Genomic DNA, 72,089 nt, shown 5'->3' on the forward strand with positions numbered 1-72,089 from the left:
TTATTTACATAAATATAATTTTTAGTACTCACAAATGAGATTGAAAAGTAGTCTGAGATAATAAAATATCTTTTTTGTCCGTCTGTGTCAGGATTATTTCAAAGTAGTTCTCACGTGCCCCAGCCAAATGCACTCGTGGCTATAAAATATCATGCATTATTATTTTGTTTGGTGTGTCAGGATAACTTTAGAGTGTCTGTCAGTAGTCCCCCCTCAAATGAATGCATGCCACGTCCAACTCATCTATTCATAAATTAATCCATGAATTACGTTCAAATCACACATCGCTTCTTTTCTTTTTTGTTGGCCCCACTCACATGCAAAATCTAACAATGACGTGGGAATATATATATATATATATATATATATGTATATGTGTGGGTATATATATATATATATATATATATATATATATATATATGTATGTATGTTTTTTGGGGTGAAAGTATAGGTGTCGTTTCCGATTCAAAAAGAAAGTATACGTAATCTATCCATCGAAGAATGTCGTCGGATAAAACCCCAGTTTACCATGAATTCGAGCTGGAGATCCCCGACGAGTTCCCCGACGGCGACTGGGAAGCTTACCGTAATTTAATTAATCACATACGCGAGGTACTGGCGGTGAGGAGGGTGCACTCTATTCCCATGCTTGCTAACGAAGAAGACAGGCCCTCTACATGGATCGACATCAAATTGCGAACATCAGATGATTATGCTGTCTGGTTCAGGACGCGAGCCGACAACCTCTACCTCGTCGGCTACCGCCTCCACAACCAGCAGCAGTGGTTCGAGTTTTCCGACGAAAACGGAAGGGCTCAGAACCTAATCGACGGATCCACAAACCTAGGCTACAGCGGCAGCTACGACGCCTTGATGGGCCGCCGTGCCGGTAACTGGGAGTGGGAACAGGTGAATGTGGGTCTGTTTTCCCTTCGCCAGGCTGTAGAAAGTCTCCAATACCCAAACCACCAGCAGAGGGCGCGGTCGCTGCAACTCGTGATTATGATGATCAATGAAGCGATTAGACTCAACGATATACGGGACTTCTTCACTGAGCATACCGAGGAGAACGTATTACCTATTCAGTTTGTTGATCAGATGCGCGGCTGGGGAAACGTCTCTGCGCGGGTGAGAAACCTCGATGAGAATGCCGATCCCAACATGGAATTAATCATTCCGGAAAATAGTATGGGTTTACGAACGATTCTGCAGGCAATTGCTCTGCTTGGCATCATAAAGGATTGCCATGTTCGTCACCTCCGTGGAAGTCGTATGCTTCTCAGTTCTATAGCATACAGGAGTACTACTCCGCAAGGACAACAACTGGTGGAGCTGTTCTCAGTCACCCTCAACGGTACCAGCGGTGAGATCTACCTATACGGCACCATCACCGTCACCGATGGTTTGTTTTCCCAGTACATTTACGATCGGAACTGGCTCAATCCTGAAGCCATTTATGCTAATGACACTCTTTTGTTGAGCGGTCCGCCTCGATCCATCTCAGCCCTAGACAGCTTCACTATCGATGTGGATCTCTCAGCTTCCAACGACGAAATCAGCCACGGGCAAGGCTCGTGGAATGTTTACTTGACGGCCACAAATGAGTACGACAAGCCCTTATCGACGGATATTGAAGGCAAGAATGGTTCGGTGAGATTGAGCTATATAGTTTTCAGTAATGCTGTGCAAGCCACTGTGGAAGTCACGCTAAGAAATGCGGATGGAAAAAATACTGCTGACGTTTTTGGAATAATTACAGCTCGCAGTGACAAAGTTTCCAATGAAAGTATGCTCTTTTGGAAGACGTCGAACGAGAACAATTTACAAGTAAGCCTTAATCAGCCCTTTTCCTTATTGAGATCTGCAGTAGCCGTGCCGCTAGACTCCTCGCTCAGAATTAGGGCTCAATTATTTGATCGTGATAGACAGTCTAATTCTAATAAAGAGATTGCTCATGATACTGTAGCGTTTCCTCCTAATCTCTCAGGTACACATACCAGAAATATTTCTGGGAGGCACGGGCACGTAGAAGTAAAAGTTACCTGGGAAAATATTTAATTTAGTGCTTAAATCTTGTGTGTAGGGCTTTAGTAAGCCCGTTAAATAAATTTGATAGTATTGAAGGTGGTTATTTTAGATCTCTCTGTTTTTGGTATCTTCTCTGTATCACTTAACAATAAGCCTACATTGTAGGACTTGGTGGAAATAAAAATATATTAATTAATTAAACTTGATGTATATTTATTCTCTTTCGTTCCAGTATCTGAAAAGTTTTTTAAATTGAGAGTTGTCTCTATAGGATTGATGTAACTATATAAATAGATTATAATAAATGTGCTATATTATGGATTTATGTACTAGGTTAGTTTTAAGTGAAGCTTCTGAATACTACCAACTGGAATAAAAAATTATTGAAGTGTTTGTTTATTCACTTCTTTCCACCTCTATTTCCAACAAAATAGTATTAAAGCTATAGTATTTCAAGTTCATTTCATCATTGTCTCCTTCTAACCAAAGATAATTTTGTCCAAGTTAACTTTAAGCCCTAAATTTGAGTTTGTTCGTGTACATTTTTTATAAATACTTTTTGAGCTTTAACTTGCAAGAGGGCGTGCTCTCTTTCTCATTCTTGTGAATTTTCAAAGTACGAGTGGATAATAAGAAATACCTTGATTCATATTATTTATTAGCCTAAAAAATCTTACATATTCATTTATTTAAGGCCAATTAGTAACTAAGAGACCATGAAATTTTAAACAAAAAATCACAGGATTATGTTTGGGTTTGGATTATTTGACCGTGTGAAATTCTAATTTAAGTTCAAAGCAACAATTAACTTGTCTGCTTGATTTTTTTTTTATAAAAAATTCCACCTTATCCTTGAGCTCACAATCATTTTGAAAAATTCAAATTCAAATTTTGAACCTAAAATTTGCAAACCCATGAATTTAATTCAATATTCATATCCCTTATCTAGTTGAGGTAATCGATTTTGAAAATTTTGAAAACGTATTTTTTTCATTTTGGAACCAATTATCTTAATTGACAACTTGAAATTATGGGCCAAAATTAGTTTTAATTGACCTTATTTATTACAAAAATAACAATTAGAACCCGAATCAGATGCCGACACGAGGCAAGGTCCGAAATAAAACTCAGATTTGAACCCGAGTCCAAACCCCTAATAATGCCCATGCCCAATTCCATATCCATGCGCTAGCCCAAGCCCATGTTCATCTTGATTTCTTTCACCAGAAAAAAACTAAAAAGTAAACCAGCCTCAATTTTTGAATTACAAGAAAATCTGCAAAAGTCTCCTTTGCAAATTGATCTTCCAATTAAACAAGGGCAGCCACACTGTCAATCAATGCGCCTCACTTGCCAACCAATCCTTAGCCGAATCTTTTCCGACAAGGCATCACCACCGCCAATCTACCCAATCAGATAGCCGGCGATGGCACCTCATCTCCCTCGCAGAGGAGGAGGAGGCCGGGAGAGAACGGATCCAAAAGCAGAGACCTCCAAGGAGCATCCACACACTTCCACAAGGAGAGGGAAGACATAACAAGAAAACCTCAGCAGACTCGTAGTTTTTGTTTCTCCTCTTCAAAAATTTTTGGGTGAAATCTATAACACTTTGAAGTTTTTTAAAAATAGCATTTCATCCTTATGTTTTTAAAAATTAACAAAAATTTAAATTTTGTGACAAGATACATTTTTTACTGGTTGATCGTTAGTCGATTATTAAATATATATGAAAAAATAAATAAAATATTAATTTTTTTATTCACTTGTAAAAATTAAGAAAATGCCAAATGAATGGAGAAAAAACACTTTAATATCTATATACAAAAATAAAGTAGATATTCAAAATTATAATAACTATCGTGAAATTAAACTTATGAGTCATACGATAAAACTATGAAAAAAGGTAATTGAATAAAGATTAAGGTTAGAGACGAAGGTCTCAAAATATCAACTTGGTTTTTTGCCTGAAAGATCTACCACAAAAGTTATTTATCTTTTAAGAAGATTAATGGAACAATTTAGGAAAAAGAAGAGGGACTTGCATATGATGTTTATTGACCTTGAGAAAGCATATGATAGGATACCTAAGAAAGTTCTATGGTGGGTTTTAGGAAAAAAAAAAAAGTGTATGTAGTAGGTATACCGATGTCATTAAGGATATGTATAATGACGTAATGACTAGTGTAAGGATTATGGATGGAGAAACTAGAGAATTTCCATTCACTATAGGTGTACATCAAGGATTTGCTTTTAGTCCTTATCTTTTTGTTTTAGTGATGAACCAATTGACTAAGAGTATTCAAAAAAAGGTTCCCTAGTATATGTTGTTTGCAGATGATATTGTATTAATTGACGAAACTAGGGACGGAATAGAGGTTGAGTTAGAATTATGGAGAGAAGTTTTGGAATCTAGAGGCCTTCGGATATGTAGAAATAAAACAAAATATATGAAATGTAATTTTAGTAATGATAGGAGGAATATTGGAGACAAAGTTAAACTTGATAATGAAGAAATAAATAACACTCGTAGATTTCGATACCTTGGATCTATTATGCAAGTTGAAAGAGAAATTGAAAATGATGTAATGCATAGAGTTAAAGCAGGTTGGATAAAATTAAGAAGTGCTTCAAGTGTGCTCTATGATCATTGAATACCTTTAAAATTGAAATGAAAGTTTTATAAGATAATTATAAGACCAAGTATGCTATATGGATCTGAATGTTAGGCGACAAAGAAACATAATATCCAAAAAGTAAAAGTTGCTGAGATGAGAATGCTTAGATGGATGCGTGGTATAACATTGAAAGATAAATTAAGGAATTAACATATTCGTAGTAAGTTAGGTATAGCTCCTATAGAAGATAAGATATGGGATAGACGACTCAGATGGGATAGACGACTCAAATGGTATAGATACTTACAACGTAGGTCACATAGTGCACTTGAGAGGAAGAATGACTTAGTTACGGTAGGGGGGGGGGGGGGAATAAAAGGGATAGGGGTAGACCTAAAATAACTTGGGAGGAGATGGTGAGTAAGGATTTAATATTTTTGAATCTATGAAAAGAAATTGTTCATGATCGCATAAATTGACGGAAAATGATTCATATAACAGACCCCACATAGTGGGACTAAGACTTGGTTTTGTTGTTTGTTGTTGTTGTTGTGATTAGATAGTTTAAAATATAACATTAAATTACTAAATAAAGTCAAAAAAATTATTCAATTAACTACAATATGTTTTGGAAATTGAACTTGTAAATAAATTAGACAACTAGTGAGGCAATGTGCTACCGATTAAAATGAGATGTCTCATTCAAATAAATAAGTTGAGTATTCCAAACCTTCATTTTAATTGACATCATTTGGTTTTCCTCTGGTTTTTGTTTATATTTGATTTGTTTGGTTTTGATTCCATGTAGGCTTGCTTAGATTGGTTTATTTGGATTATTATACTTGTATTTTTATTGACTTTGATGTCTAAGGTGGTTTTTATAGTTTATATGTAAATCCCTTGTGTCCTAATTGTAACCATAGTTTTCCTCCACCATAAGTAATAGCTATCAATAAAATTGGGGTTCTTTTGAAAAAAAAAAAAAAAAAAACTCGTTGATTGGTTGGGTCAACCTGTGATGCCTCGATTTTTCCTACCATTTTTTTTCTAATAAACAGTAAATAATAAATCATCACCTATCAACCAACTTTGATACCATATATCGTACATAACCCGACCTGCAGTGGGTACCAAGTAATCAATCTATCCCATATAAATATACTTAACAACGGAAGTCAATATACACCATCCCAAATACAAATACCAAAGTTCTAACCATCCATATATACACATGTCTATAAACATCTCCAAAAAAATCCACAAAATTATCTAGGGGATTACACAAAACACATCCCCAACACAAAATACTTACCCTGACTACCAGGGTACCAGCTCCCCTCTATCTCGATACTCTCTCTACTCGACGGTCCTGATTACTTGAAATGTTTAAATTTCCAGGTGTGACACCTCTCAATAAGACGGAATAAATTATTCACAGTGTGTGACCATATGAGTTTAATTATACCATTACACATTCCATTTTAATAAATATACCAGGTGGGAAAAATATATACAAATATGTACTCATACTCACATAAGTCACTACCGCTCAATAAGGGAAAAATTAAGTTAATGTTAGTGTATGACCAGCATGCATTTAGTGTACAGAAAATAACCAATTCACTAAGCAGATAAACATATTCATGAAAACATTCTTATTTTACACTCACACGCGCAATTAGCCAATGATAGGGAAGATTACCTGCCCATACAAGTAGCTTCCCTCTGCTCTAGTACCATTACTACTACCAGGGAACTCACATTTCTCAGTAAGCCCTCGAAGTTATCTTATTAATTAACCGTATTCATATAAATTAACAGATATGCATATAAGACACTGTCTGTGACAAACACGCCATTTACACCCCCATGGCACGGGTTGTGTGGGCCGAAGGCTGGACTAATGGCCTGAGGGATCCACCCACACAGTAGTCATCTATACTCTTCGCTAACATACTCCACGGGTACACGCAGCTCCAACTGATGGTTCGATTGCCCTCACGTAAGGGTCCATTCACCTCACGTAGGTAAATCGGACAAGGCCATCCTACACTTCTCAGCACAAGTGTGGGTGCATACGGCCACATTACAAATCTCTAACAACAGTATCGGGCTCACAATACACTGGTCCCCAGGGTTCCTAAAGCATATCATGCAATTTAGATAATAAAAATCACCATTTAAAATATTAATTCACATATATTTCCTATTATTTCAAAAACTTGGCCCCCGACCAAAAATACAATCCAGCATATAGCCATCAATTAAAACTTGGCCCACAGCCGTCAAATAATAATCCTGGCCCTTGGCTAACGAAACAATACCCGACCATTGACCGTTAGTTCAACCCTGCATTTTATAAATAGTTGCAGTATTTTCACAAACATTTCTAGTATTTTGCACGACAATCCCAGTATTTCTCAAACAATTGGGTATTTCAAAATTCTAAATCCAAATACCAAATAATCCATACAAATTAAATCATCCACCACACAATTTTCCTCATTTTAACATATTCATATAAATAAACAAACTTTTCACCATTCATTTTATTCAAAAATTTCATACCATATATCCTAAGTTTGTAAAATTCATTTCGAACGGCTGGTTTTCAAAATAACCTTCAAATTCTTAAATAAATATATTAATTAAATCAGTTCAAATTAAATAAAATTCCCAACTTAACTTAATCTCCCTTACCTGATTCCTGAAAAAGTCCGATAACATCCCGCCCTACGCCTTAGATGTTCAAAAACCTTTGAGCCCTGAAATTCAAATTTTACCATATTATTCGTTACAATTCCTAGAGTAATTTTTCCTAAAATTCTCCTACGTTTTGAATACCCTAAATAGCCTAATAAAAGCCTAAATTATCAAACTTACCCCCGATTTAGGATTGGTACCCTGGAGCTCCAATTCGAAAACCCATTCTAGCTAGATTGTAGAGAATCTCCCCACGAGTCTCCTGACAATTTCCGTTCATCAATGGGGCTTGTAGTTTAAGAGAAATTGAAGTAAGTTTGAAATTTGACCTTACCGTAGGAGATATGCCTACGCTGCCCCCACGACAGATCCGCTCTAATAGAAATGTCGGTGGCGGTGAGTAGAGCCCAATAGTATTTTCTTATTTTTAATCGGCCAAATAATAGAGACGAAATGGAAGAGAGTGGGAGAGAGGGGACGAGGAACTGAAGATACCCCTCTGTCTGCTGTGTGTGAATCCCGAAGGATCAAAGATCCTTGAGGAAGGTTTACTCTATATATATAATATCTTTATATTATTATTATTATTATTATTATATTATTATTTAATTAATAATAATTAATTAATTAATTTTATTTTTTAATAAATTTTAATTTTAATTTTTTAATAAATTTTTTTTTATTTTTTATTTTTTAATATTATTTTTTTTATTTTTTAATATTATTTTTATTTTTTATTTTATTTTTTTAGGATCACTACAATGGCAGCTTGTGTTTCATGGGCCACTCATGGCCCATGCAAACCATTTAACATGCCCAGTTTTATTTAAAAGAAAAGCTCGAAAAGATGACTTAATTCTCGGAAAAGAGGACTGGACTCAAGTTAAAATAAAAAACTACTCCATAAAATACCTAATTGAAAGACCTCAACTTTAAAATTTAAAAGACGCAGTTTAAAATTTAAAAATTCAATTTAAAGACTAATTTTTAAAAATTAAAAAACTCAAATTTAAAAATCGAAAGGACTCAATTAAAAAAATTAAAAATACCAAGACTCAGTTTAAAATACCCAGGGCTCAATTAAAAATATTCGGACTTCTTAATTTTGAAAATAACTCAATTAAAAACAACCAGGACTCAAATTTGAAATAACCGAGAATCAAATTTTAAAATGACTGAGGCTCAAATAGCCTAGACTTAAATTTTTAACATGACTGGAAATCATTTCTTAAAACAACCGTGACTCAAAATTAAGAATAACCGAGACTTAATTTTGAAATAAGATGACTCAATTTTGAAATAAAATGGGACTCAATTGGATCCTCCCATTCCCGGGATTCAAGGTCAACTTCTTATGACGCCAAGTCTTCTCAAAAGGTCTGGTTAAAATTCGGGTGTCTACAAAGGAAATAACATGGTGGCCTCCTTATATATGGTTTTTTTTTTCTTCTTTTTAGAAAAATGTTATGGATTTTATTTTGCCTTTGAGGAATTAGGGCTGCAAACCAACTAAACTGCCGATGAGCGGTTTGGGAGTTCAGTTATTAAGTGCACATTCAAGTTCATTTATTATACTAATGAGCGATTTGCCAAGCTTGTTCATTGAACGAGTCGAGCATGAGTAATGATAGGCTTGGCTCATTTTGGCTCGTGAACAACTCGATTAGGCTCAGTAATAAGTTCAATTTCAATTTGAAGCCCATTAATTTTTGGTTACTACATCTATTTAAATTCTTAATTTAGCCATTTCTTCATTTTCAAATTAATAATAATATGTTTACATTATATTACTAAATTTTAAGTTTTGTCCTATCTTTAATTTCCTTTCTATATTTAAATTTTTGCACTACTAATTTACAATTCTTATTAATATTAATAATTATTTATTTATTAAAATTATAATTACAAGTAAAGTGACAATAAGGGAGTGTAGGACACAATGCTCGAGGCATGTTGCAACTAGCAACAATTGCCAGTCTTCATCCCATACCGCGATGGAAATCTTTCAACATTGAGCCTCTCCTTTTCCTATAAATCCAAGATTCTCCATGCCGCGATGTTTTTGGCAAAGGGCACGGATGGTGTAAAATAATAATATTATGAGTTTGATGTAGTCACCACTAGCCTATTATTTACCTAAGTGTGAGTAGTTAGGACACCAAATTACTACTCATTTATTTGATCACTAAACTAATCCTAAGCTAAGAAACTAGTAGTCTCGATCTATTTTTACAAGATTTGGGATTGAGAGTTTAGTTATGCGAGAGAAAGGTATCAGCACCTCTTTATGCACCCGTTCTACGAACAGTATCTAATTAATTATGAATTATTCCTTAATTGAATTTAATGGTCTTTAATTAACTCCTTTTAATAAAATGAACAAAACAATAAAAGAATTTAAAAGGGAAATGCAAATTAAAGTGTGATTTAGGAATGTCTAATAATTCTTCCAAACGAGAGGATCTAGTTAGATAAACTCCATTCAGAGTTAATACAAGTGAGGTTTGAAATAATTTTTTACCTTTTTTAAAATCATTCGAACGCACCCAGACAAAAGTCGGGAAAAGTGTTCAACTTTGAGCAAAAGAGTCGTTAGAAATATCCCTAAATTTTTCCAAAAAATTTATAAAACTTTTCTAATATTTTTCCAAGTATTTCAAAAAAAAAAAAAATTCAGGATTTTTGAAAACATTTCCTTATTTATTTCTACTCAAAACAACTCAAAAATAGTTTTCTTATTTTTTTTTTTTTCTGAATTTCAAAATTGAAAATCAAATTAAAAATAAAATAAAATAATAAATAATAAAAAAATCTTTTAGAAAAATTGGACAGATTGAATTGATCTGGACCGGGTTTGGGTCGATTGGGCTTGGTGGGCCGCATGTACACCCACAATGGAGACGTACATGTGGCGCCCTTTATTTTTTAATTTTTTAAAAAAATTTACTGTAACTGAGTGACGTTAACATGATGTCAATGATTTCAATCCTCATTTACTGTTGCCTTTTGAATGTGAAATGTTTGTGTTAAATATGTAGAAAGTTTTTAAAGAAATTTTCTTTTGAACATATTTTTTCTATCAAGTTTTATTATGATAATTCGATCTTTAAGATTAAAGTTACAAAAACTTTATAATTATCCTAAACTAACAAACCTTAATAGCTTTAAAATATCGTACAAATATAAAAAGATAAAAAAAAATGCAATAGCACACTGCATCAAACATATTTAAAATTTATATTTAAATTTTATATAAATTTAGATAAAATAAAATATTAAATTATATTAAATTTCTTCCTTATTTACATAAATATAATTTTTTGTACTCGTCAGGATTATTTCAAAGTAGTTTTCACGTGCCCCAGCCAACTGCACGCGTGGCTATAAAATATCATGCATTATTATTTTGTTTGGTATGTGTCACGATAAGTTCTGAGTGTTTGTCTCCCCCCCCACGCCAACCCCGCACCTCTCAAATGAATGCATGCCACGTCCAACTCATGTATTCATAAATTAATCCATGAATTACGTTCAAATCACACGTCGCTTCTTTCCTTTTTTGTTGGCCCCCTTCACATGCAAAATGTAACAATATATATATATATATATATATGTATATATATATATATGTATATGTTTATGGGGTTGAAAGCATAGGTGTCGTTTACATTGAATTCGAGCTGGAGATCCCCGACGAGATGCTTAACGGCGACTGGGAAGCTTACCGGGATTCAATCGACCGCATACGCGAGGCGGTGGCGGCGAGGACGGTGCACTCCATTCCCGTGCTTGCTAACGAAGAACGGACGCCCTCTGCATGGATCGACATCAATTTGCGACTAGCAGATGATTCACCTGGTTATTCTGTCTGGTTCAGGACGCGAGCCGACAACCTTTACAATACCTCCCGGCTTCTCCTCCTTGTCGAGTCCTAAATTTTATTGCATTTTACAATACCTCTCGGCTTCTCCTCGTTGACGAATACCTCCTCCTCGTCGACAAGAAATATGAGGCCTTCGTAGACGAACTCTGCCCTGTTTAATTACATTTTTACCCCTCTCTTCATTAGTTATACCCACCTATCATGATTTAGGTTCTTACTATCTATGTTGAAATTTCATCTCAAATTTTTAATTGAGATGACATAAGTGGTGAGACAAAATTTAAATTATTTAAGGAATTTGTAAGACTAATGGTAGAATAATTGAATATTGAAAGTTGAGTATCCAAATGAATGAGGATCATAGCTTGAGGACTATTTTTGACAGTTAACAATTAAAAGAAAATTTAAAATTTAACATAACAATAATTATTGTTGGTTTAAATATATATATATATATATATATATATATATATATATATATATATATATATATATGATAGTTGACAATTAAAAGAAAATTTAAAATTTATATTCACAAAGACATGGTTGTTGGTTTAAATTCATATATAGTCTTTCTAAAAATTTGTGTTCTACAAGCTAGTACAAATTATTATTATTATGTAAGTCATGAAAGGCTTATTATTGAACTTTAAGAAGGGTTTTTTATAATTATTATTATTATTATTAAAGTTGCTAAATAGCTTGGTATGATACAAACAATCTTCAAAATCATTGTTTTCTTTTAACCGCAAATTAAGTTGTAATTAAATAAGTGGGTGCATTAGATTGTTTGAATGACTTTTCGAAAGCCATCTTTGTTCCAAAATAATGTGTTTATGCCGAAACTTATACTAATTTGTGCACTTGTCAAAATTTACTTACTTGAATTTATATGCAAGTTATAAACTTTAATCATTGTAATGTCTTTCAAAAGATTTTAATATTTATTTTTTTAGAATAATATTATTATTCACAAACTTAGGAGCATCATAGTCCCACATGACAATATATAGAAGAATGAAGGATGCATGAATCTTCGAATCCTCTTCTCCATTAATGTAACTAGCTAATCTCAATTAAGCAAGTGAGGACACATATTTTCCATATTTCTAATGTTTATAAAAAACTACCTCCGTCTAACTTTCAACTAACAATACCCATGAGGATTTCTTTTGTTTTTTTCACAAAAACTCCAATTTTATCGATAGCTCTCACTTATGGGAGAGAAATACCATGGTTATAAATAGGATACTTGAAACTTACAATTAAACTATCAAAACCATCTCAGGCATCAAAACCAATACTAAAAAAATCATAATCATTTTCCAATTAAAATAATCTAAACATGCCTAAATGTAATCAAAACCCAACAAAACAAGCATAAACAAATAACCTACAAAATGATGTCAATTACCTGCAAACATAAATTAGAGGAAAATGAGGAAAATCAAATGATGACAATTAAAAACGAAGGCTTGCAATACTCATCTTATCTATACGAATAAGGCCTCTCATTTTACTCAATAACACATCACTTACAAAATATCTCATCGTATTGCCTCTCTCTCTCTCTCTCTCTCTCTCTCTCTCTCTCTCTCTCTCTCTCTCTCTCTCTCTCTCTCTCTCTCTCTCTCTCTCTCTCTCTCTCATCATATAAGATAATGAAAGATCATGCATTATTATTTTCTTTTTGTCAATATGTGTGGATATAGAGTTCAGCATGCTTTTCTGGTTGTCCCCACTCAATGCATGCCTCCTCCAACTCTTCTCTGCTCATAAATGTAAACGTTGAGATATTATTGCAATATCATGCATTGCTCCTTTCTGTTTTTTTGTTGGTACGTTAGTGTGGGGATACAAAGTACAATATACTTTTTTCTTCTAGTCCTCCCACCCCCCACTTCAAATGCGTGGATGCATGCCTCGGCCTCCAACTCTTATTATCAGAAATTAATTGCTCTATGAATCGATCACATATACGTTGCTTGTTTTTTATTTGTTGATTGGTATGTGTGAAGATAAGTTCAATATGCTTTAATTTCCTGGTTGCCCCCACTCGAATGCATGCCTCATCCAACTCTATCCTCTGGTCGCCACTTACTCAGAAATGGTGTACGTCGTTCCATCTCAAATTTTCAATTGAAATGATCATAAGTGGCGAGACGAAATTTAAATTATTTAAGGAGTTTGTGAGACTAATGGTAGAATGATTGAATTTTGAAAATTGAGTATAGAAAGAGTTTGAGGTCTATTAATGATAGTTGATAATTAAAATAAAAATAAAAATTTATACTTAGCAATAATGATTGTTGGTTTAATTTCATATATATATATATATATATATATATACATACATACATACATACATACATACATAATTGATAATTAAAAATAAATTTAAAATTTAAAATTTATACTCACAAAGACATAACAATAATAGTTGTTGGTTTAGATTCATATATAGTCTTTTCTATAAATTTGTGTTCTACAAGTTGGTACAAATTATTATCATGTAAGTCATGAAATACTATTAAAAATGAAAACTTGTTATAATATGTTTCTAAAAATATAAAAAAAATATCAAATGTTAATCTTGTATACAATAATATTTTTATTCGTTTATTTGATATTTTTTTAAAAGGAGTTGCATGCCATGGCCAGGTACTGTCTCCCCCATACTAAAATCGTGTCATTTAAAAAGTTAGACCCACACAAGCATACCTGACACGATTTTAATAAAGGGGGTATAGTACTCCTATGACAACTATTCCTTTTTTATTGTCACGCTCCGATTTTCCTACCATTTTTTTTTTATGATAATAAACAATCATCTATCATATATCCATAACAAGTATCTCTCATACCACATATCACATAGCCCATCCCAAAGTGGGGTAGCAGGTGATCAATCCATCACATATTCACATACCTAACAGCAAAAGTCAAAATATATACACCATCCCAAATACAAGTACAAGAGTACTACCCATCCATACATACACATATCTGAATACATCTCCAAAATCAAACAAAATACTCTAGGGAAAACACATTTTTCAACTCAAAACACTTACCTTGACTATCAAGGTACTAGCTCTCCTTTATCTCGGAGCTTTCTCTGCTCGTCTGTCCAGATTACCTGAAATGTTTAAATTTTAGGTGAGACACCTCTTAATAAGATGGAATAAATTATTCATAGTGTGTGGCAATATGAGTTCTATTATATACTAACACATACATTGAAATAATTATATCAATTGGGAAAATATATATACAGCTATATACTCATATTCATATTATATATGTGTGTGTGTGTGTGTGTGTGTGTGTGTGTGTGTGTAAAAACATATTTTCATAAGCTTTCATATCATTTCTTGTATTCAAATAACAACATGTTTTCATAAGCTTCCATTTCTTATATTTATATTTCAATAGCTTTCATAGACTTTCATTTCTGTGTAGTCATATATCAATGTCTTTTCATAAATTTTCATTTCCCATAGTCATATCCTAGCTCATGAGTATCCACCTGCATATAACACAACATGTCTATAACTCATAGTTGTTCATCACCTCTGAGATATACTATTATCTTTCATTTCACTTTTCATAAACAAGCCCTAACTCATGAGCATTCACCAATATACAATACGACATGTCTTTAGCTCATGACTGTTTATCATATCTGTATCCCAATTATTGTGTCTATAATGAGTAACCATTCTGAGGATATTCCAATTTCATCGTTATGTATTCAACCCACATAACCGGATTGTGCAGCCCAAAGGCTGGACCTAACCGTGGTTGGCCTACCCAGTTAAATCAAAATAAGGAACATGTCTGTAGTACGAATGGCCTACCCAATCTTGGTCCGGACCACAAGGGGTAACACAACCCTTCACAAGCCCATCTCGCCACACTCTGTATCAGACGTGTGGTTGCACTAACACTACGCTTGCAATAGTACCGTGCTCTCTAAACAACTATGGTCCATTAGGATTCTCATTTCCACATTTTTGTGTTCACATTTCATCATTTCTATAATCACATTTCATTACGTCTATATATCTCATCATATCAGTATTATTCTCATCATTTCTGTATCATTTTCATCATATCTATATTCATGTCATTTCATATATGTATCTCAATTCAACATTTCTGTATAAAACATCTTTGTGCATATCACGTATATCATCATTTCAGTAAAAACATATATGTATCTCACATTTTATCATATCTCTATAAAAACATATTTGTATATCATATTGCATCATTTCTCTAAAAAAAATATATGTATATCTCATATATTATCATTTATCAGTAAAACATATCTGTGTTTCTCATATCAACATTTCTGTATAAAACATATCAGTTTATCTCATGTTATCATTACTTAGTGCAAATTAGAGTTTTCAATATAACTCACATTCCTAGTATAAAATTATTATTTAATATTCCTCATGCCACACAAAGTTTAACTGATAATCATAATATAATGATCACAGGGAAAATATCTATATCATTGTTTTTCAAAACTAAATACCATATTCTCATTATCATATTCTTACTCAACAATTAATTTTCCCAAAATATCTCTTATAATTTATTCCCCTTACCTGCTTACTAAGAGGCCAGCTAAAATTCCTAAATCCACGCCCGCGGCGTTTGGAATTCAAAACCTTGAAATCACATTTTCCCTAGGTCAATCAACATCAACCCCAGAATTGTATTCATATAAATATTTCTAGGCCCAAATACTCCATTTAATCAATTTAATTTCAACATTTAACACCCTTACCTCAGTTTTGGAGTGGTGCCTAGAAACCCCAAACCAAAAATATGCTCCGATTAACTTGTTCAGTGTCACGACTCAAACCTGGAAATAGGACCTAGGGGTGAAATAGTAATCTAGCCTGTACCTGTATCATACAAATCACTAAAGATATAGTACGATGAATAAGGGTCCGACCTCGTGGGGTTCCCAGACACCCTATACACATTCATATATAACCATATACATAGTGGAAATAGGTTTTTCTATACATACATACAGTACCATACCAGAGTCCACACAACAGGAGTCTAAGCTCCCTAGCACAAAACATAAACCCGGTTATCAACCATACCCAAAAATGACAACCCGAGAAAAAAAGTCCTAACACTTACCCAAGCGTTATCCGCGGTATACCGGCCACTATGCCTCTACACCAAGAAGCTAGCTTTGGTTACCCAAAGGACCTAAAAATATGTACGTACAACAGGGGTGAGACACCTCTCAGTAAGGAAGAATACAAGTTATATCGGTGTGTGGCATTCGAGTCTTATCATTATACACAACAAATACATAGTTAAATGCAGTTCCAGTACTAATTTCACAGCTGTGCATACAAGCACACACACACATGTCAAGCAACCTGGTGTCGTCACACCCTTCGGTTCGAAGTTGGCCCGCGATACGCAGCGTTAGCCCTTAGCTGACCCACGATACATAGCCCCAGCGGCACATGGCGTAGCACTAGGTTACCATGGCATCGTACCAGCACAAACTGGTGGATCCACACCCTTCGATGATCAGCCGGTAAGGCTCATGCCCTCGGATATAGAGCCAGACACTATTGCCAAACATGACTTAGAGATTTTATACACCCACGGATATAGACTTAGACACTCTCAGTACTTGGAACAACTCAGAATCCAGTTCCAATTGCATTCCATAAAACACAACTATACATGCTCATATAACCAAACATACCACACCCATTTGGTAATCTAAAATCTTGGTTTTCCAAACATATACAGTTTAAATAAAGTCAAGGCATGGCCATCCGTTTTACACAGTATAAATCATCATATGCATATGGTTTTTCCAACAAAACCAGGGATGCAACCCAATACCCCTTTTTTCCAAAAAATTATAATCATGAAAAACCCATAGTTTCACCTATTACATCCCCCCAAATGAGTAACCAAAACGGACACAGGACTGTGAACCACAGTTCCATCGAGTCCGATTTCAAAAATAGCCGACATAAACTGAATCCCCTTACCTTTTCCCCAAATGGCAAATCCCGAACTCCAAGGCCCCTAAATAGCGAACCGAGTTCCAAAACCTACAACCCACAGTACAAAATATACTCACAACTCCATTCTCTACAAAACTGCTAGAACCAAAATCGAAACCGAGCCTTACCTCGATTTTATGCCAAAACCCAAAAATGCTTGAACCGAAAATCCAATTCGTCGAACTTGTAGAGAATCCTTCCACGATCCTTGTGGTAACTTCGGATCAATGATTCCAGCAACGTAAGACAGAGAAATCTAGAGAGAGAGTGTGTAGGATAAGTTTCTAGAGAGATAGAGAGAGAAAATAAGATTTCTTAGCTGAGAAGTTATGAAACTGATATTTATAACCCCTTTGACTCGGCCGCCCTCGTCGACGAATGGCGTCCTCGTCGATGAGGCCATATAGATAGCTCGTCGACGAGACAAGGACCTCATCGATGAACCTGATATTACTGGTTTCCCGAAATCCCTCGGCTTCTCAGCCTCTGAATTTCGTCGACAATCAGCACTTAGACTTCGTTGACGAACTCTGCTCAATTACCAATTTACCCTTATTTTATATAATTAATCCATACATCACGGTTCGGGTTCTTACAACCTCCCCTCCTTATAGAAATTTCGTCCTCGAAATTTTCAATCTCTCATTCACGAATTCATATATACACGCACTCAATTCTAGAATGGAAGATCCGGTGACTACCATAATACAGCCCCGTCACAATAAATACATATATACCCTCACTCATGGCGGAGGAATACCGTGATTACATACACATATCGTCATAGGAGTTCACAAATGCACACACTCCCCAAGACTAACCACCTATTCCATACAAAGTAGGGTAATACGCATACCCTAGAACAATTGTGGATACTTCCGACGTATCTCCATTTCTAGTTCCCAAGAAGCTTCATCGACCTTGTGGTTCCGCCATAATACCTTTACTAACGGTATTTATTTGGTGCGAAACTTCTGAACTTTGCGGTTCAGAACTTGAACAGATAACTCTTTGTACTCTAAGGTATCCCCAATTTCCAAGTCCTCGTAACTAACAACATGCAAAGAATCCAGCACGTACCTCCTCAACAAGGATATGTGAAACACATTGTGAACCGTCGAGAATGCTGGGGGTAGTGCAATTCTATAGGCAACTGGACCCACTCACTTAAGAATCTCGAATGGTCTGATATATCTCGGGCTTAGCTTGCCTTTCTTCCCAAATCTCATCACCCCTTTCATTAGAGCGATTCGCAGAAATACCTTACCCCCCACCTCGAATTCCAATTCACGGTGGCGAACATCCATGTAACTCTTCTGCCGATTCTGAGCCGACTTAATCCTATCACGGATCAAATCCACCTTCTCAGACGCCTGCTGAACAAGCTCAGGTCCTAACACCTGACGTTCACCAACCTCGTCCCAGTGCAGAGGAGATCGACACCTCCGACCATACAAAGCCTCGAATGGTGCCATCTTGATACTAGCCTGGAAGCTATTATTATAGGCAAACTCTACAAGTGGCATAAATTGTAATCAACTACCACCAAAGTCTAACATGCAAGCCCGTAACATATCCTCCAAGATCTTTATTATTCTCTCCGACTGTCCATTTGTCTAAGGGTAGAATGCTATACTAAAAGTAAGCTTTGTCTCCAATGCTTCCTGCAAGCTCTTCCAGAAACGAGAGGTAAACCTTGGGTCTTGTTCTGACACCATGGACACCGGTACACGGTGCATTCGAACTATCTCCTTCACGTACAGGTCCGCTAGCCTACTCAAAGGGTAGCTAACCTTCATCGGTATGAAATGAGAAGATTTCGTTAATCTATCCACGATCACTCAAATGACCTTCTGCCTGTGAAGAGCTGGCGGCGATCTAGTAATGAAGTCCATGGAAATGTGCTCCCATTTCCACACCGGAATAGGCAAAGGCTACAATGGCCCTGCCGGCCTCTGATGTTCAGCTCTCATCTGCTGACACGTCATACACTGCTCCACAAACTGAGCAATCTACCTCTTCATACCAAACCACCAGAAGGTCTCGCGCAAGTCACGATACATCTTCATGCTACTGGGATGTATCGTAAATACAGAACGATGCATTTCCTCCAGAATTGTTCTTCTGATCATGTCATCATTCGAAACACATAGTCTGGTTCCAAATCTCAAAACGCCTCTCTCAGAGATGTTGAACTCCGTAGCAAAACCATGCTGCACTTTCTCCACAGTTTCAACCAACTCCGCATCACTAGCCTCCACAACTTTAATACGCTCAAACTAAGTCGGCTAGACAACCAAACTAGCAATACCAGCTTGATGATCACCCAACACCAACTCCATACCAAGGCTTTCCAGATCCCATTTGATATGATGCTGAGCTACAACTGAAGATACTACTGCATGCTCTAACTTCCGACTCAACGCATCAGCCACCACATTAGCTTTCCTCAGGTGGTAACTGATGGTGCAATTGTAGTCTTTAATCATCTCAAGCTCCCGTCTCTACCTCATATTCAACTCCTTTTGCGTGAAAAAGTACCTGAGGCTTTTGTGATAAGTGAAAATCTCACATTGCACACCATACAAATAGTGTCGCCAGATCTTCAGTGTATATACAATAGCATCCAACTCCAGATCATGCGTAGGGTAATTATTCTCATATTCCTTTAGTTGCCGAGAAGCATACGCTACTACCTTGCCCTGCTGCATAAGCACACACCCCAGACCTTTTAGAGACGCGTCACTATAAATCATAAAACTGCCATTCCTTGAAGGAATGGTCAAAACCAGAGTAGTAACCAGGCAGTGCTTCAACTCTTGAAAACACTAATCGCAATCACCGGTCCACTCAAACTTCACTCCCTTTATGGCTAATCGAGTTAGAGGCCCAAATAGTTTAGAGAAACCTTCCACGAACAGACGATAATAACCCGTCAGTCCTAGAAAACTCCAAACCTTTTGCATATTCTTCGTCCTCACCCAGTCAACCACAACTTCGATCTTGCTAGGATCAACTGAGATATCATATCCAGATACCACATGACCTAAGAATGTAATCTGATTCAACTAGAATTCACACTTTTTCAGTTTAGCATACAACTTCTTCTCTCGCAGAATCTGTAATAGTAGCCTCATATGGCTTTCATGCTCTTCCGAACTCCTTGAGTATACCAGAATATCATCGATAAACACCTCTACAAATTGGTCCAGGTACTCATGAAAAACCTTGTTCATCAGATTCATAAACACTGCCAGAGCATTCGTCAACCCAAAAGGCATGACTAGAAACTCGTAGTGGCCATATCTGGTGTGGAAAGCAGTCTTCACTATATCCTCATATCTAACCCTCACTTGATGATATCTTTGGGACAACCTAAATAAAAATGGAATTTGAATAATTAAGAGGGAGAGAAAATAGGAACAGAAACAGAAGGAGGCCGTAGACTTCGTTGACGAACATGGAGCGTTTGTCAACGACATTGTATTTTGGAGAATGTAATAAATTCAAGAAACTGCCAGGACTCGTCGACGAACACAGGGTTTCATCGATGAGTGGATAAGGAAATTCATAGATGAATATAGGGCTTCGTAGATGAGAAAAATATCGAGTGGGGTTTTTGGCCGCTCTGAATTTCGTCGACAAATACAAGGTCTCGTCAACGAATTTAATGAAGGACTCATCGATGAGGTGACGTGTCTCGTCGATGAATTCCCCTATTCTATAAATGTCAAAATCCGGATTTAAACTTCATTATTAAGCAAGCTTCACTCCTCTCTCTCCTCCCTTTGGTTTTCTTTCTCTCTCTCTCTTTCTCTCTCTCTCTCTCTCTCTCTCTCTCCGATTTCGGGCCAAATTTTTGTCGGATCAACGATTTGAAGCCACCACGACGCTCCTAGGGAAGTTCTCTCCAAATCTGCTGAAGCGGATCGTTGGTGAAAGCTAGTTGGAAATCATCCCTGAGTTGAGGTAACGCTTTTTAAGCAAAATTTGGTCTAGTAATAGTTATAGGAAATGATATACACGTGGGGGCTTTCTCAGGAATCAGGTAAGGGGATAAACTAAGCTAGTACTTTTGAAAAATGTTTGTATATTATTATAGAATCTGATTTCAGGGAAATGAATATATTTATATATGATTTATATTTGGGAAAATTCTGTTAAAATGACTGTATGTTGAATATGTGAAAATTTGTTAGTGTGGCATGAGTATAGAATGCTATGAAATACTGTTTCTAGAATTGTGATTATGATACAGATTTTTATAATGGGAAAACTAGTGTACAGGCTGAGATTTTTATATGTTTTCCGGCGTACGGGCCATGCTATGATGTGATTTGCTAGTTTACGTGCTGTGCTATGATATGTTTATCGGCGTACGGGCCATGCTATAATGTGATTTGCTAGCGTACGGGCTGTGCTATGATATGTTTGCCGGTGTATGGGCCGTGCTATGATGTGATTTGTTAGCGTACGGGCTATGGTATGATTTGCCGACGTATGGGCTAGGCTATGATAAAATGTGTAATATCGGCATATGGGCCGATGATTTTTCATGATACATGTAAATATGCAAAATGATATGTTTGATATGATAATTAATGATATGATATATCCATTTATCGCAGTTTCAGTATATGTTATATGATATCAGAACCTGGTTGGCTTGGTCTAGGCTAGGACTTGCACGGTACCGTTGCTATGTGTCCATGGTCTTTGTGATCATGATATTTGTCTTAACATCGTTGTACGAAGTGGTGTGAGATTGGATGGTCGGTGTGGTTTATAAGAAGTGTGTGAGCGCCTTTGGTGTACGAACTAGGTCTGGCAGACCCATCGGACTTACAGACTGTATGTTTGACTTGGCAGTGGTCGGCCAACCATTGTCAGGTCCCACCTTCGGGCCACACAACCCAGTCATGTGGGGGTAATACATGACAATAGCCAACTAACCTACCAGGAATGTTTTTATGTTATTATTATTATATGAGATGAAATTTCTTAATGAAAATGTAACACCCCGACCCCGAGGGGCCTGAGATATTAACTTTTTACTACTAATTTACAACGGAAGTAAATAAACTCAATTATTATTAAACCAGAGCACTAATTATCCATATTACACTCATTTATTTCAAAAAAATAAAAATTTCATAAGCATAAATATCTGGCATCATACTAATATTTCTAAACAGTCTTTATTTTTCTATCCCCACCCGCATGCTTGCTAAGCCTGATTTCGAACATGCTCTTCAGAGTTATCTGAAATAAAAATATGATTGGAGTGAGATGACGCTCAGTAAGTAAATAAGATTATTATTAGTGTGTGGCAAAAATGAGCTTTTTAAAAATTTCATAAAACGATATTTAACATTATAACTTCAAAACTATCTCTAGAATAAATATAAATATAAAAAATTTCTGCATAAAACTTTTGTCATCAATTTCAACAGTAAAATTTTATAATCATATACTACAACTGTTAAATTAAACTTTTAACTTTAAAACTGTATAAATATTTAATGTTAAATATACATATACTTTTCCTTATACGTTTTCTTTAGATCGTCATTTAAGCACTAAAATGATCATTTTCATGTAAACTTATACTTTTCCTTCAAATCATCAGTAACGTTGTACACGTAATTAAATATGTATAAACATATATTGTAAAAACCACCCTTAGGCCTGTTTGTCGTAAGTCATGTTTACCCCCATGACTGGGTTATGCGGTCCGAAGACTGGACTTAGCTGGCTGGCCGACCAAACTAAATCAACGTACGTAAACTTTAAGTGAGATTTTCCTTATTAAGTCATGGTCCGGAACTAGGTGTGCACTCAGGAGAAATCCACTAACATAAATAACCACTCTGTAAACAGTGTGGGTGCACTCTGATCCGTATAAACTTTAAGCTACGGTACCGAGCATCTGTAACTTTTAACTTTCGTTGCCATAAGGGGTTTTAAAATCATCTTATTATAATTTATGCAATTTAAAATAATATCGTAAAAATCTCATCTTACTCATATTTTCATAAAAAATGTAACTTAGAAATAAACTCATGCCACACAATTTTTGTGTTAAAAATATACATAATTTTATTTTTGAATAGAAATAAATGCTGAAAATTTACCCGATGGGATTAGAACATTTCTTAACCCAAAAATAGATACAAATATATTAAAGATAGAACTGGTATAATTAAATACACATAAAAATAAACTCATGAAAATTTTGTGGAACTAATTAACATAATTGAAATTTACTTATAAAATAAACTCGGGTATGAATTTAAAAAAAAAAACTAACATAATCAAAATTTACTTACCTTCTTCCTTACGAACACTGTAACTATCTCTAAGAAATGAGATCGGAAAGAGTGGGTGATTGAGAACTTACTCAAAAATTCTCTCTCCACCACAATTTCTCTCACTCACTAATTCTTCTCTTCCTTGGAAAATTATTGTGAAAAATGAAGGTTGAGAGCTTCTTATTTATAGGAAAATTTTGGGGAAGAAATGAAATTTATAAAAGTGTGGGGAGATGGGTGAAATTATAATTTTTAAAAATTAAAGAATGGGCAAGGTATGGGTTGTGTATGGGATAGGGATGGAGGCCATGTGGGAGTGCTTGCCACCATTCCCACTAAATAATTTTTTAATTAATTACTTACCTAATTAATTAATCAATTACTTAATTAATTATTTTATTATTTTATTATTTTTTTTCCTAATCATTATTATCATTATTATTATCATTGTTATTAATTTTAAACTACTTTTAGTATTTATTTATTTTATTATTTATTTTTGAACAAGAATTAAATTTAAATTTTGAAAACTCATGTGGGCCCCACACAACTTCGAGACCCGAATGGATCCTACGTAACTCGAATAACTCTTATACGATTTTATGCATCCTACATAGCTTTGAGACTTGTGTAAACCTCTATACGGCTTCGAGACTCATGTGGGCCCCACACAGTCTTGTGGGCCCCGCATAGGATACCTATATTATTATTATTTTATCATATATTTTTTCAAATTATATCAATTAAAATATTATTTTATGTACTTATTTACGTATATAAACAGTGTCTTATGGTTCCGGGACTCATGTAGACCACACATAGTCTTGTGGGCCCCACATATGATACCTATATTATTATCATCTTATTATGTATTTCTACAAATATGTCTGTCAAAACACTATTTTATGTATATATATTTATTTACGTATACAAACAATGTCTATCCTGTTTATCCTATGAAATTCCATTTTGACCAGGCCGACCTCCAAGGAGCGACTGAGCCGCAATGGTCTCTGAGCACTCGCTAAGACAAGGTCTTTCTTAGACATCAAACATGAAATCAAGGATCCTACAGGAAAACACTTTTGTATTGATATTAACTTAATGACTATTTTTATTATTTTATTATTATTGTACTTTAATCATATATATATATATATATATATATATATATATTTTTGGGTCATCACAGAAAATGCAGTATGTTCTACCATGATTTGATATATGTATGTTTTCCAGATTTGACAAAACAGTTACTGAATATATTATGTATGGTATATGTAGAACACGAAATACTCATGTTGCCACACACTGGTATTAGTTTATTTCCCTTACTGAGAGGTGTCTCACCCCCAAATTTTATAAATTTTTCAGAAGCCCCAGATATAAGAGTGAAAAATGCCCCGCTGATCTAGTGTTATTTATCTGCCCTTTTTGAAGGGTAAGTTTTGTAGGGATAGTTAGATTTTGTGGGAAATGTCCCTAGGTCTTATTTTTTAGATGTATATATGGAAATACAGTGGATGTAGTGACTCTGGTATATGTTGTAAAATGATGGATGGATTGTATTGACAATATTATGAATATATATCCTGCTGCTTAGGCTTTCGATTGTGTTATGATGTATCTCTGGTACCCACGGGTCCAGGTGGATTATGATTTATTGAGCTGGGATATGAGATATGTGATATTGATTATAAGTGAAAAAAAATGTGGAATTTAAGCAGGTCGTCACAGTTTGGTATTAGAGCCTAAGTTGTTAGGTTCTGTAGACTTTAGAATGTAGCGGATACAATACCAGAGTTTAGGAAAGGATTTAAGGTTGTTCTACAGTCTAGAGGTAGGACTTTCGTGGTAGTTTCTGTATTTTTTCCTGGGGTGACGATTTCAGGAAAACTATAGTGAACTATTATCGGGTTATGTTCCTAGAATGTAGGACTGAGAATTAGAAATGAGTTAGAAATGTTAAGATGAGTGGTGAGGATAGGTGGGTAAATTATGAGGATAGGATTACTGAGTTGTAATTGCTATTTTCAAGATGGATCCAGAAGGAAATAGTGCCCATGCGAGTGATAGTGATGGAGTAGGACCATCAGATGTAGCTGGGACCAACTCTAACGCAATATTACGTAGCGTGGCTCAACAAGTTATGGCTAAGATCGCTAGGAGCTCGAGGGAGCAGAGTGGTCCATCTTCAGGTCATGGGTGCACTATCGAGAAGTTTACGAAGATGAATCCTCCGACATTCTCAGGAGGAGTTGATCCAGTAGCCTCCGAGAACTGGATGCAGGAGATCAAGGAGGTCTTGGCTGTGTTACAGTGTACTGAGGAACAGAGAGTCCTCTTCACCACCTATAGATTGACGGGAGAGGCCGAGAGATGGTGGACTACGGTGAGACTATTGGAGCAGCAGAGGGTGACTTCGATAGCTATGACATGGGATCGATTTAAAGAATTGGTCTTCGATAGATATTTTCTAGCTACTGTCAGGGAGGCTAAGGTAGAAGAGTTCCTGAGTTTGAAGTAAGGACAACTATCTGTACAGTAGTATGTGGCGCGTTTCATCGAGCCCTCTTGTTTTGCCCCATACATTGTTCCTAATGAAGTGAGAAAGGCGAGGTAGTTTGAGAGGGGCTTGAGGCGGAATATATTTAAGCAGGTGGTGGTGTTGCGGATCCAGAACTTTGCTGAGTTGGTTGACAGGGCGGCTTTGGCAGAGATTGATGAGTGTCTCAATGCAAAGGAATAGGGACAGAGGAAGAGATCTGCATCTACAGGTCAGTGGAGAAGAGGAAATCATGGTAGAGGATGGAGGCAAGAGATAGGAGGACGCGAGGTGTAGACAGGGCAGGGTCCTCTAATCTGTCAGACTTGTGGTAGGAGGCACTAGGGAGAGTGTCGAGCTGGTGGTGTGGTATGCTATCGATGCTGTAGATCGGGGCATATGATGCGAGACTGCCCTACCACACTAGAAGCAGTAGGTGGTGTGGTATTCTATCGCTGCGGTAGTTCGGGGCACATGGTGTGAGATTGCCCTACCCCACCACATGCAGTTCTAACTTCCAGACCATATCGGGGAGGTTAACAGGTGCCATGTGGGGGCCAGTAGAGGAATACGACTCCAGCCAGGGTGTTTACTCTGACGCCGATTGAGGCTAAGGCGGCGAGTGACGTGGCAACAGGTATGGTTACTATGCTTTCCTTTAAAGTTATTGCATTGTTTGATTTAGGAGCTACACACTCGTTTATGTCTTCGGGGTGTGTTAAATTGTGTGGGGCCGAAACACAACTATTAGATGTTGAACTGCTGGTATCTACATTGACTGGGTTAACAGTGAGGTGTAGTAGGGTGCTCCAAGGTTGTCCAGTTGATATTCAAGGAAAGGCTTTATCTGCTGATTTGATAGTGCTAGACATGCACGGGTTTGATGTTATATTTGGCATGGATTGGCTAGCGGCCAATTTTTCCAGCATAGATTGCCGAGCATGAGAAGTGATATTTAGATCTCTGGGGAAAACTGAATTCAAGTTCGTAGGGTCGCGAGTGCAATCCCCGCCTCAGCTAGTTTCATCTATTCAGGCCAGAAGACTATTGCTGAGTGATTGTCAGGAGTTTGTGGCTGTTGTAAAGGAGATGTCAGAAAATGAATTGAAACTTGCTAGCACACCTGTAGTAAAGGAGTTTATAGATATTTTCCTGGATGAGTTACCAGGCTTGCCACCCGATCGTGAGGTAGATTTCTCTATTGATCTACTTCCAGGTACAGCGCCGATTTCTAAAGTACCATATTGGATGGCGCCCGCAGAGTTGGTAGAATTGAAGAATCGAATGCAGGATCTACTTGATAAAGGCTTCATACGATCCAGTGTATCTCCGTGGGGAGCCCCAGTTTTATTTATAAAGAAGAAAGACGGGACTATGAGGATGTGTATAGACTATAGGGAGATTAATAAAGTGACAATCAAGAACAAGTATCCTTTACCCCGTATCGATGATTTTTTTGACTAGCTCTAGGGTACACGGGTGTATTCGAAGATTGACCTCAGATCCAGCTACCATCAAGTAAAAGTGAAAGCAGAAGACGTCTCGAAGACGGCCTTCAAGACCAGGTATGGGCATTACGAGTTTTTTGTAATGCCGTTTGGGTTGATGAATGCTCTTATGGTATTCATGGACTTAATGAATAGAGTTTTCCACCAGTACCTAGACCATTTTGTTGTTGTTTTTATTGATGATGTACTGGTCTATTCGAGGAGCTTTGAGGAGCATGAGACGCACCTGTGGCAGGTTTTACAGACACTTTGGGAAAAGAAGTTGTACGCCAAGTTCATTAAATATGAATTCTGGCTTGAGAAGGTCGTGTTCTTGGGGCATGTTGTTTCTAGAGATGGTATTTCTGAGGATCCTAGCAAGATTGAGGCAGTAGGGAATTGGGCTAAACCGAGAAATGTTCAGGAGATTAGGAGTTTCTTGGGGCTAGTTGGCTACTATCGTCGTTTCGTTGAGGGATTCTCAACCTTATCAGGACCTTTGACACGACTGACAAGGAAGAATGTCAGATTTGAGTGGGATGACAGCTATGAGCGGAGTTTTCAAGAACTGAAACAAAGATTAGTCATAGCACCAGTATTGGTTATTCCGTCAGGGGGCGAGGGGTATGTTATTTTCAGTGATGTGTCCTTGAAGGGACTTGGCTGTGTATTGATGCAGCATGGCAAGGTAGTGGCGTATGCGTCGAGGCAATTGAAAGAATATGAAAAGAACTACCCTATACATGATCTTGAATTGACTGCAGTGGTACACGCATTGAAAATTTGGAGGCATTACCTATATGGCGAGCAGTGTGAGATTTTCTCCGACCACAAGAGCTTAAAGTGTTTCTTCACGCAGAAGGAACTGAATATGAGGCAGAGAAGGTGGTTGGAGCTGATAAAGGATTTTGATTGTACCATCAGTTATCACCCGAGGAAAGCAAATGTGCTAACTGATGCATTGAGCAGGAAATCCAGGGAACCAGTATTGCCAGCTATGGAGATCCAGCATCTGATCATGATGGATCTGGAGAGACTCGGCATAGAGTTGGTAGAGAGTGATCTTCCAGTGTGTATTGCCAGCCTAGTAGTACAGCCTACTCTGCAAGAAAGAATTAAAGTTGCTCAAAAGGAAGACCCAGAATTAGCAGAGGTGATGAATAGAGTGCAGAATGGTCAGGGAGGGGAATTCAGTATTGCAGATGATGGAGCCTTGCGGTTCTGTTCCAGATTATGCGTTCCTACTGATACTGAGATCAGGAAGACTATTTTAGAAGAGGTTCACAGATCCTTGTATATAGTTCATCCCGATAGTACGAAGATGTACAGGTGTTAGAATTGGTGTATTCCCAAGAGGGGGGTGAATTGGAATTTTAAAATTTATCACCTAGGTTGAACCGGATAAACAGCAGTATATACACAACCTAGGGTCTGCCTATTCAATTTCCTAATGCGTAGATAAGTATAATGTGAAATTTAAGTCATACGCATCATTCACCCATAACATACATGTGCGGTAAATATAAAGTGCGGAAATATAAATGAACACACGATATGTTATCGGGGTTCGGCCAACCGTGCCTACGTCCCTGCCTCAAGCTCGCAAGCTAGAGGATTCCACTAATAGCTCACTTAAGGGTGGAGCGGCACCGTTTACAACCAGGTCAAATTAACACAGGACTGACCTCAACCTTAACCAGGTCAATTAGCGGGGCTGAACTCAACCTACACGCCTTAATAGGACGACGCACCTAGCTTTCCTAACCGGGTCTAAGCCAATCCGGGACAAATCCAGGGCTAGTCTCCCTCTTCAGGCCCGTGCCTGGAAATACAACAAATGTGTATTACAATGAAATGGTACAGTGATTGTGCTTTCAAGTAAAGCAGATATGTACCCAAATTTGTGCAATAATATACACCACAAATATGAAATAATTTGTAAGCTCAGTGTGGTCTAAGATGTCAACTCTCAAATAGATTTACTATCAGTGTAATGCGTACGTGAGAGTGCAAACCTAAATGATCTTTGTATCACAGGATATTCAATCTAAGTGCTCAAACAAAGATATCATCTAGACTTTATATATTTTAATCAACAAGTTTTCTCAATTCACATATGTATATGAAGCTCTAACAACGTATAAGTTTGGTTTGCAAAAGGATATTCAATCTTTGTATTCAGCAAGAGATATATGAGTTAACGAGTATTGCAACAAAGATTTTATCACACTAGCAAATATCTCATCAAATATTTTCAAGATTAATAACACAGTAGATATTTGAAAATGTTTTGCAACCAAAATACAAATACAATCTTCTTAAGATGTTGCAATGGAGGTGCAAATCTTAGAAGATCTATCAAAGTTTTCTTAGGATAGACTTATTAATAAAGTCCCCTAAGAATACTCAAGGTTTAGCTCTCAAAGATAATTAAACAATCAAATATGAATGGGAGAGCAAACCTACTTAGACTAGCACTCAATCAACTTACAAAGGGTTTAATTTGTATGAGAAGGTAAGTATGAGTGTAGGAGGCTTAAGAATGAGTAGTATGGCCTTTTGGATTTTCAGAGAATTTTTACTTAATCAAAGTGGCTAATCCCTGCTTAATCTTTGCAAATGAAGACATATATATAGGCAAGGGAGAAAATATGACCGTTGGGGACCTATAGGGTATTATTTAGAAAAGTTTAATGAAATTTAATGCATTTTAACCCTGTTTAGAAAAATATTAACCACGGTAAAAATGGGAACAACCCGAGAGGTCCGGTCGACCAAAAGTGGTTCGGTCGACCAGGACTCAAGTAGCTCGGTCGACCGGGAGCATTTTGAACTGAGTGGTCGGTCGACCGGGCAAAGGCAATTTTTTAAAGCTCCGAGGTTCGGTCGACCGAGGCCTTTTTGAACTACGTGGCTCGGTTGACCAGACCGTTGGGAGTCCTCCCAAAACCCTTCGGTCGACCAGGTAGTTGCAGTACAATTTTGGTCGGTCGACCGGGGGGTCAAAATATTGACTCCCAGGGGGTTCGGTCGACCGAGGTCAAATGACCTGTAAGGGGTCGGTCGACCGGGTCTGGGTCAAACTGTTGACTTGGACCGGTTTCGGTCGACCAGGCCAAATTGAACTGAGAGTGCTGGTCGACCGAAAGTGCACCAAGTGTGCATTTCGATCCCGAATTGACCCAAAAAATTCAATTTCAAGTGCCTAATAAACATATGTGCATATGTGTGTATCCTAAGGCCACTTGGGGTCCAATTTGGAAACACCGAAAAAGTCCGGTGTCGATCGACCGAGGGTTCACCCTAAGGTCAAAACCGGGTGTGACCGAGGGTTCACCCTAAGGTCTTTCTATGGTTCGGTTTGAGCTTACAGATTAAATCATGCATGTGATGTGTGTGAACTTATTACAAACCAAAAAACCTAATTACTATTATAGACAACTTCACTGAAAAATATTACAATTAAGAGTATGAAATTGTCTTCAAGCTTTTCTTGCTTTGTGCACAACTTGATCTTATCATTCTTGATTCCTGCACAAAAACTCAACCACTCATTAGATACAATGAGTATTTGTCATAATCAAAACCGGGTGTGACCAATAAGGTCAACAATCTCCCCCTTTTTGATGATGACAAATACGATAAGCAAAAATATAGAGTTAAGCCTAAGAAGGCTCCCCCTCACAATATGCATCTAATGTATTTAAATAAAATCATTAAGCCTTTATTTTTGCCCTTTCCATCTCCCCCTTTTGGCAACAGCAAAAAGGGCTATTTGAATTGAAAATCCTAGGCAATGGGTGACTAGTATACTTATGCATGATGAATTTTGGAAAGATGTTGGAAAAAAAATTTCGGCAGAGTGCCGTTTGTAAATTGGACTTTCCAAAAGATATCTTGTATAGGTATGACCTGTTTGAGTTTAAATTTCCTAACAATTAATCCACAACTACTCAAACAGTTCAGTATGGTCCAATTTTAGCAAGTGAAATATTAAACATGAATTGGACAGGTTGTGCAAAGAAGGTATAACGTGTGCGCACAATCAATATAACTGGTGATTCCAAGATGTAGATGACATAGCAAACATAATTAAACCAGAAATATACAAAGAATCCTTTCACATTGAAACATATCACAAGACCCGTGGAGGATTTGTATTAGAGACATATGGCATATGATACCAAAAAGAAGGTTTGAGCATAAATATAGTCCATCAAGTTTACATGCACTTTCACATATTATCAATGAACCAGTTATATAACGCAACACCCTTAAGAAATTTCATGACAAACAATTTTAATACATGAAAGGCACAAGTCATGAATGCATGTGAGCATACTAGCAAGAAATACAATATATCCAATATGAGTTCAGTTCTTGCTTTTATAAATAGATATAGATATGCATATATATATATATATATATATATATATATATAATACATATATATATATATATATATTCCCCTTAAATATGTGCAAAAAGAGTTGGGGGAAGTTGCATGAAGAGAAGAGAACTTTTTCTGGTTTGTCAATTATGCGCATACTCATTTATAACCAGAAAAATCATAACCATAATGATCCAAAAATTTAGGATTTACATGCATGATCATATGGCAAATCAAGTAGCAGTGGCAACATGAACATATTTCAATTTAAGACATTCCATTTAAGCACAAGCCACACTTGATTTAAAGTACACCCAATCCCAGTATATTTTGTGAGCAAGACAAGGTGGATGTTTGTTTTTAGATGCTCCCCCTAAATGTATGCAAATTATGAAACAAATACTTCACATGTATATATACATTTGGCACACACAAGTAATGTTTCAATTATTTGGGCAAATATCTACAGAAAATTTGGCAGCATGCTGGCTATAAACAGGACATTTCCCAAATTTTACCTGCACAAAAACGTTCTCAAACAACCAGTATTATAAAAGTAAGGCACACGAGAACCTATCATCTACCAGCAGGCAATTCTCAACAACTGCATCCGCCATGCAGTAGGCATTCTATACTACTCATGCATTTCAATACCATACACAATTAATCACAAGAGCATGCAAGTCAAGATACTGCAGACGCATATATATATATATATATATATATATATATATATATATCATAAATAACCAAGGTAGTATGTCAATAATATCATAAGAGTACAAGATAAAGCGAAAGAGCTGTTTTATTTAATACAGATCAGATGATATAACATAACAACAAAAAGAATCAAGGCCACGCTATCTACTCTGTGGACAACTCTGGAGTCTAGATCTCCCCTCCATCATCTCCTCCATCTTCTCCTCCATCCTCTCCTCCATCACCACCATCGGCGGCATCAAAATCCAAATCCATCGTCATCCGATCTCTCTCATCCTGCATCTCCTGAATGCGATCACTCAGCTCACTGAAGCCTGCTATCATAGTCCGCTCCAAGTCTGTAAGGCGGCTATCAGTGGAGATGGAGTGCTGTTGGAACTCCTGCCGAAGTGCAGTGGATAACGATGCGAGATCCTGTAAGTCAGACTGGACTGATCCTCGAAACTGCATAAACATGTCTGACAAGCCAGAGATAGCAGTCATGAGATCCGCCATCGATGGCTGTGGAGGCTGTGGTGGCTCCTGTGGGGCCCCAACATATGCTGCAGCTGCTCTAGAGGGCGCCCAAACGTTCCCTACGAGCTCATACCCCATCAGTCTAAGGGTCACTCCAGAGAAGGTGTCTGCCGGTCGTCTCCTCTTCAGTGAAGCCATATTTGTCCTCGTGACTCCAATATTCCTAAACAGCTTGTTCAGGATTCCCCCATATGGCATGATCACTCGGTGGCCAATCGTCTTGGCCATCATCCATTGGATAATCAAACTCGGCAGGTCCAATTTCTTCCGAGCAAAGAGGCACCACATGACGAAGCAATCCAAAAAGGAGATGTGCACTCTAGATCCCACCTTGGGCAGGATATTGTATGTGATCAGATGGTGCATGATCTTAGCCTCTAGGCTAAACTGTCTGTACTGGGGAGGATGGATCTGGCTAGCAGTGCCAGGGTCAGACATGGTCAGATTGGCGAATGTGGCTACGGTAAATCCCTGATCAAGGATCCAAGAGTTACCCACTTCGGGGCACTGAAAATCGCCACGGCCAATGTCAAGGACTTCAGAGATATATTGTGCGTTAAACCGCACATCTGTCCTCAACACACGGGAGAAGTACCCATTCTCATCATTGCCAAGGTTGGCATAAAACATCCTAACGAATGTTGGGTAATGTCCCCCATGCTGGTAGGAGATAAATGATCTCCACCCCTGATACTCGAACATGTCTAATATATTCTGAAAATATTGACCCATAAAGACTAAGTCGAGTATCTTACCAAGTATAACCTCGTTGGGACGGAACTCCAGTATGTATCGCATCTTGCATCTGTCAGAGAGAAAGTACTCATCCTCGGCGTGTGCAAGATCGTGAGCTTCAATGTGTGCCATGGGAATGAGGATGTGAGGCTAGGATATTAGGAAATACAAGAAGGGAATGGAAAGTCTCTCGAGAATCTTGCGCAAAGGAGTTGAAAATGAAGAGATCGAACATATATATCGTAGGTCGGTCGACCAGGAGTAGATACGGTTGACCGACGCTTGAAGTTCCCCAGGTACCGACACCTTTCGGTCGACCGAGGCAAAAATGAACTGGGATGGCCGGTCGACCGTAAGGGTGTATTGTGCCATGTTTCGGTCGACCAGGGGGAAACCGAGACTTCCGGTCGACCGAGGCATTTTGTTCATGAGGGTTCGGTCGACCGTGATGGGTCAAAGTCAACACACACTGGTCGACCGAGGAGTTTTATAACTGAAGTGCTCGGTCGACCGAGCACAGTAGATATTCCCAGTTTTTCTTGATTTTTGATCCAAAGTTCTCCCTAAGGTCCAGATTTGATGTGTAATAGCATAACCATGATTCTTAGGGGTTCTTGGTGAAGAAATATCGCTCAAGTGAGGTGCGTACCGAGAATTGACTTATCAATCTATTTCAGGCACCAGGCACTAAGGAATGTGAGGTCTTTCTTAACTTAAGCTCTGTGGTGATTTGGAGAGTATCCTACAGATATGATGATATAGAGGAGCACGGATACGAACCAACAGATGCGTGAAAGATTCACCAAGTATGATCGTAGTTTGGTGATAACTCCCTATGGATGAGGCATAAGACGAAGCCTTAAAATTCAACTTTGTGCAATGGACAACTACCGCTTTATGTTCTTCATGACGGCAGGGGTTAAGCAATTAGACCTAAATGCCGGGCGTACATGCCATGTCCATTTGGAAGTGGATAATGGTTCTTAGTATAACAAGATAGCTTAGTGAGTCTACATACTAAGAATTTTGTTTTAATCACAATCACTTCCTGATTCTGAAATCATCACCACTCCTAACCCTAGGAATAAAGAAACGATAGCAAGAATGCATTTTCAGTTTGAATTTGCTTTTCCTTAAGTCCTACAAGGTTTGCTTTGCTGATTATCCATTTCATTTCCTTTTCTAGTCCTCTAGCACTTCTAAGTAGGCCATTAAACCACGTATGCCACACAGATTTGCAGAATAAGTAGGTACAAAATATACGTGAAGGATTGTGCTTGCTTATTCCGTCTCTCTTTAGTGAGACTAAACTATCGGTTCTGTGTAAACAACTCGAGCCCCTTTTGAAATGAGTTTTCCTTTTAGATCCAAAGGGTTTATTATGATTATTCGTATCATTCTTAATCTCAGGAGCAACTTTCGAATAATCATTTGTTTCTTCATCTAAGCATGCAATATTCAGTATCTTCTCAACCGTTTTCTTTTCAAGAATAGCATGAAAATTTTTTTGCCCCTTTAATTGATTTGCTATTCTTTTGTTCTCATTCTTTAGGCGTATTTCATGCTTAGAAATTCCAACTAGAAACTTGTGCATTTTCAATAAGGTCTTTTCTAGTTCTTCATGTGATAGCATGCTTTTAATATTCAAATCAGTACATGATTCACCAAGAGAATTATCACAACGGTTTTCATACGAATCACTATATGAATGCTCAATAGGGCTATCACGAGGCACAAGGGATGATTCATTCCTTAATAAAGTACAACATTCAATATATGAATCATCACAAATGTCATTATCAAAATTATCATGATATTCAACAGATGGTCCAGCATTTGATATGTTACAAAAACAAACATATGATTCATCGCAGGATTTTCCATAGTAAACATCGCATGAACCATTTACAGCATTATCAACAGATGATTCAGTATATGACCCAATACAACATTCATTACATAAATCATCAGGAGGGCTAGAGTAAGAATCATATACCTCATCTTTGATGTCTAGCTCATGAATTACTTCCTCTTGATCATTTAAGTTTGGAGCATCTGGAGGAGTTACCATCTCTAATTCCTGGGATTTTCCATATTTCTTTTCCAGTTCATCCCAGATTTCCTGTGCACTTTGATATGCCACAAACTCAACAAAGATATCAGAATCTAAAGCAAGATGTAATATGTTCATGGCATTAGAACAAATCATATTAAAATCATTTTCATGTATTTGTGCACATCTTCCTTTGGCAGTCACAAGCCAGACCCTCCAGTCCATAGATTTCAAGAATATGGCCATTTTAACTTTCCACATGGTGTAGTCGACACCATAAAATACTGGAGGACTGGAAAGTGACTGTCCCTCAACGAATGGGGATACACCAATGTGAGCCATTGCGATCTTTTTACAAAAACGTTTAAGTCAAGTGCAACGAGGCTCTGATACCAATTTTTAGAATTGGTGTATTCCCAAGAGGGGGGGTGAATTGGAATTTTAAAATTTATCACCTAGGTTGAACCGGATAAACAGCAGTATATACACAACCTAGGGTCTGCTTATTCAATTTCCAAATGCGTAGATAAGTATAATGTGAAATTTAAGTCATACGCATCATTCACCCATAACACACATGTGCGGTAAATATAAAGTGCGGAAATATAAATGAACACACGATATGTTATCAGGGTTCGGCCAACCGTGCCTATGTCCCCGCCTCAAGCTCGCAAGCTAGAGGATTCCACTAATAGCTCACTTAAGGGTGGAGCGGCACCGTTTACAACCAGGTCAAATTAACACAGGGCTGACCTCAACCTTAACCAGGTCAATTAGCGGGACTGACCTCAACCTACATGCCTTAACAGGACGACGCACCTAGCTTTCCTAACCGGGTCTAAGCCAATCCGGGACTATTCCAAGGCTAGTCTCCCTCTTCAGGCCCGTGCTTGGAAATACAACAAATGTGTATTACAATGAAATGGTACAGTGATTGTGCTTTCAAGTAAAGTAGATATGTACCCAAATTTGCGCAATAATATACACCACAAATATGAAATAATTTGTAAGCTCAGTGTGGTCTAAGATGTCAACTCTCAAATAGATTTACTATCAGTGTAATGCGTACGTGAGAGTGCAAACCTAAATGATCTTTGTATCACAGGATATTCAATCTAAGTGCTCAAACAAAGATATCATCCAGACTTCATATATTTCAATCAACAAGTTTTCTCAATACACATATGTATATGAAGCTCTAGCAACGTATAAGTTTGGTTTGCAAAAGGATATTCAATCTTTGTATTCAGCAAGAGATATATGAGTTAACGAGTATTGCAACAAAGATTTTATCACACTAGCAAATATCTCATCAAATATTTTCAAGATTAATAACACAGTAGATATTTGAAAATGTTTTGCAACCAAAATACAAATACAATCTTCTTAAGATGTTGCAATGGAGGTGCAAATCTTAGAAGATCTATCAAAGTTTTCTTAGGATAGACTTATTAATAAAGTCCCCTAAGAATACTCAAGGTTTAGCTCTCAAAGATAATAAAACAATCAAATATGAATGGGAGAGCAAACCTACTTAGACTAGCACTCAATCAACTTACAAAGGGTTTAATTTGTATGAGAAGGTAAGTATGAGTGTAGGAGGCTTAAGAATGAGTAGTATGGCCTTTTGGATTTTCAGAGAATTTTTACTTAATCAAAGTGGCTAATCCCTGCTTAATCTTTGCAAATGAAGACATATATATAGGCAAGGGAGAAAATATGACCGTTGGGGACCTATAGGGTATTATTTAGAAAAGTTTAATGAAGTTTAATGCATTTTAACCCTGTTTAGAAAAATATTAACCACGGTAAAAATGGGAACAACCCGAGAGGTCCGGTGACCAAAAGTGGTTCGGTCGACCAGGACTCAAGTAGCTCGGTCGACCGGGAGCATTTTGAATTGAGTGGTCGGTTAACCGGGCAAAGGCGATTTTTCAAAGCTCCGAGGTTCGATCGACCGAGGCCTTTTTGAACTACGTGGCTCGGTCAACCAGACCGTTGGGAGTCCTCCTAAAACCCTTTGGTCGACCAGGTAGTTGCAGTACAATTTTGGTCGGTCGACCGGGGGGTCAAAATATTGACTCCCAGGGGGTTCGGTTGACCGAGGTCAAATGACCTGTAAGGGGTCGGTCGACTGGGCCTGGGTCAAACTGTTGACTTGGACCGGTTTCGGTCGACCAGGCCAAATTGAACTAAGAGTGCTGGTCGACCGAAAGTGCACCAAGTGTGCATTTCGGTCCCGAATTGACCCAAAAAAGTCAATTTCAAGTGACTAATAAACATATGTGCATATGTGTGTATCCTAAGGCCACTTGGGGTCCAATTTGGAAACACCGAAAAAGTCCGGTGTCGGTCGACCGAGGGTTCACCCTAAGGTCAAAACCGGGTGTGACCGAGGGTTCACCCTAAGGTCTTTCTATGGTTCGGTTTGAGCTTACAGATTAAATCATGCATGTGATGTGTGTGAACTTATTACAAACCAAAAAACCTAATTACTATTATAGACAACTACACTGAAAAATATTACAATTAAGAGTATGAAATTGTCTTCAAGCTTTTCTTGCTTTGTGTACAACTTGATCTTATCATTCTTGATTCCTACACAAAAACTCAACCACTCATTAGATACAATGAGTATTTGTCATAATCAAAACTGGGTGTGACCAATAAGGTCAACAATAGGGATCTGCGAGAGTCATACTGGTGGAGTGGCATGAAAAGAGAAATCGCCAAGTATGTAGCCCAGTGTTTGACGTGCCAGCAAGTAAAGGCGGAGCATCAGAGGCCGGCAAGGCAGTTGTAGCGTTATTTATCCCAGAGTGGAAGTGGGATCACATATCTATGGACTTCGTATTAGGATTTTCGATGGCATTACATGGCCAGAATGTCATTTGGGTGATTATTGATCATTTGACTAAGACTGCCCACTTTATACCTATCAAGATCAGCTACTCCCTTAACCGTTTAGTGAAGATCTATATTCAGGAGATAATTCGTTCTCATGGGGTGCCAGTATCAATTGTGTCAGATCGAGGCCCATGTTTTACGTCACATTTTTGGAAGAGTCTACAAGAAGCTTTAGGGTCTCAGTTATCTTTCAGTACGACTTTCCATCCTTAGTCAGACGGGCAGACTGAGAAGACGATACAGACATTAGAGGATATGCTCCGTGTGTGCGTATTAGACTTTGGGGGTAGTTAGACTCAGTTCATGCCACTGGTAGAGTTCGCGTATAATAATAGTTACCAGTCCAGTATTGGCATGGCACCGTTTGAAGCTTTATATGGTAGGAGATGTCGTTCTCCTTTATTTTGGGATGAAGTGGGTGAGTGGCGAGTAGTGGGGCCAGAGCTTGTGCAACAGGCACGTGATAAGGTTTGGCTTATTAGGGACAAGATTAGTGCAGCACAGAGCCGACAGAAAAGTTATGCTGATAATCGCTACAGGAATCTAGAGTTTGATGTGGATAATTATGTGTTTTTGAAGATAGCTCCATTGAAAGGGGTTATGCGATTTGGGAAGAAGGGTAAACTTAGTCCTAAGTTTATCGGTCCATTTGAGATTCTAGATAAAAAGGGGTCGGTAGCTTACAGGTTAGCTTTACCACTTGTGTTATCCAAGATCCACGACGTAGTCCATGTTGCGATGTTGAGGAAATACGTCCCTGATCTTTCTCATATCATCAGTTATGATGAATTGAAGCTTAGTGATTCACTAGTGTATGAGGAGGTACCAGTACAGATTCTGGATAGGAAAGTACAAGAGCTACGTAACAAGAAAATCCCTCAGGTAAAAGTTTTGTAGAGGAATCATGTAGTGGAAGAGGCTTCTTGGGAGTTCGAGCAGATGAAGCAAAAGTACCCACAACTATTTCAAGAAACTTAAGTAGTTGAAGTGATATTTCTTTTGTAGGTACCTGTAATGATTTAATTAGTGTAGTATTATAGTGTTGGGAGAATTTTCTTGTGTATATGTAATCTCCCAAGACTTGAGTTGTAACCACGGTATTCCTTCGCCATAAGTGAAGGTAAGTAATAAAATGAGTAGACCATTTTGCCTAATAAGGGATGATGATTTATATGAATAGTAAATTTCAAGGACGAAATTTTATAAGGAGGGGAGAATGTGACAACTCGAATAAAATGGAATTTGAATAATTAAGAGAAAGAGAAAATAGAAACAAAAACAGAAGGACGCCGTAGACTTCGTTGACGAACGCTCCGCATTCGTCGACGACATTGTATTTTGGAGAATGTAATAATTTCAAGAAACTGCTAGGACTCGTCGACAAACACAAGGTTTCGTCGATGAGTGGATAAGGAAATTTGTTAAAGAATACAGGGCTTCGTCAACGAGAAAATATCGAGTGGGGTTTTTGGTTGCTTTGAATTTCGTCGACGAATACAGGGTCTCGTCGACAAATTTAATAAAGGACTCGTCGACGAGGTGACGTGTCTCGTCGACAAATTCCCCTGTTCTATAAATATCAAAATACGGATTTAAACTTCATTATTAAGCAAGCTTCACTCCTCTCTCTCCTCCCTTCGGTTTTCTCTCTCGCTCTCTTCAATTCCGAGTCAAATTTACACTGAATCAACGATTTGAAACCACCATGATGCTCCTGGGGAAGTTCTTTCCAAATCTGCCAGAGCGGATCATTGGTGAAAGTTATTTGGAAATCATCCCTGAGTTGAGGTAAGGTTTTTTAAGCCAAATTTGGTTTAGTGATAGTTATAGGAAATGATATACACGTGGAAATACTAAAGTTTAATACTGGGAGTTTTCATTTTCAAGGTATTGGTCAGGAAATCTTTTGGGTGTTGGACTAGAGTATTTTGAGGGCTTTCTTAGGAATTAGGTAAGGGGATAAACTAAGCTAGTACTTTTGAAAAATGTTTGTATATTATTATAGAATTTGATTTCAGGGAAATGAATATATTTATATATGATTTATATTTGGGAAAATTCTGTTAAAATGATGGTATGTTGAATATGTGAAAATTTGTTAGTGTGGCATGAGTATAGAATGCTATGAAATACTGTTTCTGGAATTGTGATTATGATACGGATTTTTATAATGGGAAAACCGGCATACGGGCCGAGATTTTTATATGTTTTCTGGTGTACAGGCCGTACTATGATGTGATTTGCCAGCCTACAGGCTGTACTATGATATGTTTGCCAGCATACGGGCCATGCTATGATATGATTTGCCAGCGTACGGGCTGTGCTATGATATGTTTGTCGGCATATGGGCGGTGCTATGATATGATTTGCTAGTGTACAGGTTGTGCTATGATATTTTGCTAGCGTACGAGCCATGCTATGATGTGATTTACCAACGTACGGGTTGTGCTATGATTTTTCAGCGTATGGGTCAGGTTATGATAAAATGTGTAATACCGGCGTATGGGCTGATGATTTTTCATGATACATGTAAATATGCAAAATGATATGTTTGATCTGATAATTAACGATATGATATATCCATTTTTCACAGTTTCAGTATATGTTATATGATATCAGAATCTGGTTGACTTGGTTTAGGCTAGCACTTGCACGGTACCATTGCTATGTGTCCATGGTCTTCGTGATCATGATATTTGTGTTAATGCCGCTGTACGGAGTGGTGTGAAATTGGATGGCTGATGTGGTTTATAAGAAGTGTGTGAGCGCCCCTGGTGTACGGACCAGGTCTGGCAGACCCATCGGACTTACAGACTGTATGTTTGACTTGGTAGTGGTCGGCCAACCATTGTCAGGTCCCACCTTCGGGCCACAAAACCCAGTCATGTGGGGTTAATACATGACAACAGCCAGCTAACCTACTAGGAATGTTTTTATGTTATTATTATTATATGAGATGAGATTGTTAATGAAAATGCAGTATGTTCTACCATGATTTGATATATGTATGTTTTCCAGATTTGACAAAACAGTTATTGAATATATTATGTATGGTATATGTAGAACACGAAATACTCATGTTGCCACACACTGGTATTAGTTTATTTCCCTTACTGAGAGGTGTCTCACCCCAATATTTTATAAACTTTTCAAAAGCCCAAGATAGGAGAGCAAGAAAAGCCCCGCTGATCTAGTGTTGTTTATCTGCCCTTTTTAAAGGGTAAGTTTTATAGGGACAGTTAGATTTTGTGGGAAATGTCCATAGGTCTTATTTTTGAGATGTATATATGGAAATACAGTGGATGTAGTGACTCTAGTATTTGTTGTAAAACGATGGATGTATTATATTTACAATATTTTGAATATATATATATATATATATATATTTCTTGCTGCTTAAGCTTCCGATTGTGTTTTGATGTATCCCTGGCACCCATGGGTCCAGGTAGATTATGATTGGTTGAGCTGGGATATGAGATATGTGATATTGATTATAAAAAAAAAATGTGGAATTTAAGCAGGTCGTCACAATCTTGACCGTAGGTTAATCTTTGGAAAGACCTGCGTCCCTTGCAGCTAGTCAAAGAAATCATCAATACAAGGCAAAGGGTAACGATTCTTCACCGTCACCTTGTTAATCTCATGGTAATCAATGCATATACTTATCGACCTATCCTTCTTCTTCACAAACAATACTGGAGCTCCCTAGGGTGAAACACGTTGTCAGATGAAGCCTTTATCCAGTAATTCTTGCAACTACTCCTTTAATTCCTGCAATTCCGTTGAAGCCATCTGGTATAGAGCTTTAAAGATTGGTGCCTTACCAGGCAACAACTCTATCGCAAACTCCACCTCACAATCCGGTGGCAAAATGGGTAAATCTTTTGGGAATGCATCCGGGAACTCGCTGACTACCCGAATATCCTCGAGTCTCAACTTATCCTGCGGCGGTTCCTTCACACAAGTTAGGTACTCTTGATACCCGTCCAAGAGCAACCTTCTCACCTGCAATGCCGATAGAACCTGTTGCGTTGAACGCACACACGATCCCATGAACTCGTACTCCCGCTCCCTAGGAGGTCTGAACACTACCACCCTTTTACGATAGTCGATCACAGCATAACAGGAGAACAACCAATCCATCCCCATAATGACATCAAACCTCGACGTATTGTATACCATAAAATTCGCCGGTAGCAGCCTTCCCTGAATTAACATTGGGAGGTTTGCTAACATCATCCTATAGAATGATATACTCCTAGATGGTGTAGCAGCAGATAATACCTCGTTCATGACTTGGGTCTCAACCTTACACAGTTTAACAAAACTCACAGATACAAAAGAATGGGTCTCAACCCCACTCGTTCATTTCCCATAGTCATATCCTAGCTCATGAGTATCCACCTGCATATAGCACAACATGTCTGTAACTCATGGCTGTTCATCACCTTTGAGATATACTATTATCTTTCATTTCACTTTTCATAAACAAGCCCTAGCTCATGAGTATCAACTAGTATACAACATGAGATCTCTGTAGCGCATGGTTGTTTATCATATATGTATACTAATTATCGTGTCTTTTATGGGTAACCATTCTGAAGATATTCCAATTTCATCGTCATATATTCACCCCACATGACCGGGTTATGCAGCTCGAAGGCTGGAACTCACCGCGGTTAGCCTACCCGGTTAGATCAAAATGGGAAACATGTTTGTAGTACGAATGACTAACCCAATCCTAGTCCAGACCTCAGGGGGTAACACAAACCTTCACAGACCCAATCGACTATCTTGCCACACTCTATACTTGACCTGTGGTTACACTAACACCATGCTAGCAATAGTACTGTGCTCTCTAAACAACTATGGTCCATTAGGGTTCTCATTTTCACATTTCTGTAATCACGTTTCATCATTTCTATAATCACATTTCATTACGTCTCTATATCTCATCATATCAGTATTATTCTCATCATTTCTATATCATTTCCATCATATCTATAATCATTTCATCTCATATCTGTGTGTATCTCAATTCAACATTACGTATAAAATATCTCTTTGCATATCATGTATGTCATCATTTCAGTAAAAACCTATATATGCCTCACATTTTATCATATCTCTGCAAAAACAAATTTGTATATCATATTTTATCATTATCATTTTTCAATAAAACATATCTATGTTTCTAATATCAACATTGCAGCATAAAACATATCAATATATCTCATGTTATCATTACTCGATGCAAATCATAATTTTTAGTATAACTCACATTCCCAATATAAAATTATTATTTAATATTCCTCATGCCACACAAAGTTTAACTGATAATTATAATATAATGATCATAAGGAAAATATCTATATCATCATTTTTCAAAACTAAAGACCATATTCTCATTTTCATATTCTTACTTAACAATTAATTTTCTCAAAATACCGATTATAATTTATTCCCCTTACTTGCTTATTGAGAGACCTGCTAAAATTCCTAAATCCATGCCCGCGGCATTTGGAATTCAAAATCCTGAAATCACATTTTCCCTAGTTCAATCAACATCTACCCCTAAATCATAGTCATATAAATATTTATAAGCCCAAATACTTCATTTAATCAACTTAATTTCAACATTTAACATCCTTACCTCAGCTTTGGAGTGGTTCTTAGAAACCTCAAACCAAAAATCTGTTCCAATTAACTTGTTCAGGGTCGCTCATAGAATCTTGTGGTAACTTCTGATCGTCGAATCAGGCTAAAATCGGAGTAGAAATGAAGAGCAAAGGGGGAGGCCTTCCGTAGGTTGAGAGAGGAAGAGAGAGAAATGAATTTTCGTTTAATAAAAATGGCATGTGGATTCCCTTTAAATTCAGCACTGCAGACGAAACCGTCGATGGTTTTGGTTTTTAACCTGCCCTTTTTACCGTTTTACTTGTAACCGGCCTGTAGTAAATACAAAACCGTCAATGGTTTTCTGCGCCCCCACCAAACCATCGACGGTTGGTCTTCACCAAACCGAAAATCTTCTTTTCTTTAATTATTTTTATTATTATATTTTTCCAGGTTTCTACATTTATATTTTTTATTTTATCATTTATCTTAATAACCAAACATTAAAAATAATTATTTCTTAATTTCCTTTCTTTTTCCTAATGTTCTAGAAATATAGGTAGGAGCATTTCATTTTTCCTTCATTTCTTCTAGTTTCTAACAGGAATTAATCATTATTGGCCTCTCTTCACCCACATATATACACACTGTGTAATTATTTTCACCTTTTTTTATTTAGAACTGAAGTAAGCATTTATTTATTTATTCTTTTTTCAAGAGGTAAAAGCAATTTTATTCAAAAAGCAACTCCGAGACTTGGCAGAAGTTTGAAAGGCATATAGTTCTTGGCCATACTATATGGGAATTACAATAAATTTGGCACTTTTTAAGGGATTATTCATTTTCAACCTCTTTCTTATCTGTACTAATTTGTTTCATGTCAGTTTTGCTCTGAGGCATTTCAATAATTATGTTGGCATTTTAAAGGGAATAATATGATGGCCTCCTTATATATGATTTTTTTTTTTAAAATAAAAATGTTATGGCTCTTATTTTGCCTCTTAAGAATTAGGGTTGTAAACAAAATAAACTTGGCTTGAGAGTTTGGTTCAGTAAGTGCTCGTTCAAGTTCATTTACTATATTAATAAGCAATTTGTCGGGCTCGTTCACTAAAAAAGCCGAGCATGAACAAGGACGGGCTCGACTTGTTTCAGCTCGTGACAACTCGATTAGACTCAGTAATAAGTTCGATTTCAACTTTGAGCCCATTAATTTTCGGTTACTATTCCTCTATTTAAATCCTTAATTTTGCCATTTCTTCATTTTCCAATCAACAATAATATGTTTACATTATATGAATAAATTTTAAGCACTGTCTTATCTATAATTTCCTTTCTACATTTAAATTTTTACACTACTAATTTACAATTCTTATTAGTATTGAAAATTAATTATTTATTAAAAATATAATTACAAATGTGTGAAGTGACAATTAGGGAGGGGAAAGGAGTGAGATTTTATAGAGACCCCCTTAAAAAATTTTGGTGTGGGATAAAGTGCTCAAGGTATCTTGCAAGTTGCAATTAGTCTTCATCCCACACGAGCTCGAGTTATAATAATATATAAATTTTAATTTTTTTTCATTGATGACTAGTTATATATTTTATTTTTTTCTCAACTTTTTTTTATATATAGTTAAAAATGAAAGACTTGATTTCGTCATAATTTTTCTTAGTTTTCCCAGTATTTTCTAAGTTTTAAATAAGCAAATCTTAGCTTTACATTTAGGAATATAGATTTTGATTTAAATTTGGATTTGTTTAAATTTAGTTAAATTATAATATGAAATTGTATCGAATTTCTTATATACCCACACAAATTAAAATTTATGAAATTCATTTTTATTAACACAAATGTTATGTTTGAAGCATAGAAGCCAACATCTTCAATTGCAAGCTTAGAAGGTACCCTCCCATCTACCTGACTAGGATTACCTATAGAAGCCAAATTCAAAGCAAAACAAAATATAAAATAAAAAAATAGAAAAAAAAAAAAAAAAAGAACTTGGGATGCAAGTGTGGAGAGACTAGAAAATGCACTGGCATCTTGGAAGACAAGCTAGTTGTTAATTAGGGAAAGGTTAAAATTTGCATAAATGAGTGCAATGTCTATTTAAGCTTGCATAAATGTAATAAGAGTGAAGTTAGATCCTAAATCTTTAAGATTCTAAATTTAAATATTTGCGTATGGTTTACTTATTAAAATTATCAGTGACGCATCAATGAGCGAGTGACAATGATTTCAATCCTTATTTAGCATTGTCTCATGAGTGGTGCATCAATGAGAGTTTCGAATCACATATATATATATATACTTCCTATTCTACCCTCTAGAAAGTCTTCAAAGAAACTTTCTTTTAAAGGTTTTAGGTTCCAAAATTAAAGTTATAAAAAATTTATAATCATCATGAACTAAAAAACTTGAGAGCTTACTTGATCAAGCATATTTTGAATTTATATGGATTTAGGTAAAATAAAATATTAAATTATATTGATTTTTTTCAACTCAAATGAATGCATGCCACGTCCAACTCATCTATTCATAGTATACGTAATCTATCCAACGAAGAATGTCGTCAAATAACAAGGCAGTTTACATTGAATTCGAGCTAGAGCTCCCCGACGTGATCCCCGACGGCGACTGGGAAGCTTACCGGGATTTAATCGACCGCATACGTGAGGCGGTGGCGGTGAGGACGGTGCACTCCATTCCCGTGCTTGCTAACGAAGAACAGACGCCCTCTACATGGGTCGACATCAATTTGCGACTAGCAAATGATTCACGTGGTTATTCTGTCTGGTTCAGGACGCGAGCCGACAACCTCTACCTCGTCGGCTACCGCCTCCACAACCAGCAGCAGTGGTTCGAGTTTTTCGGCGAAAACGGAAAAGCTCAGAACCTAATCGACGGATCCACGAACCTAGGCTTCAGCGGCAGCTACGACTCCTTGATGAACAGGCGCGCCGATAACTGGGACTGGGAACAGGTGATGGTGGGTCTGTTTCCCCTCCGCCGGGCCATAGAAAATATCTATAACACAGCACGCCGGGACAGGGCGCGGTCGCTGCAAGTCGTGATTTTGATGATCAATGAAGCGATTAGACTCAATGATATACGGAACTTCTTCACTGACAATACCTACGAGATCGAATTCCCTATTGGGTTTGTTAATCAGGTGCACGGCTGGGGAAACGTCTCTGAGCGGGTGCGAGACGTCGACGAGAATGCGGATCCCAACATGGAATTAAACATTCCAGAAAATGCTATGGGCATTCAAACGCTTGCGCAGGTGTCACGATTCGCCTTTTTCACACCGTTGTGAAAGGCCGCGCGGCGCTAGTTAAAGCACTCTTACTTAACTAGCCAGCCTATCGTTTACTAACATTCATCCACAAAGCACTTTCATTTAACATTCATTCAGATAGCAGCGGAAATAATAATCAATTCATGAAACCCGTGGCAACCAAACAGTAAATATTGAAGCAAACGTAATTAATTAACAAATCTTCCGTTGACATGTTGTACTTAGCGAGGGAGGCAAGTAGGCTAAGCACGTTGACAATTGCTAGTGAGTTTTACAATGACTGATGAACACTCACCCTCCTCTAAAGAGGTTTTTATGTAATTATCATCCTGACACTAGGAAATATCAAAGTGACCGAGGAGTCATACTGCCTTATTTGGCTTACAAAGACTCTACTAGCAGAAATTAACCCTACACTAGTATTTACATGATGGAAACCCATCCTAAGCACACGAGATAAGCGGTCACAGGCAAGCATAATGCCCTGAACAAGCTTAGCTCGTGACATTCTCCCCCACTTATGCGGTCGACGGCCTCGTAGACTTTTGGCGGTAGGTGCACTTCAACTTTGTCCACGAATGACTTCAAATCTTCCGCAGAAATCCAGCTGATTTCTTTGTCATCTAGGCACTTCCACTTCACTAGGAACTTCTGCCGCTTCTTCCTTGAGGATATGAACTTTTTGTCTGCAAGGATCTCTTCAACATCATGTCTGTCAGGTTGCACTATTTTCAACTCTACGCTGTTTGACTGACTTCTGCTTAAGTTATTGGTGTTGGCGTTGAATGGCTTGAGGCAGTTGACATGAAACTGCAGTCTTCTCTTCTGTTCTGCCCACTTCTTCATCTACTTAAAAGCTTTCTCCAGATAGGCTTGGGCAAAGTCTGCATTCTGTCTCCCTTCACTGGTGAAGATGTACTCCCTGGGACTCTTTCACCTGTACGGCTCGCCCACTGTGCGAGGTAACAGCAGCAGCTGGCCTGTAACAAGCTCAAAAGGGCTCTTGTTGGTTGTTGAGCACCTTTGGGCATTGCCACAGAACGGAGCCACATCAATTAGTTGCATGCCATTCTTCTGGTTGTCGTTGACACAATGGCACAAGTACTCATCTAGCAGCTCTCTGAATCTCTTCATCTGTCCGTCTGTTTGTCGATGATAACTCGAAGAGATGTCAAGGTGTGACTTGAATATCCTGAAAAACTTTGTTAAGAAGTTGTCAGTGAACATTAAATCTTGGTCACAAATAATAACTTGGGGAACACCCCAATATCTCACAATAGTCACAAGGAACAATTGTGTCGTCCCCTCTGCCGAACAGTACTTTGGTGCGGCCATGAAAGTACCATACTTCTTCCGCTCCCCCTTGTCTTGTTGGCAAGTGAGACAAGTTTTGGTATAATCAACCACATCATCCCGCGTATGCGGCCAATAATACCTCCTCAGTAGTCCTGTCATTGGAGTCATCCTCCGCGAATACCCCTTAACGAACTTCCTACAGTATCTAGTAAGGCCAAGAAAGGAACGCAACTCCTTCACTGTCGTGGGGATCTTCCGTTCTTGAATCATCCTTACCTTCTCCATACCCCTCTGGATACGACCTTGTTCAACGACTTGACTAAGGAATTTGTTGCTCCGCCGAGTGAAAGAGAAATTCTCCTTCTTCATATCCAGACTGTTTCCCTTCAGCCTGTCGAACACCTTCCGTAAATGCTCTTCATGTTTCTTCTGAAACGACACCGATGCTCCCAACGGTGTTTTGGAAGGGTGGACACATCCCGCTTCCAATTCATCAAGCTGTTTCCCCAACTCTACTATCTCAAGAGGCGCAATCCGACATGGCCTTTTAGCAGGTGGTTTCACTCCTGATAACAACTCGATCTCTTACTCCACAGTCCGTCATGAAGGCAAATTTTGAGGCAGCTTATCCGGCAACACCTCCTTATCCTCATCCAACACCGCTTGGATGGTCGTAGGCTCCAGCTCTTGGCCTACTTCTTTGTCTACCACCACCGTGGCTAGACGTGTCTGCTCACCCTGACCCAATCTTTCATTGAGTTGTATGGCTAAAAGGGACTTCCCGTCGTCTCCTTTCGTTGCAACGACTTGCACCATGCACGAGTGATCTCCCATTAGACACAGGGAACTAGCCGAAGGCATCAACACTGCCCTCGTCCGCATTAGGAACTCCATTCCTAGAATGACTGGATAGTCATCCAATGGCACCGCTGTGAAATTCGTATGACCTTTCCATTGTCCAAGCTTTATAGCCACTTGCTTGGCTACTCCCAGAGTAGGCTGGGCTACAGAGTTAACTGCTTTCACGCATCCTGTATCCTTCTCTAAGGATAAGTTGAGTCTCCCTGCTTCCAACTGCGAAACAAAATTATGAGTAGCTCCCGTATCCACCATAGCGTGAGTACTCTTCCCATTTATCCTCAAGTCCACAAACATTAACCCTTTTGCTCGTGTAACTTTCGGTGTTTTTGCCTGCTTTTCCAATGCGTTCACCAACCGCATTGAACCCACCCTCGGGGCATCATCCTCTTCCACATCGTCTTCCACTGCCTGTTCTACAATGGAAGTCTGTAAGGCATTAAGTGATGCTTTGTAAGGGCACTCAAAAACTCTATGAGGACCTCGACACAAGAAACACTCAATTTTACTCTTCCCCTTTCCATTGGGTGTGTTGAACCCTTGAGACGATGAAGCTTCCTGTGAGGTTGATGATTTAGAGTCGGCTCCTCCACTCTTGGGTTTGCCATTCTTGAAAGACTTTCCACTATTTCCCTCTCCGCCAAACCGTTTGTACGAAGCGGTCTCATCGCCAGCGTAGTCTGTCAAGCGTTCTGCAGCCGCTTGTGCAGTTGACAAGTCTTGAACCCTTTGCCTATGAAGTTCAGTTCTTGCCCATGGTTTCATCCCCTCAAGAAAATAGAACAACTTGTCCTTCTCTGACATATCCCGAATATCCAACATTAAAGCAGAAAATTGTTTCACATATTCACTGATTGATCCCGTATGCTTGAGATCTCTTAGTTTTCTCCTTGCATTATACTCAACGTTCTCAGGAAAGAATTGGGCCTTGAGCTCTCTCCTCAAGTTTGCCCAACTATCAATCACACAGTTTCCATTTTCAATTTCTCTGTACTTGGTACGCCACCATAGTTTGGCATCACCAACCAAGTACATGGTTGCAGTATCCACCTTTGCCTGTTCTGAGGCCATCCTCACAACGCGAAAGTACTGCTCCACATCAAACAAGGAATTCTCTAACTCCTTGGCATCTCGGGCACCCCCATACGTCCTGGGTTCTGGCGCCTTGGTCTTGCTAACTCCCGGAGTGTTGGAGTTTCCCATAGCAAGAACCATGACATTTACCTTTGCATCCAGATCTGCCATTCGGGCTTGCAAAGTTTTCACAGTGTGGCGAAAGTCCTCTGACATGTCGCCTATCAAACCTGCTTGATGTTTTTGTGATCCCATCACTTCATCAACAAGTTCTTTCATCTGGGCCACCTCCGCGGCCATAGTGTTGGTTGTTTCCTCAACCTATGCTTCCAGCACGCTAATCCTCTCAGCATTGTTTGGTGCCATGGTCACTTACCAAAGCTTCCCAAATCCAACAACGAAGGCAATCGAATTCACGTAGCAACTCAACCTTGGGCTCTCACCAAGTGTCACCGACTTGGCTCTGACACCAAATGTAACGGTCCGCCTTTTTCACACCGTTGTGAAGGGCCGTGCAGCGCTAGCTAAAGCACTCTTGCTTAGCTAGCCAGCCTATCGTTTACCAACATTCATCCACAAAGCACTTTCATTTAACATTCATTCAGATAGCAGCGGAAATAATAATCAATTCATGAAAGCCGTGGCAACCAAGCAGTAAATATTGAAGCAAACATAATTCATTAACAAATCCTCCGTTGACATGTTGTACTTAGCGAGGGAGGCAAGTAGGCTAAGCATGTTGACAATTGCTAGTGAGTTTTACAATGACTGATGAACACTCATCCTCCCCTAAAGAGGTTTTTATGTAATTATCATCCTGACACTAGGAAACATCAAAGTGACCGAGGAGTCATACTGCCTTATTTGGCTTACAAAGACTCTACTAGCAGAAATTAACCCTACACTAGTATTTACATGATGAAAACCCATCCTAAGCACACGAGATAAGCGGTCACAGGCAAGCATAATGCCCTAAACAAGCTTAGCTCGTCACAGCAGACAATGCTTCTACTTGGCATCATAAAGGATAGTGCTCTCGGTGGAAAACGTATGCTTCTCAGTTCTGTAGCACATAGGAGTACTACTATGGAGGGACAACCACTGGTGGAGCTGTTCTCAGTCACGCTCAATGGTATCGACGGTGAGATCTACCTATACGGCACCATCACCGTCACCAATGGGCTGCTTTGCCAATACATTTACAACCGGAACATGAACAATCCTGAATCCATTTACGCTGGTGACACTATTTTGTTGAGCGGTCCGCCTCGATCCATCTCAGCCCTAGACAGCTTCACTATCCATGTGGATCTCTCAACTTCCAATGACGAAATTAGCTACGGGCAAGGCTCGTGGAACGTTTACTTGACGGCCACAAATGAGTATGACAAGCCCTTATCGATGGATATTGAAGGCAAGAATGGTTCGGTGACATTGAGCTATATAGTGTTCAGCAATGCTGTGAAAGCACTGTGCAAGTCATGCTAGTAAATGCGGATGGAAAAGATACTGCTGAAGTTTTTGGATTAATTACAGCTCGTAGTGACAAAGTTTCCAATGAAAGTATGCTCTTTCGGAAGACGTCAAACAAGAACGATTTACAAGTGAACCTTAATGGGCTCATTCCCTTATTGAGATCTGCAGTAGCTGTGCCACTAGACTCCTCCTTCATAATAAGGATTGCTCATGATGAAGTAGTATTCGCTCCTTATCCCACAGGTTCATATACTAAAAATATTTCTGGGAAGTACGGGGAAGTCCAAGTAGAAGTAATCTAGGAAAATATTTAATTTAGTACTTAAATCTTGTGTGTATGGCTTTAGAAGCCCCTTGAATAAATTTGGTAGTATTCAAGGTGGTTATTTTAGACCTCTTTAGTTTTGGTATCTTCTCTGTATCACTTAGCAATAAGCTTACATTGTAGGACCTGGTGGGAATAAATATAAATTAATTAATTAAACTTGATGTATATTCATTATGTTTTGTTCGAGAATCTGAAAAGTTTTTTAAATTGAGAGTTGTACCTATAGGATTCATGGAACTACATAAATAGACTGTAATAAATATGCTAATAGTAATTATTATAGATTCATATACTAGCTTAGCTCTAAGTGAAGCCTTTAAATAGTCATGTACACTTCTCATTTGTATCAGTGGAATAAAAAATATCAAAGTGTTACATCCTTCATTCACTTCTTTCCACCTAGTTTGTATCCTTTATTTCCAACAAAGTAGAGCTAAGTGTGTCTAGTATTTTAAGTCCATTTCAATGCCCCCTCCTTACCAAAGATAATTTTGATAATTGAAATATATGAATGAAAGTCTTACTTGGATCTCAAAAAATTTAGGAGATAAAGTAGAACCAGGGTTGTTGACACCATATTTTTTTCAATCATCAAAAATACAACTCCACTGATTTGACCTTTTATCCAAAAATCCGAAAAATAAAAATATGAAATCTGATTTTTTTTTTTTTTAAAGGCATTTAAGGGATTCCTACGCTCACTTCATTTGAACTCATAATTAATTTAGGAACCGATCCCTATTGTTAGGACCTAATTTTGTCCAGTTTAACTTAAAGCCCTAAATTTGAGTTTGTTAGTGCAAATTTTTGATAAATACTTTCGAGCTTTAACTTGCAAATTCGCCCTTAGTTGTGCTCTCTTTCTCATTCTTGTGATTTTTCAAAGTACGAGTGGATAATAAGAAATACCTTGATTCAGATTAATTATCGACCTAAAAAATCTTACATGTTCATCTATTTAAGGCCAATTTGTAACTAAGAGACCATGAAATTTTAAACAAAAAATCATAAGATTGTGTTTGGGTTTGAATTATTTTACCCTGTAAAATTCTAATTTAAGTTCAAAGCAACAATTAATTTAACTGCTTGATTTTTATTTTTTTTCAAAAATTCCACCTTATCCTTTAGCTCACGATCATTTTGAAAATTTCAAATTCAAATTTTGAGCTTAAAATTTGTAAACCTATGAATTTAATTCAATATTCATATCCCTTTATCTATATTAGTTGAGGTATTCGATTTTGAAAATTTTGAAAACATACTTTCTTTTTTTAGTTTGGAACCGATTATTTCACTGACAACCTGAAATTACAGGCCAAAATTAGTTTTAATTGACCTTATTTATTACAAAAATAATAATTAGAACCCAAACCTGGACACGAGGCAAGGTCCGAAATAGAACCCAGATTTGAACCCCTAATAATGCTCATGTCCATCTTGATTTCTTTCACCAAAGAAAAAAAAAAAGGGTAACCAGCCTCAATTTTTGGATTACACGCAGATCTGTAAAAGTCTCCTTCTCAAATTGATCTACCAATTAAACAAGGGCAGCGACACTGTCAATCAATGCGACTCACTTGCCAACCAATCCTCAGCCGAATCTTTTCCGACAAGGCATCGCCACCGCCAATCTACCCAATAACTTTGCCGGCGACGGCACCTCATCTCCATCGCAGCGGAGGAGGCCGGGTGAGAACGGATCCAAAAGCAGAGACCCCAAAGGAGCATCCACACACTTCCACAACCCAAGAGAGGGAGAGGGAAGGTATAACAGAAAAACCTCAGCAGATTCGTAATTTTTGTTTCTCCTATTGAAAAATTTTAAGGTAAAATCTAGTAACACTTCATCCTTGTGATTTTGAAAGCTATCAAAAATTTAAATTTAGTGACAAGATAGATAGTTAGTCAACCATTAAGCAACCCTAGGCCGAAACTCCATTCCACCCGCCGTGGCCGCTTCCCCTCCCCACTGCAGCGCCCTCCTCCGTCGACCTGAAACAGAAGGCAGACTAAGAAAAGAAATAAGACTACATTCTTTAATATCTTGAATTACAAATGAATGTTCTGTATTTATACAGAGTAGAATGTAACTAATACTAACTAACTCAGTTATAAACCAATGAAAAATATCCACATATTTAATCTATTTTATATCAATCTGTAATAGTCTCCCTTGGACAACAGCATATCAAATGGCTTAGATCCCAGCAGCTTTATCATTAAATCTTCTATTTGGTGAGCAAAATTGACATGAAGAACAGTTAATAAACCTTCTTGAATTTTTTTGCACACTAAATGGCAATCGATTTCGATATGTTTGGTGCGTTCATGATAAACTGGGTTAGCTGCAATTTGGATTGCTGCCTTATTATCACAAAATAGCAGTGCTAGTTGACTATGTGGTTGATGCAAATCATTAAGTAATGCTTTAATACATATTATCTCACAAACGGTAAAAGCCATTGATCTATATTCTGCCTCTGCCAATGATCTTGAAACCGTGTGTTGTTTCTTTGATTTCCAAGATATTAGTGCTTCACCAATGAACACACAATATTCACTAATTGATCTTCGTGTGTCTGGACAACTAGCCCAATCTGAATCCGAAAAACCTTTGATATGAATGTCTGAAGAACTTGAAAAAAATAGACCTTTTCTAGGAGCCAACTTCAAATATCTCAAAATTCTCATTGCTACTTGAAGATGTGGCACTCGAGGACAATCCAGAAATTGACTCAAATGATGGACTGCAAAGGTGATGTCTGGTCTGGTATGAGTAAGATAAAGTAACCTCCCAATTAATCTTCTCTAACCATCTTTTGACAGTTTGACATGAGTATCCATGAGAAATAAAACAAGTTTAGCAACAAGTAAACCAAAATCAGCAATCAATTCTAGAGTATACTTTCTTTGAGATAAAGAAATACCCTTTTGTGATCTTGCAATTTCCATTCCAAGAAAAAATTTAGTTGGACCCAAATCTTTTAATTTGAACTGAAGTGTTAAAGTTGTTTTGATAGCTTTAATAGCTTTCAAATCATTGCTAGTAAGTAGTATATCATCCACATAAAGTAATAATGCCATGAACGAAGTTCCTTCCCTTTTGGTAAACAATGAATAATCTATTTTTGACTGTGAGAAGCCAATATCAAATAGGATAGATTTGAATTTAGAATTCCATTGCCTAGATGCTTGTTTCAAGCCATAAAGGGATTTTGTAATTTGCATATCCTTGTGTCCCCCTTAGGAAGATAACCAAGAGGTGTTGTCATGAATACTTCTTCATCTAAATCTCCATATAAAAAGGCATTATTGATATCTAAGTGAAAAAGATACCAATTATGTATAGCAGCTAGTGATACAACACATGGAACAGCTACCATTTTTGCAACAGGTGAGAAAGTTTCAAAAAAATCTAGGCCTTCTTTTTGAAAAAATCTAGGCCTTCTTTTTGAGTATACCCTTTGGCTACAAGTCTTGCTTTATGTCTCTCAATAGAACCATCTGAATTGTATTTTATTTTATACACCCACTTACAACCTATAGGCTTTTTATCAGGAGAAAGTGACGTTAAGATCCAAGTATTGTTTGATTCTAATGCAGATAATTCCACAGACAAGGCATCTCTCTAATGAGAATGCCTAACAGCTTGATGATAAAAACTTGGTTCTATTTCAGAGGAAATTGCAACAGAAAAAGTTTTATATGATTTAGACAATTTTGAGTACGACAAAACATCAGAAATGCTATATTTATTACTTGACTTAATTGCAGAAGCTGTAGGAGATGATTTAGAAGTAGAAGCAGCTAAGTTGCAGTGATAATTTTGCAGATATTCAGGTGCTTTGTGCATTCTGGTTGATCTTCTAAGAGAAGGAAAATGATTTTGATCACTCAGAGATGGAATATTTGTGGTCTCTGTGTTGATAGGATTTACTACTCGATGTGGTGTATTAATATATGAAAAAGATATTGGATTTTCAATGGAATCAGGAATTGATTTTGGAAGAACAATATTATCTGATTTTGAATGAAAAATCTGTAAAGTAATATCTAGATCTGAATTAGTAGTTGATGAGTCATTTTGTAAAAGAAATGGGAATATTGATTCATGAAAAACTACATCTCTAGAAATAAAAAAATTTTTAAGTTCGAAGTCATATAGCTTATATCCTTTTATTCCAAAAGGAAAACCTATAAAAATACATTTTTCTAGCCCTTGGTGAAAATTTGTTTCTGTTATGAGTAATGGTTGATGCATAGCATAAACAACCAAAAACTCTCAAATGACTATATGATGGAACTGAATTATAAAGAACTTCATGTGAAGATTTGTTGTTTAGAACTAAAGATGGAATTCTATTTATAAGATGACATGCAGTTAGTATACATTCTCCCCAAAAAATTAGAGGAACATTTGATTGAAATCTTAAAACTCTTACTACATTTAACAAATGTTGATGTTTTCTCTCAACTATAGAATTCTGTTAAGGTGTTTCTATGCATGACATTTGATGTATAATACCTTTCGAAGCAAAAAAATCAGTCATTTTAAATTCTAGACCATTATCCCTCCTTATGCATTTTATTTTTCTTCCAAATTGTGTTTCAATTAAATTGTAAAACATAATCAATACATTTCTAACTTTTGATTTTTTTTTCATCAAATAAACCCATGGAAATCTTGAATGATCATCAACTATAGTAAGAAAAAATCTAGATCCATTATGAGTTGAAACCGAGAATAGTCCCCATATCTCACAATGAACAATATGAAAAATAGAACTTTCATTATATGTATGAACATGGAAAGGAAGTCTCTTCTGTTTTGCCAATGGACAAACAGTACAATGAACAGAAATTTTATCTGTAAAATTGATATCAGATACATAAGGAAGAACAATCTAGACATGGAAGGATGTCCTAATCTACTATGCCAAACTTTAGAGTTTGTTACAGAATTGATAAGACTCGATTTAGGTTGAATCTCATCATTATTAGCACTTGATTTCTGCAATAAGTATAAACCAGCTTTTCTTCTAGCTATCCCAATCATCTTCCATGGGGTATGCTCCTGAATGAAACAATAATCATATGAAAAAATGAATGAGCATTTCTGTGTTGAAGATAGTTTACTTACAGAAAGTAAATTGTATGAGAAAGATGGTACACAATGTACATCTTTAAGAATTAAAGTTTCTGATATTTGAACCACACCAATATGGGTAACAAGTATGTTATCACCATTTGGCAATGTTATGGAGATGTTTAGAATCTCTGGAATGGAAGTAAACATATCAATGGAATGAATAATATGATATGTGGCTCCGGTGTCTATAATCCAAGTATTATGGGATATTAAAGTGTAAATTGATGCACTTAAGGAAATACTTGGATTAGATGATATACCTTGAGTGGAATGAGCAGCAGATTTAGAAACAACATTTATTGCTTTATGATTGGTATTATCATCAGGCTGTGAGTGAATTAAAGATAACAATTTTTGATAATCTTCTTGAGAGAAAGGCAATTGATTAAAGTTCTCAAAGGGATTATTCAAAAATTGACCCGAAACTTGATTTGCAGATGCTTGAAACTTTCCTTTCTGTCAGCCAGAATTTTGCTTGAATCCAGGAGGATAACCATGAATCCTATAGCATTTATCCACCGTATGATTATTCATGCCACAGTGAGTGCAATACAATTTTTCTCTTCTTGTTTGCTGTTTTCCAGAATTAAATTTTTTCATATCTGAGTTTGTATCTTGCCTTTTGCTCATGAATGCAACAGTATCAACTAAAATGTTCTTGCTGATTTCCCTTTGTTTTTCTTCTTACATCATTAAAGAAAAAACTTTATTTATGTCTGGCACTGGATCCAGCATTAGAATTTGTCCTCTTAAATGAGAAAAATAATCATTTAAACCCATCAAAAACTGTATTACATGCTATCAATCTTGATATGTAGGAATCTGATTATAATCCGACAATTCATGCCACAAAGACTTGAATCTTGTATAGTAATCTCGTATAGACAAATCTGCTTGAACCAAATCTGATAAATCTTTTTGCAATTGATAGATTCTTGGACCATTACCTTGAGCAAATTGATTCTTTAAATCTAGCCACATATCTCTCACTGTTTTTACACATATTATGCTGCACCCAATCTCCTTCGAAACAAAATTGATCAACCAAGAAGACACCATATTGTTGTATCTTTCCTAGAATTCATACGATTCATCTGTGAAGCTCAGTTGGGAAATCAATCCATCCACAAAACATATTTTATTCTTTGCTTTGAACGCCATAATCATGGACCTGCTCCATGTATGATAATTGTCCCCAATGAGGATATTTGACACCAAAACTGTTCCTGGTGAATCACCATTTTGAAGGTGATAGCAGCTTGGAATATTATCCATGCTGAATGTAGAAAGGAAAGTATGAAACAAGAAACAGAGTATTCTTGATGCTTATACAAATCCTTATCTTCCTGTAAATCAAACTGTAATTAAGGGAGTAATGCAGCCTGCTTTAGGTCCTAATGGAAAGAAAAAAGAACCTGAGAGTAATGTGCTGCTTACTTCAATTGAGAATATGCAATATGTTGTCACTATGGATGTTCTTCACACGGTGGTCTCTGCATTTGGTACTATCCAAAAAATTGCAACATTTGACAAAAATGGTGGAATGCAAGCTCTAATACCATGAAACAGAAAGTAGACTAAGAAAAGAAATAAGACTGCATTCTTTAATATCTTGAATTACAAATGAATGCTCTGTATTTATACAAAGTAGAATGTAACTAATACTAACTAATTCAGTTATAAACCAATGAAAAATATCCATATATTTAATCTATTTTATATCAATCTCTAATACGACCCACCGCCGCAGCCGTGTCACCTGCCCCTCCAGCTCACCCACACCCACCCTCTCTTCCCAACGTCATCCAGCAAGTCGTCACACACTCCTCTTCCCGCGCCAGACATCCCAAGTCATCTCTCTTGCAGAGACGATTTCCAGCCACCCCACTGCCATCAAACAGACCAACTGCTTCAACATCGCCGGAGTCACCATTACCCCAATGTCCACTACTCCAGTCATCTTCAATCTCCCGGCCATCCCCCGACTACGCAGTAGTCAGAGGCATAGAGCAACCACCAGCGTTCGCCACCAACCTCCCTGCAGAGTCAAGCTCCTGCAACGCCCTGAACCCTTAAACCCGAGTCCGGTGCGTTATACCTAATCATATCCCGATAAATCATAATCCATAACATACGCAGCGGAAAATATAATCATAATCTCCATATAATATAACACCAGAGTTTACTAATTCTAACTATAATCCATAATAAATTATTCATCACCTACATTTCCATAAATTTACATAACTCACAAAACAATTCAGTATTTTCACAATCATTCCTTACTCAATAGCCTTAAAACATAAAGGCATAAAATATAAATATTTACATGCCCCAAAATTAATAGAGAATATACCATTTTCTTTTTCTTTTTCCCAATAATGCTATAAAAACCTCGAGCTCTCAAAGCTCGATCTCGAGGAAATCCTGAAAAAGATAAATTCGTATTCGAGTGAGACATATCTCAGTAAGGGAAGAAACAATATATTAAAGCAGTGTGTGGCCAACGTGAGTTTATAATCAACATAATATTTAACATTTGCAAATTCTTAACATAATTTCCGAAATCATTTTCTGATCTTATTGAAACACATGCAAATGTTTAACCCACGAGATTACCCGAGGATAGGGGTGATTACCTGCCTATACAAGTAGCACCCCTTTGCTCTGATATTTAGGCAACCCAAAGGTCGCAACTAAAGTATACCAGAGCACTCACCTTACTCAGTAAGCCCTCAAGTGATAAATTGATCTCGTACTCACACAGTTCATACAAAAGTTTATCGGCGAAGGCCCTAATGATAGGGAAATCTACCCGCCCATACAAGTAGGTTCCCTCTGCCCTAGTACATTATGCGGCTATTGCCACATCTGTAGCAATTAGTGCACTCGCCTTACTCAGCAAGCCCTCAAGCGAAAGGTTCGCGTTGCCCAATCGTAACATGTTCTACGTACATACATACTTCTGATATCATAATACATCATTCTTTCTATCATTATTCAATCATACACCTCTGTTCATATTCATGGCTTAACATTGCATTGCATTTCACTTTAAGTGACTCTTTCCTATTTAACATTGTTCACATTTTCCATTTCATTCATTTTTCTTTTCATTTCATACCCAGCATCTTTCAACTGTTTTACCCAGTATTTTTCAGCTATCATACATTTACCCAGCCACTTTCAGCTGTGACACATTTACCCAGCCACTTTCAGCTGTGACACATTTACCCAGCCACTTTCAGCTGTGATACATTTACCTAGCCAACTTCAGTTGTGACACATTTACCCAGCTACTTTCAGTTGTGACACGTTTACCCAGCCACTTTCAGCTGTGACACATTTACCCAGCTACTTTCAGTTGTGACTGTGACACGTTTACCCAGCCACTTTCGGGTGTGACACATTTACCCAACCACTTTCAACTGTTACACATTTGCCCAGCCACTTTCAGCTGTTTTACCCAGCATATTTCAGCTATTTACATGGTTGCATTAACACACACAAGCAACATAGTCCATGTCATGTTTTATTCACAATGCTTTACTTACTTAACCTGCATCTCATACATTTAACATATATTTCCACACAGCATTCTATTTACTCATGCCACACAATTTAACAACAAAATTCATACACTGCGTGTAAAATAAGCCAACCAATATTTAATATTTATATACTAAAAATACCTTTCATGTATTACATAAATATGATGAAAATTTTTCTCACTTTTCTCAGTTTATTTTCACACATACATATCTAATAAACACCCTAAACTCGAAAAAAATATAATTTAAATAGTTGACATTTTACCCATACCGAAACATATACACGTATATATAACACTAATTTATTTTTTCATTAAATTCATAAAAATTATGATTTTATATATATTTTTCCCCTTACCTGGTTTCTTGAATTACGCTAATAGGGACTCTGAAAAATACCTGCGGTGCTCATCTAGACCCTGAAATTAAATTCCTAGTTCCAATAATTATTCTTGAACAAAATATTATTTAAATATTTCCTAAGGCCATAATTCATAAATAAATAATAATACCCTTAAATTTGGTCAAATTCTCAAATTTCCCCAAATCCCACTCTCGCTTTGGAGTAGGACCTAGAAAACTCCAATTGAAAAATTACCTACGCCAAAATGACGACGACGGCAACTAGGATCCCGTGGTGGTGTCTGTTCGTCTATTTAATCACATATTAACAACAAAATTGAGAAAATGGGAAAAAATTATCTTTCCCCAGGAGCAGTACCTAAGCCGTTCCCATGAAAAATCTGCTCCAGTAGAAATATCGGTGGCGGAACCAGAATTCCAACGGCACCTTCCGTTTCCCGATCCGTCACAAACTCACCGAGTAATTGTGAAAGAGAGAGAGAGCGAGAGAGAGAGAGAGAGAGAGAGAGAGAGAGAGAGAGAGAGAGAGAGAGAGAGAGAGGGACGGAGAGGCACACAGGAGTGCGCAGGAGATTGCAGAGAGGGGGGGGGGGGCGTCTGACCCTTCTGTTCTTCTTCTTTCTTCTCTTCTTGTTTCTTTCTTTTTTCTTCGTTCTTATCTCTTCCGATTACTTTATATATATATATATCTATTAAACTTATCTTATACTTATATATATATATATATATATATATATATATATATAATAACCAACTATTTATATATATTCTCTTATTTCAATTAGGTTTTTTTTTTTTTTTAAATCCAATGTAAAAATATTTAATTTAATAACTAATTATTTAATTACTTAATTTCTATTAATTTAATTTAATTTCTTTAATTATTATTATTATTATTTTTTCCACATCATTCCTTTTATTTATTTATCTATTATTTCATTTATTTATTTTTTTAAATTATTTTAATCATTTTAATTTTTCGGGTCTTTACATTCTCCCCTCCTTAAGAAATTTCATCCTCAAAATTTGTTACTCAGTCTTTCATTCCCATAATTCTATGATTTACCATATCCCACACCATAATCTCAACAACACAATTATATACTTTAAATCCAATACACATCCAAGTTCTCCATATAAGGACCAATCTCACAGCTAAGAAATATCACTATCGATGGATTTACCGTGGTTTTCAAAAACTTTTGAATAAATCAGAAAATCACAAAAGTCCGCCAAGAGATTTCTGCCTCCAAGTTATAAGACAAAATCTTATACTTCCTTACACCATACCTACTTCTCAACACCTAATCTAACCAATCCATCTAGCATCCTTATCCTAACTATTTCCTATACTCTGGTATAAATCATATCTAACCTAATACTCTAACATTTCCATATCCAGGCGATGTGAAATTAATCACACTTCCGGCTGGACATTGCTCTAATACCATCTGTAACGACCCTCCTTTCTAGTGTTGTCACTTTCTCTTAGGGGCCTTGTGCCCGTGGTAACAACGAGTACTTATCAGAGCACTTACTGAGATTGAGGCGTTACGTATCGCTGTCCCTCAATTCAGCAAGCCCTCAGGTGGAGAGTCTTACTTCGCCACAATCATTCATAAGTGAGAGTTCCCAAGGATCGGGGGTAACTACCCCTTTGCTCTGATACCATAATGTAATGTCCCCCATTCAGGCATTGTCACTTTCCCTTAGGGGCCTTGCACCCATGGCAACAACAAGTACCTATCAGAGCACTCATTGAGATTGAGGCGTTACGTATCATCGTCCCTCAATTCAGCAAGACCCTGGGCGGAGAGTTTTACTTCGCCACAATCATTCATAAGCAAGAGTTCCCAAGGATCGGGGGTAACTACCCCTTTGCTCTGATACCATCTGTATCAGAGCACTCACTGAGATTGAGGCATTACGTATAGCCGTCCCTCAATTCAGCAAGCTCTCGGGTGGAGATTCTTACTTCGCCACAATCATTCATAAGCGAGATTTCCCGAGGATCGGGAGTAACCACCCCTTTGCTCTGATACCATCTGTAACGCCCCGAACCCTTAAACCCGGGTCCGGTGCATTACACCTGATCATATCCTGATAAATCATAATCCATAACATATATAATGGAAAACATAATCATAATCTCTATATAACATAACACACCAGAGTTTACTAATTCTAACTATAATCTATAATAAATTATCCATCACCTGCATTTCCATAAATCTACATAACTCTCAAAACAATTCAGTATTTTCACAATCATTCCTTACTCAATAGCCTTAAAACATAAAGGCATAAAATATAAATATTTACATGCCCCAAAATTAACATAAAAATATACCATTTTCTTTTTCTATTTCCCAATAATTCTATAAAAACCTCAAGCTCTCAAAGCTCGATCTCGAGGAAATCCGGAAAAAGATAAATTCGTATTTGGGTGAGACACATCTCAATAAGGGAAAAAACAATATATTAAAGCAGTGTGTGGCCAAAATGAGTTTATAATCAACATAATATTTAACATTTGCAAATTCTTAACATAATTTCTGAAATCATTTTCTGATCCTATTCAAACACATGCATATGTTTAACCCGTGAGATTACCCAAGGATAGGGGTGATTACCTGCCCATACAAGTAGCACCCCTTTGCTCTGATATTTAGGCAACCCAAAGGTCGCAACTAAAGTATACCAGAGCACTCACCTTACTCAATAAGCCCTCAAGTGATAAATTGATCTCGTACTCACACAGTTCATACAAAAGTTTATCGGCGAAGGCCCTAATGATAGGGAAATCTACTCGCCCATACAAGTAGGTTCCCTCTGCCCTAGTACATTATGCGGCTATTGCCACATCTGTAGCAATTAGTGCACTCGCCTTACTCAGCAAGCCCTCCGACGAAAGGTACGTCTCACCCAATTGTAACATGTTCTACGTACATACATACTTCTGATATCATAATAAATCATTCTTTCTATCATTATTCAATCATACACCTCTATTCATATTCATGGTTTAACATTGCATTGCATTTCACTTTAAGTGACTCTTTCCCATTTAACATTGTTCACATTTTCCATTTCATTCATTTTCCTTTTCATTTCATTTCATACCCAACATCTTTCAACCATTTTACCTAACATTTTTTAGCTGTCATACATTTACCCAGCCACTTTCAGCTGTTTCACATTTTCCCAGCCACTTTCAGCTGTGACTCATTTACCTAACCACTTTCAGCTGTGACACCTTTACCTAGCCACTTTCAGCTGTGACACGTTTACCCAGCTACTTTCAGCTGTGACACATTTACCCAACCACTTTCAGTTGTGACACATTTATCCAGCTACTTTCAGCTGTGATATGTTTACCAAGCCACTTTCAGCTGTGACATATTTACTCAACCATTTTCAGCTGTTACATATTTACCCAACCACTTTTAGCTGTTTTACCCAGCATATTTCAACTGTTTACCCAGCATATTTCAGCTGTTTACATGGTTGCATTAACACACACAAGCAACATAGTCCATGTCATGTTTTATTCACAATGCATTACTTACTTAACCTGCATCTCATACATTTAACATATATTTCCACACAGCATTCTATTTACTCATGCCACACAATTTAACAATAAAATTCATACACTGCCTGTAAATTAAGCCAACCAATATTTAATGTTTATATACTAAAAATACCTTTCATGTCTTACATAAATATTCTGAAAATATTTCCTACTTTTCTTAGTTCATTTTCACACATACATATCTAATAAATAGCCCTAAACTTGAAAAAAAATATAATTTAAACAATTGACATTTTACCCATACCGAAACATATATACGTAGATATAACATAATTTATTTTTTCATTAAATTCATAAAAATTTTGATTTAATATATATTTTTTCCCTTACCTGGTTTCTTGAACTACACTAATAGGGACTCCAAAAAATACCTGCAGCGCTTACCCGGATCCTGAAATTAAATTCCTAATTCCAATAAATTATTCCTGAATAAAATATTATTTAAATAGTTCTTAAGGCCATAATTCCTAAATAAATAATAATACCCTTAAATTTATCTAAATTCTCAAATTTCCCTAAATCCCACTCTCGCTTTGGAGTAGGGTTTAGAAAACTCCAATTCGAAAATTACCTATGCCAAAATGACGACGACGGCGACTAGGACCCCGTGGTGGTGTCCGTTCGTTTATTTTACCACATATTAATAGTGAAATTGAGAAAATGAGGAAAAATAACCTTTTCCCCAGGAGCAGTGCCTAAGTCGTTCCCATGAAAAATCTGCTCCAGTAGAAATATCTGTGGCAGAACCAGGATTCCAACGGCACCTTCCGTTTCCCGATCTATCGCAAACTCACCGAGTAATTGTGAGAGAGAGAGAGAGAGAGAGAGAGAGAGAGAGACAGAGAGAGAGAGAGAGAGAGAGAGAGAGAGAGAGAGAGAGGGACGGAGAGGCGCATAGGAGTGCGCAGGAGATTACAGAGAGAGGGGGGGGGGGCGTCTGACTCTTCTGTTCTTCTTCTTTCTTCTCTTCTTCTTTCTTTCTTTTTTCTTCCTTCTTGTCTCTTCAGATTACTTTATATATATATATAATAACCTACTAGATAAATAAATAAAAGGAATGGCGTGGAAAAATAATAATAATAAAAATTAAAGAAATTAAATTAAATTAAGATAAATTAAATAATTAGTTATTAAATTAAATATTTTTACATTGGATTTAAAAAAAAAAAAACCCTAATTGAAATAAGAGAATATATATATATTTAATTTAATAACTAATTATTTAATTTATCTTAATTTAATTTAATTTCTTTAATTTTCATTATTATTATTTTTCCACGCCATTCCTTTTATTTATTTATCTATTATTTCATTATTTATTTTTTAAAATTATTTTAATCATTTTAATTTTTCGGGTCTTTACAGCTCCGGTCACACATTACCACGGCCATCTGCTCCCCCCACGCTACCACCATTGATGCAGTCAACGCCTTTGCGACCTTAAATTAGCATTGCCGGCCTACTGTCACCTTGCACCATTGTCTGCCTGCCTGCGGGAGCATCTTGTTGTTGCCTACCTACCGTAGCAAGTTGAAACGAACACTATTGAAACAAAACTCAAAGTTCCAAGATTTTTGGTTCATACGGTCCGCTCTTCCCCGGACACTGTTGAAGCGGACACTGTTGAAAACCTCAAAGCTCAGCTACGAAGACTCTCCCTGCATCCATTTTTGCCAAAGATTTGAAGTTTTGGGGGATGCCGCAAGCCGGATGGATTTTGCCATAGCTATGGCACCTCAGGTTTTATCTACTCTTTCCCTTGGTTTTTTATTTTTAGGCTTTCAATATGGAAAACAGGTAGTCTAGAGTTGTTGGGAAGGTGTTGTCCCCCCCCCCCCCTCTGATGGCCTCACCATTGGTGGGGAATGTCATCCAGGTTGGCTCTAGGGTGCAGTCGTATACGCAAGCTGTGAATAAAAAAGTGAAGAGAGTTGCGTTTAAAATTCCTATGCGATTTCCAGTTAATATCAATGGTGAATTGGGATTTATTTTCTCAAAAGCGAAGATGGTTAAGACTGAGAAAGAGTTTTGTTTTGCATTAGTGATGAAATTTATGAGGAATCGGCTATCTATTGATAAAATTTGGTTTATTGATTGTGAAAACGTGGGGCTTGACTGAAATTCCAATGATTAGTGTCATGGATGATTACCACGTATTAATTCATATGAAAAACGAACGTGATTTTTTGTATGGTTGGGCAAGGGATGGTAGAACTATGGAAGGCAATTCTTTTCGGCTGTTCAAGTAGACGAAGGATTTTGATTTCAAAAGGAATCTCCAGTGGCTCCTCAATGGATTTTCTTACTAGAGTTACCAATCCATCTTTACTGAACGAATTTTCTACAAATTATAGCGACTCGTTTTGGTCGTTATCCTGAAACCGATAATGCAACAATCAACCGTACGAAAGCTTTGGAGGCACGTATTTGGGTGGAATTCGACTTGACGATGGAGCCGGTAAAGGGATTTTCTCTTGTTTTATCTCCGAAATAATGTATTTGGAAAAAGGCCAAATATGAAAAGATGGATTTTTTCTGTTCTAATTGTTGCCGGCAAGGACATACCTCGATTGTTTGTAGGATAAGAGAGAAGCGAAGGGATTATGGAGAATATAAAGGAAAAAAGATATGGAAACCAAAGGCTTACTGATGTGGATAAAGGAGCAAAGAAGGTGGAGCAAGAAGCAGGACCTAATATTGTGCCGATGACGAAGAAGACCGAAGATAGGTGTTCAGTAATTTAGAAAATTCCTATGGCTCAAGAAAAATGGGAGCATGCAATGCAAAACTCTGATGTACAAGAGAGAGGCTTGGAAAATAATGTGAATGAAGGTTCAATAGAGAGTGATGACAAGGAGTGTGAGGAAGTCGGTTGTAATGATGATGATCGAGTTGCATATGGTGAAACTATGTATCAAGAGAAAGTGGATCATACATATAGTATTATACTGAATGAAGGTGGGAACCAAGGTTTGCATTAGGGGGAATTGGCTTTGGGTTATTTGTCCAAGAAGGAGGAAGGTGACATTTCAGTATTGAAGGGCAAAGAAAAAATGTATGAGTCTGATACTGGGTAGGGATGGACTTCCGAAAACACCAAAACCATAGAGAAAAAATCTATAAGGAAATCTTTGAGGATTCACATTCGAACGCATAAATTAAATTTATGACTGATAACTTTTTTTTTTTTTTGGAATGTTAGAGGGTTAGGCGAGTCTAGAGGCAGGTTAGAGAAGTTGATTAAAAAGTTTAATGTTGGTTTGTTTGCTATTTAAAGCCTTTCTTGGTTGAGGAGAGGATGGATATGTTGGGTAATTTTCTAAATTATCACCATTTTATATCTAATAAAAATTAGGGCGGTAAATTGTGGCTGTTTTAGAAGAATATGAATGCATTTAAAGTGATTTCAATCACGACTCCGATGATTTCCAGGTGGTTCTTCAAGGACGACCAAAAGGTCTTGGTGAGTTTTGTCTATGCCAAATATTCTTATGTTGAAAGAAGAGAGTTATGGCGGCAATAGAGGAGTGCCAAATATTGGATTTTCCTTGGTTGGTCCTGGGGGATTTTAATGTTATTCGAACGGATGCCGAAAGAATTAGTGGAAATCCAAGACCACTTTTACCTATGGTGGAGTTTAATAACTGTTTACATCATTGGGGTATTTTTGATTTAACAAACATAGGTCCACACATATCTTGGTGCAATGGCCATGAAAGGGTGGCTCATAGCTGGGCTAAGTTTGATCGAGTGCTTATTAGTAATGCTTTTTCCAACCATTATGGTTCGGCTCAATTCAAATATCTGGGTTGGAAATTCTCAGATCATAGTCCTATGGTGGTTTGTATAAATATGTCATTCTCTTTGTTTGACCCTACTCCATTTCAATTCCTTAATATGTGGAGCTCGCATGACTTGTTTTTGTCGTGTGTTAAATATGCTTGGATCAGGATTGACTCGGCTTCGGATATTTTGAAACTTGGTATTCGCCTTAAGAGAATGAAAGTTGCTTTACGTGCATGGATTAAAAATGTCATTGGGAGAGTGGGAGAAAACATACAAGCTCTCGAGGAAAGGATGGAATCTTTAGAAAATTAGCTACAATAAGGTTTTTTTTAGGAGATCGAAGCTAATTACTTGACTACTAAGTTGGAGTTGCAGGTGTGAAAGAATAGGGAAGCATCTCGCCTAAGACAAATTGTGAAAAAAAAAAAATGGTTGATTGAGGGGGATAAGAATTCTAAATTCTTCCACTCTGTTATCAACCAGAGGTGGAATAAGGGTCATATAGACCGTATGATTCTGAATGATGGGAGGATTTTGGATGGTGCGAAAGTAATACATAATGAAGCTGCTGTTTTTTTTTTTTTAGAATTTTATTTTAGAGTCTTAAGTGGTTGAACCTTATGATCTTTCTGAGTTAATTCAAAGGCAAGTTACAGATGTGGATAACAATTTTCTCTGCACTGAACTGACGAAAGAAGAAGTTAAAATAGCGATATTCTCTATCCCAAGGAAAGCAGTCCGGGACCAGATGGATTTGGATATGAATTTTATATATCTTGCTGAGACATTGTAAAAAAAAAAATGTCTTGGATATGGTAAAGAATTCTTTTCCTCTTTATTTCTTGTCTTAATTCCAAAGGTGGACAATCCTTTTAGTTTTGATAAATTCCAGCCTATTAGTTTATGCTCTATGGCTTACAAAATTTTTTCCAAGATTATTTTTTTTAGACTAACTAAGGTTGTTGATAAGTTGGTCTAGCATAAACAAGGTGCTTTTATTCCTGGGTGCAGTATTTTTGAGAATATTATGCTTGCATGGGAAATGGTTCAATCTTTGTACAAAAAAAATGGTTGGAGGCAATGTGCTAGCTTTGGTGTATTCCCAAAAGGGGGGGCGAATTGAAATTTTAAAACTTATTCTTAGGTTAAACCAGATGTTAACAGTATATCACAACTTAGGGTCTCTCTATGCAATCCCAAATGCGAAGATAAATATAATATGTGGAAATTTAAATCATGCGCATCATTCACACTATAACATACACGTGCAGGAATATAAATTGGGAAAATATAAACAGACACACGATATGTTATCAGGGTTCGGTCAATACTGCCTATGTCCCCGCCTCTAACAAACAAGCCCAAGGATTCCACTAATGCTCACTTAATGGGGGGAGCGGCACCATTTACAACCAGGTCAATTAGCGGGGCAAACCTCAACCTACACTTTACCAGGATTGTGCACCTAACTTTCCTAACCGGGTCTAAGTTAATCTGAGAATATTCAATAGGGCTAGTCTCCCTCTTCAGGACCACACCTGGAATACAAAAAATATGAATTTACGTACATGAAAATATGCTTCTCAACTAAGCAGGTATGTACTACAATCAGTGCACCTCAATGATGTGTGAACTATAAGTTCGGTGCTCTAATGTGTGCTAAACGCTCAAATAAGTATAAATAATCAATCTAGATCAAGAGTGTATATCAAAGCAAGATTTGAAACATAGTATATGAATATCAAAAAATCAGATCAAGGTTTCAAATATACTTAGCAAGATGATTTAAACAAACTCAAAAAGATGTTCTCAATATACTAAGCACAAGGAGTGTTTGAATGCAAACTTTGAAAATGATTTTGCACACAAAATATAGGCTTAGGTGTCTTGCAATGACAATGCAAGGACCACAACCTTCAAAGTCTTCTCACACAAGATTTATCAAATAAAATTGGTGGAAGAACTTTAAATTTTACTCTCAATAATAAAATCAAACAATAAGCACAACAAATGAGAGTATGAGCAAATGAGGATTAAGCACAAGCACCCTAAATATACTCACAATACTTGAAAGATCAAAGAAAAAGAAGTTCTGGAGTGTTTGGGAGTGGTATATGCTAAAATGGGATTTTTGATTTTGAGAGAATTTGGCCTTTTAATTATTTTTGCTAATCCTTGCTAATCTAAGCAAATGAACATGTATATATAGGCAAGGTGGAGTTTTTGACCGTTGGGGACTCAATGAGGATAATTAGAAAAGTTTAAAATAAGTTTAGAAAAATTAACCTAATTGAACCCTTTTAATTTTCTATAAAAATTAATTTAACCCGAGATATTTGGGTGCCCGAACTATGGTTTAAAAAGGCATTTTAAAAGGTTTGGTAGCCTGAGTTTAGATTCAGTTGGCTAAACAAAAGTCAGAAACATTATGTTTGTGGTTCGGGTGCCCGAAATTAAGTTCGGTTAACTGAACTGAGTTGGTGAAAAAGTTCCTTTTAAAAGGTTCAGTCGCCTGACGGTAGGTTCACTTTTGGTTTGGTCGCCCAAAGTTAGGTCAAACCGTTGACTTCCCAATGGTTTGGGCGACCGAGGTATTTTGAACACCTAGGGCTCGGTCGCTCGACCTCGCACAAAATTTGCCTTTTCTATTCAATTTCATTTCAAGTTGATCCCTTGATTATGAATGTGAATGGGGACTTTCTTATGTGCAAGTGTTGGGACGTAAAGTCTTTTT

General features: G+C 37.2%; 2 protein-coding genes across 2 annotated transcripts; both read left to right on the forward strand.

Moving 5' to 3' along the window:
- Positions 1 to 501: 501 nt before the first annotated feature.
- LOC131151492 (uncharacterized) lies at positions 502 to 11,281 on the forward strand. Its single transcript, XM_058102732.1, has 2 exons — positions 502 to 1,987; positions 11,004 to 11,281. The coding sequence occupies exons 1-2, from the start codon at positions 502 to 504 to the stop codon at positions 11,279 to 11,281; spliced, it is 1,764 nt and encodes a 587-aa protein (XP_057958715.1).
- A 35,863-nt stretch (positions 11,282 to 47,144) lies between these two features.
- LOC131151493 (protein synthesis inhibitor I-like) lies at positions 47,145 to 47,897 on the forward strand. The gene has a single exon (XM_058102733.1). The coding sequence runs from the start codon at positions 47,145 to 47,147 to the stop codon at positions 47,895 to 47,897; it is 753 nt and encodes a 250-aa protein (XP_057958716.1).
- The last annotated feature ends 24,192 nt before the right edge of the window (positions 47,898 to 72,089 follow it).

Source organism: Malania oleifera, chromosome 3, assembly GCF_029873635.1.
Source record: "Malania oleifera isolate guangnan ecotype guangnan chromosome 3, ASM2987363v1, whole genome shotgun sequence".
Taxonomy (NCBI): Eukaryota; Viridiplantae; Streptophyta; class Magnoliopsida; order Santalales; family Ximeniaceae; genus Malania; species Malania oleifera.

Excerpts from the sequence above, each read along its gene's own strand:
- LOC131151492 (XM_058102732.1), top strand. The coding sequence starts at position 502 with ATGTCGTCGGATAAAACCCCAGTTTACCATGAATTCGAGCTGGAGATC. Across the intron at positions 1,988-11,003 it reads GTTTCCTCCTAATCTCTCAG|GTGTCGTTTACATTGAATTC; the intron begins GTACACATACCA and ends TTGAAAGCATAG.
- LOC131151493 (XM_058102733.1), top strand. The coding sequence starts at position 47,145 with ATGTCGTCAAATAACAAGGCAGTTTACATTGAATTCGAGCTAGAGCTC.